This window comes from Schistocerca serialis, chromosome 1 (genome assembly GCF_023864345.2).
Source record: "Schistocerca serialis cubense isolate TAMUIC-IGC-003099 chromosome 1, iqSchSeri2.2, whole genome shotgun sequence".
NCBI lineage: Eukaryota > Metazoa > Arthropoda > Insecta > Orthoptera > Acrididae > Schistocerca > Schistocerca serialis.
The window spans coordinates 986,483,081-986,555,169 of NC_064638.1; the positions used below are offsets into that span (position 1 = coordinate 986,483,081).

Genomic DNA, 72,089 nt, shown 5'->3' on the forward strand with positions numbered 1-72,089 from the left:
CACTCAAGCCGCAAAGCATTGCCCTGCTCAGACGATTAGGGGCAGCAACATCAAAAATCGGTCAGAAACCACAGATCACCCCATCGCGGATAGCACAAAACATCAAGTCGTGACCAGCCAATGTCCCCCTGAACAGCAGCAGCACAAGAAGTTGACGAGAAGAGCACAAAACTATAGATGGCACCCTCGACGGAAGGTAATCCTTCAGCTCTCCTTTTACTGACAGCGAAGTTGGGAAAGCCTTAAGATCCCTAAAGCTAAGGAAAGTAGCAGGTCTAGATGGAGTGTTCCCAGAATTTATAATCCACCTTGACAAAAAAGGAAGGACATTGCTACAGAGATTCTTTACAGACTGCTTGTGCAGCGGTCAGGTACCGGTAGATTTTAAGATAACAAAAACCCTTGCAATCCTCAAACCAGGAAAACCGAAAGGCGATCCCTCAAGCTGTCGTCCAATTGCCCTTCTCAGTGTCTACTACAAACTACTGGAACGGCTAAACTACAATAGGATCTACCAAACAGTTGAGAGCAAAGTGCCTTCCTACCAAGCAGGCTTCAGGCAAAACCGCAGCTGCTGTGAGCAGGTATTGGCGCTCACTTCATATATCGAAGCTTTTTTCCAGAAGAGGCTGAAAACTCCAGTAGCATTTGTAGATCTAACTGCTGCTTACGACACTGTTTAGCTGGACGAACTAATGTTAAAGCTAAAGCGAGCTGTTCCACGCTTAAGACTAACAACACTGCTGTCTAACATGCTGAAAAACCGATATTTCCGAGTCTGTCTTCATGACATAACGAGCAAGTCATATAAACTTAAGAAAGGCGTACCACAAGGATCTGTCCTGGCCCCACTATTGTTCAACTTGTACATAAGTGACATGCGAGAAACTTTATCTAGGAAGTTCTGCTACGATGACGATACCGCCATTGCCTACCAAAGCAAGCACTTAGAGGATTGAGAAAACGTGCTTACGCAAGATCTTAGAGTACTCGGTGACTATTGCAGAAATTGGATATTGTACCCTAACCCTAGAAAAACTGCAGTGACAGCTTTCCACTTCAACAACCGATTAGCAAACCAGCCACTAAATTTCACCTTCTGTAACAAATCAGTTAAAAACAACCCTCATCTTAAGTATCTTGGAATCACACTGGACCGATTACTTACGTACAGGCCTCACCTCACATCACTAGCAGACCAGGAACAACATTATCCGGAAACTATCTGGAAATTCTAGGGGTGCACAAGCTGACACTCTCCGGCCTTATCTCTCGTATATCGTGTGACTGAATGCTGCACACCTGTCTGGTACAGGAGTGTGCATGCCAGTAAGGTTAACGTTCAGCTGAATGACACCATGAGAATTGTAGCGGGCACCCTGAGATCAACCCCACTACCTTGTCTGTCTGTTTTCAGTAGCATCGCCCCACCACATTTGAGACAACAAGAAGCAGCGGCCCGCGAACGGGAAAAGGTTAGTAACGAAAAGCGTCCCGAAAGGCAACCAGCATGGTATGTGCTCAACAGGATCCGATGTGGACACGGAAGATCTAAGTCCTTCACGTGCAAATAGGGACTCTCAGGTTTCCCGATGTGCGACTGTGGAGCTACAGAACAGTCTGTTGAACACATTGTAGAGGAATGTTCCAATAGATGTTTTAGCGGAGGCTGGAAGGACATAATCAACGCATCGCCAACAGCACTGGATTGGATAGACTCTCTCGATATCAGTTTGTAATATAATTAGTGACCATAAGTCTTGTACATTTTTTTGATAAGTATAAATATTTACTTTGTATTGTGTACATATAGCTGTAAATTGCATGTGCATTACCAAACGATAAATAATAATAATAATGGTTTAGGAGGAGATATGGAACATACACATACACACACACACACACACACACACACACACACACACACACACACACACACACACACACACACACAGACACACACACACTCAAACACACATACATTTACCTTTTTTTGTAATGTATATGGATTCATATGGTTATACAACAAAATGTACTGGAAAAGAAGTGTCTTCCGTTTGTCATTAAAATTTGACTCTTACGGAATGTTTCTCACATCCATATCCATATTCTTGACGACACTCTACATGTACTTCATGTTTTTAGCAGTAGATTGTATTCCAGTCCTATCCTGGACAAAGAAAGACAAGAAGGACTGCCAGAAATCCTAAGATCATGCTGTTCATATAATTCAATATTCAGATTCTTTGCAGGATCGACATATAGTGGGCCGAACAATCTCCACAAATGCCGTCTCAGAATTACATTCTTCAGATAACAAATTTATTTCAATTCTGTCACTTGATATTTTTCAGCGAACCAAACGAGTCTGTCATTAATCACACTATCCTTTATCGAATACACGCAGTGACCCATATCAGACTGACCTCTCATGCTTCCCGCGTACTTTATCAGAAAGTACGCTGGACGTATGAGAGGTCAGTCTGATATACAGGGTGTTACAAAAGGGTACGGCCAAAATTTCAGGAAACATTCCTCACACGCAAACAAAGAAAAGATGTTATGTGGACATGTGTCCGGAAACGCTTACTTTCCATGTTAGAGCTCATTTTATTACTTCTCTTCAAATCCCATTAATCATGGAATGGAAACACACAGCAGCAGAACGTACCAGCGTGACTTCAAACACTTTGTTACAGGAAATGTTCAAAATGTCCTCCGTTAGCGAGGATCCATGCATCCATTCTCCGTCGCACGGAATCCCTGATGCGCTGATGCAGCCCTGGCGTATTGTATCACAGCCGTCCACAATACGAGCACAAAGAGTCTCTACATTTGGTACCGGGATTGCGTAGACAAGAGCTTCCAAATACCCCCATAAATGAAAGTCAAGAGGGTCGAGGTCAGGAGAGCGTGGCGACCATGGAATTGGTCCGCCTCTACCAATCCATCGGTCACAAAATCTGTTGTTGAGAAGCGTACGAACACTTCGACTGAAATGTGCAGGAGCTCCATCGTGCATGAACCACATGTTGTGTCGTACTTGTAAAGGCACATGTTCTAGCAGCACAGGTAGAGTATCCCGTATGAAATCATGATAACGTGCTCCATTGAGCGTAGGTGGAATAACATGGGGCCCGATCAAGACATCACCAACAATGCCTGCCCAAACGTACACAGAAAATCTGTGTTGATGACGTGATTGCACAATTGCGTGCGGATTCTCGTCAGCCCACACATGTTGATTGTGAAAATTTACAATTTGATCACGCTGGAATGAAGCCTCATCCGTAAAGAGAACATTTGCACTGAAATGAGGATTGACACATTGTTGGATGAACCATTCGCAGACGTGTACCCGTGGAGGCCAATCAGCTGCTGATAGTGCCTGCACACGCTGTACATGGTACGAAAACAACTGGTTCTCCCGTAGCGCTCTCCATACAGTGACGTGGTCAACGTTACCCTGACAGCAGCAACTTCTCTGGCGCTGACATTAGGGTTATCGTCAACTGCACGAAGAATTGCCTCGTCCATTACAGGTGTCCTCGTCGTTCTAGGTCTTCCCCAGTCGCGAGTCATAGGCTGGAATGTTCCGTGCTCCCTAAGACGCCGATCAATTGCTTCGAAAGTCTTCCTGTCGGGACACCTTCGTTCTGGAAATCTGTCTCGATACAAACGTACCACGCTACGGCTATTGCCCCGTGCTAATCCATACCTCAAATGGGGATCTGCAAACTCCGCATTTGTAAACATTGCACTGACTGCAAAACGACGTTCGTGATGAACACTAACCTGTTAATGCTACGTACTGATGCGCTTGATGCTAGTACCGTAGAGCAACGAGTCGCATTTCAACACAAACCACCGAAGTCAACAATACCTTCCTTCAATTGGGCCAACTGGCGGTGAATCGAGGAAGCACAGTACATACTGACGAAACTAAAATGAGCTCTAACATGGAAATTAAGCGTTTCCGGACACATGTCCACATAACATCTTTTCTTTATTTGTGTGTGAGGAATGTTTCCTGAAAGTTTGGCCGTACCTTTTTGTAACACCCTGTAGATCACTGCGTGTATTCCATTTTAATTTATGTTGGGAACGAAGTCGTTTTCAAAGTATAAGTCGTTGTAAATCAAAGCCTTTGCTTCACCCAAAACCGTGTCAGTACTTTCGACTTACACTATGTAGTCAAACGTATCGGGAAACCAAGCTGAAAATGACTTACAAGTTCATGGCACCCTCCATCGGTAATGCAGAAATTCAATGAGATGTTGGCCCACAGTTAGCATTGATGTCAGCTTCCCTTCTAGCAGGCATTCTTTCAGTCAGGTGCTGGAAGGTTTCTTGCGGAATGGCATCCTATTGTTCATGGAGTGCTGCAGTGAGCAGAGGTATCGACGTCGGTCGGTGAGGCCTGGCACGAAGTCAGCGTTCCAAAACATCTCAAAGGTGTTCTGTAGTATTCAGGTCAGTACTCTGCGCAGGCCAGTCCATTAAAGGGATGTTACTGTCGAGTAAACACCCTCCACAGGCCATGCGTTATGAACAGGTGCTCGATTGTGTTGAAAGGTGCAATCGCCATCTCCGAATTGCTCTTGATCAGTGGGAAGCAGGAAGGTGCTTAAGGGGAGTTAGAACGTAGAGGGAGACCAAGAGATGAATACACCAAGCAGATTCAGAAGGATGTAGGTTGCAGTAGGTACTGGGAGATGAAGAAGCTTGCACTGGATAGAGTAGCATGGAGAGCAGCACCAAACCAGTCTCAGGACTGAAGACCACAACAACGACATCCCGACAATCTTAAATTTGGTAACTTGGCTTCCCTGTATCTCAGGAACCACTGTAGCCATTGACATGAAACTTTTACACGACATTAAACTGTATGTACTGAGTCTACCGAACTACAATAATTGCATTTCAGCCACTCCTTTCGCAAATACAATTATTTAATTACACGGTTCTAATTTTATGTGCTTTTTTGTACGCTATCCTAAATAATTTTAATTATGCATAACATTATGTTCTTCTTTTAGTTCAGTAGACTCAGGATATGTATGTTATTACTCCCTGAAAATTTGAATATTCTACTCGAAATGGTTTCTGATATTTAGGGAAAAATGCAACAGGAAATGTAAATTTTCAGGAAGGGCTTCTAAAGTCTCAAAATACTGTAACTCTCTTAATACACGCTTAATTTTTTTTTATTTTTAGTCACTCAGAAGCACGCTGCAATATACTGTATATCATCCTCTTCATCTTTTTCCAAGTTTTTTCTTCTTTTTAGACTCCTTAGTGGCCAACGGTGCTGCATACTCTGCTTTATCAATGCGAACCTTGTCCATCCGTTCAAGTTCTCTAATGTAGTTTGTCCCAGGATTAATTCCCGTATGCTGTAGCACTTTCATCCTTCCAATGCTGCCATCATTAAAAGCAATAACAGCATCACTGACCCCCCCCCCCCTTTAGCGTTTTCTTTCCAACAAGAACATTTTTTGGTAAGCGAGTCCATATAAGACTATGACTCATTGGGATTTTGAGTCTGATCATGCTGACACATCTCCAGTAATTCAGGACTTGACAGGTCTCTGTAATAGGTTTCATGATATCCATGACTGCTGTTGGGATGGAATATTTATGACTGTTTCAACTGTTTGGGTTCTGGGCTTTGCAGTAATTGCATCTTGAATCAAGTCCAACAGGGCAAAGATGGTGTACTGGTTTTTCATCAGTTCACAGTCTGTGGAAGAAAGTAGCCCATACTGCCTGCTTCATTTTCAACCAATCCTCAGTATTATCTCTAAAGGCCATCCCATAATACTGCTGTAGTTCATCAATCATTTTGTCTGTCAGCCTGCCTCTTACGGTTTTACCATCAGAAAGTTTCTTGTCTCTCAGACATTGTTTCTACTTCCTCTTCAGGATGTGACCAACACATTCCAGGCTTGTATATAAAAAATTACCGACTTGATTAGATCTCTAATTAATGCACTTAAAAATTTTAACATTTTGAATCGGTGTAGATTATATTTAAAAAATAAAATAAAATACTTCCCATGTGAGTTTATAAGTTGTTCGTAAAATTTCAAACTATATGTTGAGATAAAAATCCTAAAATGTAAAAAACGATTACGTTCTAACTCCCCTTAAAACATCAATTTACGCCTGTGCTGTGGTAATGGCACGCAAAACAAGGGGTGCAAGCCCCCTCCATGAAAAACACGACCACACCATAACACCAATGCCTCCGAATTTAACTGTTGGCAGTACACACGCAGACAGATGACGTACACCGGGCGTTCGCCATACCCACACCCTGCCATCGGATCGCCACATTGTGTACCGTGATTCGTCACTCCACACAAAGTTTTTCCACTGTTCAATCGTCCAATGTTTACGCTCCTTACTCCAAGCGAGGTGTCGTTTGGCATTCACCGGCGTGATGTGTGGCTTATGAGCAGCCGCTCGACCATGATATTCACGTTATCTCAACTCCCACCTAACTGTCATAGTACTTGATGCAGTTGGGAATTCTTGAGTGATGGTCTGTATAGATGTCTATTACACATTACGACTGTCTTCAGCTGTAGACGGTCTCTGTTAGTCAACAGACGACGTCGGCCTGTACGCTTTTGTGCTGTACGTGTGCCTTCACGTTTCCACTTCACTATCACTTCGGTTGCAGTGGACCTAGGGATGTTTAGGAGTGTGTAAATCTCGTGTTCAGATGTATGAAAGAAGTGGCGCCCAGTTATCTGACCACGTTCGAAGTCCGTGAGTTCGGCGGAGAGCTTCATCCTGCTCTCTCACGATGTCTAATGACTACTGAGGTTGTTGATACGGAGACCAGGCAGTAGGTGGCAGCACAATGCACCTAATATGAAAGACGTATGTTTTTGGGGTTGTTCAAAAATGTTCAAATGTGAGTGAAATCTCATAGGACTTAACTGCTGAGGTCATCAGTCCCTAAGCTTACACACTACTTAACCTAAATTATCCTAAGGACAAACACACACGCCCATGCCCGAGGGAGGATTCGAACCTTCGCCGGGATCATTATGGGGTTGTCCGGATACTTTTCTTCACATAGTGTGCATGTGATTTGAACGTTAAGAGGGTGAGGAAATAAGGAAACGAAATGCAGTGGATCACTGCTGTTAGATGCGTCACTACATGAATCAGCGGCGAGGAATAAAAATCTGCACACGACCGGGATTCGAAACGGTATCTCCTGCTCACCAGGCACGTGCGTTAACGAATGGGACACAGCGTTACCGCAACTGCCCCGACTATCTCGGCACACTTCTTGGTCGATCCACATTCACATCGAGCGCTACCTGTCAGCCACCATATGATATTTTGATTTGAGGGTTACACAGTTTTACTCCCCAGAATTTATTTCTCTTGACTGTTTTCAGTTGTGATTCATAAACTACGCAGTGAAAGACGACTTTATAATTCACTATTTGCATTACTTTCCACCCATCAATACTAGGCGCTACAAACTAACTTTTACGGAGCGTACAAAATTGGCCGGAAGTGACGGAACGCAATTTTTACTCTTTTTGATGAGTAACTGGCTGCTATTTGGAAAAACAGAAAGTTTTAACCAATAGTTTTAACTGAATAATATCATTCATAGAAATGACTCCATCCAACTTCACTGGAGCACTCCCGAAATTAGTCACTCCCGAAATTACTTCTGCGTCTGTGCATAAATCTTCATCTCGTCTTAATATAACACTTTCGATTAATAAATCAATGACGAAATAATTTTTTTCTAGCAGAAAATCTCCCCCGATCGCCAGTATCCAGGATATCAAAAAGCAGTTGGGAAATTCCCTCAGCCGGCCGGGGTGGCCGATCGGTTCTAGGCGCTACAGTCTGGAACCGCTACGGTGCGCAGGTTCGAATCTTGCCTCGGTCATGGATGTGTGTGATGTCCTTAGGTTAGTTAGGTTTAAGTAGTTCTATGTTCTAGGGGACTCATGACCTCAGAAGTTAAGTCCCATAGTGCTCAGAGCCATTTTTGAAGTTCCCTCAGGAGATGGTATAACGACTTTATGAAATTTTAACATCGTGCAGCCCCGTTAGCAACTGTGATAATTAAACATAAAACACGTCAGCCTCAGTTGCAAATAGAAACCAATCTGTACCGAAGTTTCATCCAAAACAACTTGCCCTTCTTCAGGAGCTATTGACACCAAACTAGTGCATGCAAAAGTTTGGACATGTCAAGTATAAATCTGTAGCACCGTAGTACCCAGTCACAAATCTGCATTACTTAGCTGAAGAGAAACAGCATGCTCCACTGCGCGGACGAGGTCGTGAGCATGTCGGCTGGACCCCATAGGATTGGAAAACTGTGGCCTGGTCAGTAGTCCTTATTTCAGTCGGTAAGAGCTGGTGCTTCTGCTCGAGTGTGCCTCGAAGCAATGGTGCACTCTGAAACCTGGCGGTAGCTCGATAGTGGTGTGGGCTGCGTCTATATGGAGTGGACTGGGTCCGCTGGTCCAAATTAACCAATCATTGGCTGGAAAAGTTTATGATAGATTCATGTATTTCATGTTCCCAAACAACGATGGAATCCTTATGGGTTACAGTACGCCGTGTCACAGGGCTATCGTTGTTCACTATTGGTTTGAAGAAAGTTCTTGACAATTCGGGTGAATGATTTTGCCACTCAGATCACCAGACATGAATCCCATCGAGCATTTATGGGATATAATCAAGAGGTCAGTTCTACATCTACATCGACATGTTTTCTCTGCAATTCACACTTAAGTGCCTGGCAGAGGTTTCATCGAATCATTTTCGTACTACTTTTCTACCATTCCACTCTCGAAAGGCGCCTGGGAAAAAGGAATACCTAAATCTTTCCGTTCAAGCTCTGATTTCTCTTATTCTATTATGATGATCACTTCTCCATACATAGGTGTCAACAAAATATTTTCACATTCGGAGGAGAAAGTTGGTGATTGAAATTTCGTAAATAGATCTCGCCGCAAACAAAACCGCTTTTGTTTCAGTGACTGCCATCCCAGCTTGCGTATCACATCAGTGACACTCTCACCCCTATTGCGAGATAACACGAAACTAACTGTCATTCTTTGCACTTTTTCGATGTCCTCCGTCAATCCTACCTGGCAAGGATCCGCTACCGTGCACAAAACCCTGCACCGGCAACATTTTCGCAGTTGTGAACGGGTATACAGGCAGAATGGCTCAATATATCTGCGCAGGACTCCGAACGACTTGTAGAGTCCATGCCACGTCGAGCTGCAGCACTATACCATGCAAAAGAGGTCCGACAGGATATTAGGAGGTATCCCACGGCTTTTGTCACCTCACTGGATTTTTCATTCCATCAGTGTTGCAAGTCTCTTTACATTGCATATACAAAGTACATTCTCACTATGATTTTACATCTGTAGAGGTTGTGAGCATCTTAGTGCTCGTGCAATATCAAAGTTATTAAATATTTATATATCCGTTAACTTCGCAGATGGTCATTTAACATTGTACTGAAATCATCTGGTTTCTCAGCAATTTTGCTTGCTATTCGGTCAATCCAGCACAAAATTTCAAACTCTACCCGTGTCTCTTTCACTTTCGTTGATGTGGTGACAACAGCTAAGCCCTGATAGGGTCTCCATTTTCGATCCGAGAAGATGTGACGAAAACGAACGAAGTCTTTGCGGAAGCCGACAGCCCGGTCGGCGCCGTAAGCATCAGAAGCGGGGCCCGTCGCCAAGTCTCGTTAAGTCTGACTTATCGCCTTTGCTCGCCTGCAGGCGGCAGTGTTGACTCGAGCAAACACCGGAGCGAGGCAACAGAGAAAAAGGTTTTTTCCCAGATTTACATCCTGACTTTGTCTCTCCGTGCCGGGAGAGAGGGTGGATGATAACGAACCTTGACCTCTTGCCTCGACGGGAAGAAGCAGCGAGGTGCGTACTTTGTACCTTCGAAATGGAAGTTATAAAAAGATTTAACATTACAGTGCTAACGAACGAAACGTTGACTTAGAATTAGGTAACTTTTTTTAATCGGATATAAAAGAAGAAGTCCACGTTTCATTCTTTTCTTATAAAGTCACAAATGTCTCAGATAATGTTTTCGCGTCATTCGCTCTTTCTCAGCCTCCATATTTTTCGATACTTGCATCTCACATATTCCCTCAGGTGTCTGTATTATTTTGCATCTTGATGCTTCTTGTAACATACATTGCCGGAAAAAATTTGTACACCCTTTTAGAGGTTTACGCTTCACTTAATATGCAGTGTACGAAATGATTATATTTACGAATCAATAGCTACCAGCTATCGACCCATGTTGGAACAATCATATTAGTAAGTGATTTAGCCTCAAGAGACGGAAATGCAGACTCTGACTCTGGTATTCAATCGATCGTATACATGGCGAATACTGATCTGGGACGCATTGTGCCATTCCCGCCGTACCTGTTCACGTAATTCTGTAATAGTTGTTGGTTTACGAGCCGCACGAGTCACTTCTTCTCCCAACATGTCTCACACGTGCTCGAGTGGAGACAGTTAGGAGATCGTGCTGGCCAGGTAGTTGGTGCAAGTCTTTCACAACACGTTGAGTTTCAAGGGCAGTGTGTGGGCGAGCATTTTTCTGTTGGAACAACGCATCACCATCCTGTTGAAACTATGGAAAAAGTACGGGTCAATCAACAATCTGCACGTACCGATCGCTGGTTATCGACTCCTCCAAAAACGCCAAGGGTGAACTAGAGTTGCAACTTACCGCACTCCAGACCAGTGTGTCTTGGACGAGTGCACTCTACGAGATAGTGCTCTCTGGGCCTATATCGTATGGGTAAACGACCACAGCACCCCATTCCGTATCACAAATGATCCTCTGACTGCACCAGCCGCCCCATGCACATCGATGCTGTGGCGTGAGCGGAAGACGGACAAGAAGTGAACATACCTGTATTCCTCCTGCTGATAAACAGTTCCCAACAGTCAGTGTTGACAGTTCTGGGTTCAAGAGCTCTTTTATTTGTGTTATGATAGCTGTACGATCTGCCACAGCTGCCCTTACACCACGACGATCCTGGTGGGCATCTGTGCTGAGTGGACTTCCGGAACCTCATCTACGGTAGTGAGAATGTTCACGTGACCACCGATACCGCATCGTTGCACAACTGACCCCCTAAGTCCAACTTGGGCGGCAGTTCTCCGAGACGATCAGCCCCCCACAATCTGACCTCTTTCAAATTCGCCCTGTTGGCTGTAGGAAGCAGGAGTGCGTCTCCGCGGCATAGTTGTGTGCTTGCTCCAGATGTTTGCACCACACTGAACCTTCTGGCAGTGAGTACTCCCTAATAAGGGGTAGACACAGATGCCGCTCTGCTAGCTATGTCACTACGCTAAGTGTTGGCGGACGAGACTGAAACCATTATCATTACATCTACTATCACCCAGGTGACATAAGCCATCATCGGATCAAAATCAACGTCGTCATTCCAATGGTAACAATTCTTTTCGGCACTGTATTTCGAAGTCATCTACTTCTCCTTACCTTAATATATGATTCAACACTTTACTAACATTTTGATTGGAACTTATCATTTATTTCCTTCTTCTTGTTTCCCGGTGTCTCACAGTTTCTGACATTACGTATTAATTAAACCCCATTAATAACTTGTTGCTATTGTGCACACAAAATCTTCCAGTTTCCTCTCCTTCTATTTTCCTGTTGTTTTTTGAAACAAGTAACATTTTTGTTATGTTTCATCATCTACCTGTAGTTGATTTTAAATTTCTGCAGTTTCACCTTTCCCCTTCTTCTTCCTACTTCAGCTTAATTATGCCTAGAAGCTGTAGCAGACATCCTTCTAACCTATATCTTCTTGTGGTAAAGGTTTCTCGTAAACTGAGTGCCTGAAATATTGTTTGGAATACCAAGTCATTCCCACATAACTTTCTGAATGGCTCTGAGCACTAGAGGACTTAACATCTGAGGTCATCAGTCCCCTAGAACTTAGAACTATTTAAACCTAACTAACGTAAGGACATCGCACACATCCAGGCCCGAGACAGGACTCGAACCAGCGACCATAGCAGTAGCGCAGTTCCGGACTGAAGTGCCTAGAACCGCTCGGCTAACTTTTTGATTCATTTTAGTATAGTTCTGTTGCATTACATTTAAAATGTTTCTAGTCACTTCTTCGACAATTTCAGTATTGTTTTCACCAGTTCTGGGTCAGTATTTGATAATATTAGAGGCCTCACCTGGGCCTGGTCCCACTCTACATCTAATGTTTCATGGCTTTTATGAACATGTGTGATATTACTTCCTAAATAAAAAATACGTCCTTCGTAGTTGGAAGGTTTCAGTCACTTATTTTTCCTTTTTCTTAAGTTACACATCTCACCATTCTCCTTTTAGCAGGTTTTATCACTTTAGCCGCGCGGGGTAGCCGCACGGTCAATAGGTGCCTTGTCATGGTCCGTGAGGCTTCGCGCGTCGGAGATTCGAGTCGTCCGTCGGGCATGGATGTGTGCGTTGTCCATAGCCAAAGTTAGATTAAGTAGTGTGTAAGCTTAGGGACCGATGGCCTCAGCGGTTTGGTCCCATAAGACCTTACAGCAAATATCCAATTTCATCACTTTCATCATTTATTTATTTGTTCCCAATATGTACATCATGGTAAATATGCTGTATTACCAGTTCGCCTTCTCTTTATCTTTATTTCTTCCAGTAGGCAACATAATCATCTTACTTTAACACAGATATCCGTTCTCTGAACACGTTTACTTTATTCATAAATTTTCCTTCACTTTATTCACTGTTGCCCAAAAACTTCAAGCTACGTCAGCCTTCTCGTGAATATATCTTTAGAACACTTTTTTCCGCCCTACAGTGTGCTAAAATATTCTGCTTCCTCGAAGCTACTTCATTGTACTTAAAACAACAGTAAACTCTGTGATTCGCTGTTGCATTCACACTCAAACTGTGCTTCGCAGCACTTCATTTAGACAGAAAATGATCTAACGTTATTTGCAGGCGACTTCCTTCAGCATTAATGTATTACGTAAACTGTATTACATGCAGTTGTGTTAATACTTTTTTATTTTTAATAACGATTTCGGTACTAACTTTGTCAACGAATGTAAAGCAAAAGCAACTACAGAAGAAGTAGGAACTTATATCGTTCGGTTAATTGCTACATAACAGTAACACGAAAAAGTAATATTACTTACATGTCATCATTAATTCTGACATGAAAAACCACATTTTACATACAAACTCTTCGTATCTATTCATACATTGGAAGGCAACAAACGCTTTAATATACAACACACCACACCCTATTAGAAAAAGAAATGACATCAGACCGTCAAGTAGTATGAAATGAAACAGAGACCGTTTTAATAGAGAATCTTGGACAAAATTAATAGCGAAATGAAAACTGTTACTCTTAAAATTCCGAGTTAGGTGTAAAAAATAGGAAGTAAATGAAATAGAAAGTCATCTCACATTCTTTTCTTGTCTTTCTGATAATTTAGAAATTATATGTCCAAAGAGATTACCGGCTTGCAGCCGGTCGTCGTGAACTTCATTACACGATATTTCGGCTGGACAACTGTCATCTTCAGGTGAGCCGAACAAGGACTGACGAACACGTTCTCCGCTCTGTCTTATATAGTGCGCTGGTGGTACCGCCGCGCATGCGTTGCAGTCGCGGAGACAGAAGGACCACACCGCCCAGCGACAGCGCCCTCGCTGGTCGAACTGCAGTACTCAGCTGCCGTCGGTATTGTCGCTAGCAGCAGCTATCGAAGCCTTCTGGCGTCTTCGTCTCGAGCAAATTTCGGAGATGACGGGAATCCACGCGTTATTCAGCTGGTAACCACTGTCACGGGTCATTAGATTTTGCGCAATGCGTATTTGGACAGATTCTTTGATGATGGAATACCAAAAGGTTGTTTCTGTGGCCAAAATCGTAGTTTTGCCATACTCGATTGAATGTTCGTTGAAAATAGAATGTTCCGCAACTGCAGACTTGATTGAAGTAGGAGAGTTCAACGCTGATGTTCTGTACAGCGTTCTTCCATTGTACGCATTGTTTGTCCTATATAGCCATACCATATTGACACAGTATTTTGTAAATCCCCTCCTTCCACAGTAACAATTCATCCTTCACCGATCCCACCAGATTCGAAATCTTAGAAGGTGGACGAAACACGACTTCCACATGAAATTTCTGAAGAATCCTCGCTGTTTTGACGGAGATATTCCCTACGAAATAATGGAGAAGGCGAGCCATGCTATTGTGAAGGGGAGAATTTGTTATACAAGACGAATGTTGGAGTCCATCTCAGAAGAACTGTTCCACCTACACTTGAAGATTGCAGCACTTATTTCTCCTATATCATGGAACTGGGTGAATGGAGTGACTGCAGCCAAGTTCGAATGGATATAAAAGGCTGCTAGTTCCCGGCAGATGTCGAAATTTGATCGCTTGATGCCACAATAGCGGATGCCACAGGAAATAACTGCACGAAGTTCCGTTTTCAATTTCATGGAGAAGATTTTAGACGATTCGACGCTGTCAGTTTTGGGCAAAGGTCCTAATTCAGCACCTACACCTAGTGTAGTACCTCTTGTAACTTTCGTAAGTGGTATTGAACAAGCTGTACGTCGCCTTCCTATAGACGCTGCTAAATAAATAAAAAGGGAAACTGGTCGGGTTCTCCTGTAAGCTCATCCCCAACGCAGAAATATAACCACTGAAGAAAGGGCTGCACTACGGAACCTTCGAGAAGATCCAGAAATAGTAGTGCTAAAGGCTGATAGAGATAATTCTACCATTTTACTACCTCGTAGGTTGTATTTGGAGAAGATGTTTAGTCTACTTAGTGACACTGTGTACAGGAAGATTGTTTAAGACCCAGCAGCACGTGTGCAACGGAAGACTTGTGCACTTTTGAACTCTTCCTCGTTAGCTCCAGAGAGCATAAAGCGGTTAAGACCACATGGCAGCATACCACCGAGACAGTATGGTCTTCCTAATGTGCATAAAGAAGGTCTTCCTTTACGGCCCATAGTGAGTAATATTGGCGGACCCACATATGATTTAGCCAAACATCCAGCTTCTTTGCTGAGACCATTGGTCGGCAAATGTTCGCGCCATTTACGGAACTCTACTGATTTCATCAACAGACTGGGGGACGCTCCACTTAAGTAGTTCGGCTCTTCTAGTGAGTTTTGATGTAGTTTCCCTTTTCACAAAAGTACCTCTTGCGGTTTCCTTGACGCTAATTGGTCAACAGTTCGACTCATACATCATTGCTTTGTTTCGACAAGTTCTTTCCTCAACTTATTTTATGTTTAAGCAGGAATATTTTGAACAGTCTGACTGTGTCGCCATGGCCAGCCCTCTTTATCCACTAGTGGATAACTTCTAATTGAGGATTTTGAGGAAAGAGCACTTGAATCAGCGGTTTCTAAACCAACTATTTTTGGGAGGTACGTCGATGATACTTTCATAGTGTGGCTCCACGGAGAATAAAAGTTAATGGAGTTTTATCCTCATCTTAACTCCATTAATTCCATTTACTATGGAACTAGAAAAAGATGGTTGCCTTCCATTCCTGGATGTTTTGGTTAAATGAAAAAGTGACGGCTCGATGGGACATTCTGTTTATCGTAAGCCCATTCAAACTGATTTGTATTGGCATTCTTGATCCCAAAACATGGGTGTGGTTAAAACTCTTGTGCACAGGGCACATACGGTGTCAGATGCGGTGTATTTGCCTAAAGAACTTGCACATTTAAGGACGGTGTTCAGAGGCGATGGATACACGACCCGGCAAATTTGCAGGGCTTTCTCAGCTAAAGCCTGGAATCGGGAAGTAGATAACGAGGAGAACGCGCCAACAAAAGTCTCTGGCTTTTCTTCCCTTCATTGGAAATATCTCCTTCAAAATAGTGAGGATTCTTAAGAAATTTCATGTTGATGTGGTTTTTCGTCCACCTTCTAAGATTTCGGATCTGCAGGGATCGGTGAAGGATGATTTGCTACTGCGGAAGACTGGAATTTATAAAATACCGTGTCAATGTGGTATGGCCTGTATAGGACAGGCAACGCGTAAAGTGGAAGAGCGTTGTACGGAACATCAACGTTGCACTCGCCCACTTCAACCCAGTAAATCTGTAGTTGCGGAACATTGTATTTCCAACGGACATTCAATGGAGTATGACAAAACTTCGATTTTGGCCACAGCAACAACCTTTTGGGACTCCACTGTCAAAGAATCCGTTGGAATACGCATTGCGGAAAATTTAATTACCCGTGACAGTGGTTACCAGCTGAATAACGCGTGGATTCCCGTCATCTCCGAAATTTGCTCGAGACGAAGACGCCAGAAGAATTCGATAGCTGAGGCCGGCGACAATACCGACGGCAGCTGAGTACTGCAGTTCGACCAGCGAGGGCGTTGCCGCTGGGCGGTGTGGTCCTTCTGTCCCAGCGACTGCAACGCACGCGCGGCGGTACCACCAGCGCACTTAATAAGACGGAGTGAAGAACGTGTTCGTCAGCGCGCCAGAGGTCACCATCAGTGTTTATGTGTGCCCTCGTGATAGTGATTCACTGTTTCGTCGTTTGTGCTCCGCCGTTCACATGTGTCATTTCTGTTGTCTGTGCTCGTGTGCTAGTGCTGAACGTTTTGTATTTTCATTGCGATTGTGAACGGTTCAGTGTTTTTTAACTTTGTCTACTGTTTTTTATCCACGGTTTTGTTTTGTTTCTGTATGCTTCTTTCTGTACTCATTGTAATGTCTGTGGCGGAAGGGCAGCGTTGTTTTGCCGCTGCCGGCCTACCTGTACAGGTATAAAAATAACAATAAATGAAAAAAAAACATGTTCGTCATTCCTTGTTCGGCTCACCTGCAGATGGCTGGTAGTTGTCCAGTCGAAATATGAAGTTTACGACGACCGGATGCAAGCCCGAAATCTCTCTGAACAGTTGATTCGCCAGGAAATTTTTAAATTTTAGAAACTATATGTTTAATTAAACATAAAGGACTAGAATTTTCACCCTTATTACACAGGAAGGATATATCATGGCATATGCCGTATCCTTGTTTTAAGGCTGAGGGCCTCAACGAAGGATAACTACATGACGTATTTAACAAGTAATTATTGTGCAACAAAGCTCTGTATAAGACATGGAACGTGTCGTAGACAATGCATGGATCGCAAGCTATCACAGGCTGTTTTACTTTTGTGCCCTTAAAATCACGGTACTCGGTTTACCTCGCACGATCACACAAACACACACACAGATCAAAAAAATCAGCAAATGAACGTCACGTGAAAGAATTCTCACATATGGATGTCAAACTGTAGTGACAATTTTTTTCTCATTTATTGGATTTCGATTGCCCCTCCATCCCCCTCCCCTCTAGATGGGGGCCTACAGAAAAGCCTACAGAAAAGTTTAAAAAAGCTATTGGGAGATAACAGAACAATAAAAGCAGGCGATTGTGACATTATTTAGTATGGAACTCATATACGTTTCGCATCTTCGATTGTTAGCATGAGAATCGGAAGTTACAAGAGTAAAATAATATTACAACAAATAAGAAACTGCGAAAAATATATGTAGCTCAAAATGGGAAGTTAAAATTAGTATCCTACTCGTAAGATATAAGGTGTACATCAGGGACAGCAGACCGCATGAGTAGTGCAAGCATTAACACATTCAAACCAGAGCTGAGATTTGTGTTTTTCACTGTAGGACGGCGCACGTTTTCATGCTTTCCTTCACCTGTCAGCGCTGCTTTCCCTGTTTCTCACCGTGGGCGGTGGTCGTATTCAAACGCTCTGGGTTGCTACTTTAATATATTGACCTTTTATTTTTGGAATGACGAGAGATTACATAAAATAAATGTACACTAAATTAATCACAAATTATGTGATACTTCGTTTATTCAGAAAGCTCTCTCGTTGAAAGCTTACACAAAATTGTATTCAGAGCCGTTCACTGCACCTGGTTTATTAGATAATACATAATACGTTACTGTATTGCTGGTAGCATAATTGGTAGAAGCGATAGTGAGCCCTCTCCGACACACGCCGCTCCAGGAATAGGAAAAATCGACCAGTTAAAAACCGATACTCGTATTTCAATTTCGTGTAACCGGTGTTATTGGCTATTTGATTGATGTCATCAATAACGAGGTCTTTTCTTTATTTTTTCACTATGAACCGGATAAAAAACTGTCATATCAATTTGTCATAGGAACAGTGCTATAATTTTGGTTTTTAAATCAAACTACTTTTAAGAACGAGTAACGTTGATTTGCAAAATTTCCGTTTCTTTGCAGTATTCGGTTACGATAGAAAGTGGAAAAAGCCATCAGTGTTGTTTTAATAACAGTTTCAATAACTGTCAGATCCTATTCTGAGCATTCATTTACCGTCCGCCGAGGCTGAGCGGTTATAGGCACTTCAGTCTGGAACCGCGCGACCGCTACGGTCGCAGGTTCGAATCTTGCCTCGGGCATGGGTGTGATGTCATTAGGTTAGTCAGGTTTAAGAAGTTCTAAGTTCTAGGGGACTGATGATCTCAGATGTTAAGTCCCATAGTGCTCAGAGCCATTTGAACTATTTTAGACAAGTATCATAAGAATCGATACAGCATAGCTAAGATAATAACGTACCTGTTAACGTGTGGCGGGGTCTTTTAGACGGTACGCGTGTACATGCAGTGGGCAAGGCTGGCTTGCACTTCATCTATAAGGTCGTTTCTCGCCGTCATCGTTGTACGTGCGTTGTATTGCAGAATGATTGCGTCTCTAGTTTGGAAGTCTTTCAACATATGAGGTAGCAATGAAGTAAAATGCTCTGTTTGCTTTAAAAGTCTTGAAACAGGAGGGGGTTGAAAAAAAACATTTAAGATCATGTAAGGAGTGATCCTCCATAAGGTTGGCTTGAAGAGAAGTTACATTTGATTGACGTACCAATAATTACATTGACGAGTTACAAACTTGGGAAAACAACTGAACCCTCAATTCTGTGGTAGCTTCAGCGTGAAAAATTGATGCAATCTAAAGGTGACGATGCCGGAATATCATTAACATGCGATCTTTCGAATATCATCAACTTGCGATCTTTCGCTGTCGCCGTTGCTGCGCCTATTACCTTCAGCTTCACCATCTTTGCTGGAGGCCACAACCTCAACCCCGTATCGATCGACATATCACTCTTGTTCAGATTCTTTAGAAACTTTTACTCTTTATGTGAAGTATACATTTGTTACTGGAAGCAATAGCAAAAAGGAACCTAAAATGTATTATTTCAGAACCAAGTTATTTTGCGCTCTGTTAACAGTCAGGTTAAACTGGGGACGGAAATTCAGTATTACAGGAAACCTGTTATTTGAGCGGTAACCGCCATCCCTAACGCCACCCGATGGGAAAGTCTAGCGTCAGCCACTGGTGGTACACGCCACCCAATGGGAACGTCTAGCGTGATAATGCCGACATGGAAGAGTGAAATAAAAGCTATTATACAACACATTTAGATTATTTGTATCACATCAAAACCTGCATATAGTAAGCATGAGTTCTGCGTGGCTTGAAACCTAAGGGTAAAAGACGCATCTACATTACTAGTAATACTCAACATGCCATGGTTGGTTGGTTGGTTTGGGGAAGAAGACCAGACAGCGTGGTCATCGGTCTCTTCGGATTAGGGAAGGATGGGGAAGTAAGTCGGCCGTGCCCTTTCAGAGGAACCATCCCGGCATTTGCCTGGAGTGATTTAGGGAAATCACGGAAAACCTAAATCAGGATGGCCGGACGCGGGATTGAACCGTCGTCCTCCCGAATGCGAGTCCAGTGTCTAACCACTGCGCCACCTCGCTCGGTAACATGCCATGGATCACACAATAACTAACATACAAATTAAAGCGTCTCGTCAGTTTCTCATAAAGGGTGACAGGAAACTGGCAGGTAACTTCCTGGAAACAAGCAAGCGCAGTGTATACAAACAGCAACGACAATAGATTCTGTGTCATATCACATGCTAAGATGAACAGTATAAAGATACATGCATAAGGGAAAGGAGATCGTAAAATAAAAGTACATGATTCTTACAGAAAAATATAACGAATAGCGTGACATGTGAACAAAATCATAAGACATTTACACAAATAGGCGTGAGTAGAAAGGATGACATACATAGTAGTCCGCAGCTCGTGGTCGTGCGGTAGCGTTCTCGCTTCCCGCGCCCGGGTTCCCGGGTTCTATTCCCGGTGGGGTTAGGGATTTTCTCTGCCTCGTGATGACTGGGTGTTGTGTGATGTCCTTAGGTTAGTTAGGTTTAAGTAGTTCTAGGGGACAGATGACCATAGATGTTAAGTCCCATAGTGCTCAGAATCATTTGAACATACATAGTCAATAATATATTAAACTTCCACAATTTTTTCAAAGGATCCGTTCACCAGACCGAAAACGTAAATCAAAATATTAAATACAGTAAACTAGAGGACGTTTTTCTATGATTATAGCATTAGCTGTCACGATTTTTTCGAGATGTGTCTCCGATAGCCTAAACTTTTCGTTACTCAGTCTTCTCTTTATGTGAGTGGGATAGGCTTCCTTCTTAATATTTTTCATGTGACAGTTTCAAAATATTCCGTAATATGAATGCAAACGTTGAGGAATCTACTGGGATTGCGACCACAAAGTCAGGGTGTGAGGTAACCACAGCGCTATTTCCCAGCTGCCCGTGTTTTTTGCGCTGTGAATATTTTTAGGCGAGGCTTAGGTAGGTGGTCATAGAGTCGACGTAGCATTCTGCCGCTGTAACTGCCGTAATGAAAACGAAATAATCGCCGGAGGCGTTTATTAGGGCGCGCAATCTCGTTCCGCGGACAGCGGCGGCTGCCCATGGCGCGAGCGCCTGACAGTGCAATTTGCGTGTGCAGCGAGCTGCATTCGGCGATCCACCTGCGGGCTGCCGCTATCTGCTGCCCTCCACACTGCCCACTGTGCCCACCAGCCCCGTGCGCGCCGCTGCCGCCGCGGCCGTCACATTCCCCCGCCTGGTTGATTAATCTGACTAGTTGCGGTTGTGGCCCCCGGCGTGTATCTGGCATCCTCAGAGAGAGAGACTTTCAAAGCCACCACTGCACTCTGTAAACTGTACGCAAACACACAAGCTCAGTCTTCTCGCGTGAATGTTCGACAGCTTGTTGATCTACTGTAACAGGAGTGAGAATCTTCAGCTTGTGATAGAGTTACCTTTTGTTAAATATTTAACGTTTTTTCTTCCATCACCGTGATCCATAAAAATTCAAATAAAACAACCATCTTCCTTAGTTACTCCTTTATTTCATCTCACGACCTGTTTCGAGAGTTTACACTTCGATATTTAGGTGTAACCAGGGGGAACGATGATATTGTGTTACACATTTGTTTGCAGGTTGCAGTCAGTTGTTCGTTGTAATTTCATTTTTCTACAAATACATATAACACACACTTGTTAGAGTAATATGGCACTAAGATTTTAGATTTTATACGGTGATAACGTTACCTATAATCAGACCCTGTGTACAAAACCCTGAGGATCGTCATAAATATACATTTTTAACTTTTGCCGTATTCCAACAACGGCCGCAACATGTTCAGGGCATTCTACCGCAGTATACCATTCCTCACCTTTATGGTGGCGGAGGGAGGGGAAGGTATAGTAACCATAGACAAACACGACAAGTAGACACAAAAAATGGTTCAAATAGCTCTGAGCACTAAGGGACTTAATTTCTGAGGTCATCAGTCCCCTAGAACTTAGAACTACTTAAACCTAACTAACCTAAGGACATCCTGCCCGAGGCAGGATTCGAACCTGCGACCGTAGCTGTCGCGCGTTTCCAGACTGTACGCCTAGAACCGTTGGGCCACTCCGGCCGGCTTAGTTTATCTCACAGAACACGAACCACTATCGTTCCTTACGGACTTCGCAACACACCTTAATGTTGAAGTATTTCGTTTTTAAAAAGTAACATTTTTATCATTTTTAATATTATATTGAAAAGCCACACTAAAAAAATCTTAGTTTATAAGACCGAAGTGGCTTTCAAAACTCCTGAAAATTGTCAGCTGAACATTCTTCTTCCTCTTCTTTTTGTCGTTCTTCTCCTCTTCATATATAAGACGGTCTTCACTGTCATCGAGAGCGTTGCTTATGCCGCACTGGAGTACTGATAGAGCGTTTGGGATCCCTATCAGGTCTGGTTGAGGGAGGACATAGAAGCAATTCAGAGGCGGGCTGCTAGATTTGCTACTGGTATGTTTGATCATCACCCGAGTGTTACGGAAATGCTTCAGGAACTCGGATGGGAGTCTCTGGAGGAAAGGAGGCGTTCTCTTCGTGAATCGTTACTGAGGAAATTTGGAGAACCAGCATTTGAGGCTGACTGCAGTACAATTTTACTGCCGCCAATTTATATTTCGCGGAAAGACCACAAAGATGAGATAAGAGAGATTAGGACTAGTACAGAAGCATACAGGCAGTCATTTTTCCCTAGTTCTGTTTGGGAGTGGAACAGGGAGAGAAGATGCTAGTTGTGGTACGAGGTACCCTCCGCCACGCACCATATGGTGTGGTGGATTGCTGGGTATGTATGTAGATATAGATGTAGATGTAACAATAACGTCTTTTCTCACTCTAGACCACGATTGTTTTATCCACTGGCACACTTGTTTGATTGCAGGTCCTTTAAAGCTCCCTTCGGCGTGAATTCATGTTGGGTTTCTTCCATCAATCATTTTTTTCATTCCTCTCTCACAGACACTGTAAATGGTTTATTTACCGAGTCATCAAGAGGTTGTAGTTGTGAAGTAAGTCCTCTCGGAATACCAGCAAGCTCTGTATTCCCTGTCTCAATTTCTCATTCACAGAATTTTTCAAGTGACTACTAAGCTGATCTAGCACAAGATAAAGCAGCTTTAATTCTCTGTTAATGCATAATTTCAAATCAGCCTCGTCCATCCAAAACTGGCCATCTATGTGAACAACAACAGCTGTCGGTATTCCAGGAGGTTTTAGCATTTTTTGCGCTTGAAAATGACCATTGTATTAAGTTTAGTACCGTCAGCACAACATGAAATGACAACATGGTAGTGCATTTTTTCACGTCCGCTCGTTTTTATAGTTTTAGCATCTTTCATGGCAATACTTCTGTTACTCGTCACATCAAATGTAAGAGGAGTTCTGTCCACATTCGCTGTTTGGCTCAGTACTGGACTAGTTTTCTTTAGATGTTGAATAATAAAGCGACGGAAAGATAATACTTGATCTTCGCTCTCTTGTGAAATTTTCTGAGGTATTTTGGTTTCGCTTCCCGTGCTAAGCCCACGATGCTTCATGAGCCTGTAGCTCCAACCAACTCCACCCTTAAAGCTTGTTAAGTTCCACTGAGCGCTAGCTTACAAGCGTATAATTCAATTTTTTTTGTATTAGTTCTAATGCCATTTTCACGGTGAATCCATTTCAGTATGTTTTCTTCTAATTTTGAGATTTTCGCATTCAGTCCTCTATTTGCATATTTAGTCTGTCTCCTTTACCAGCCCGCCAATCGCGAATGTTTTCTTTCTGTTGATTGCGTGCTTTCATAAACATTAAAATGATGATATGGTACGATGGTGGCCCTCAACTACGTTTCCTCTGACTCAGAACTGGAATATTAAAAGTTTTGGCGGTTTTTCGTTGTCTAGAGGCTGGGAGAGGTAGTTGCCGCATTACAGGCCAAATACTGCTAAGTCTACGGTATACAATAAGAATACAGACATGAATCGGATGGTCGAAGGTTTCTATCACTCGGCAAATGCAAATTATGAATGTAACATATACAGGGTGTTACAAAAAGGTATGGCCAAACTTTCAGGAAACATTCCTCACACACAAATAAAGAAAAGATGTCATGTGGATATGTGTCCGGAAACGCTTAACTCCCATGTTAGAGCTCATTTTACTTTCGTCAGTATGTACTGTACTTCCTCAATTCACCGCCATGATTTCGTACGGGATACTCTACCTGTGCTGCTAGAACATGTGCCTTTACAAGTACGACACAACATGTGGTTCATGCACGATGGAGCTCCTGCACATTTCAATCGAAGTGTTCGTACGCTTCTCAACAACAGATTCGGTGACCGATGGATTGGTAGAGGCGGACCAATTTCATGGCCTCCACGCTCTGATGACCTCAACCCTCTTGACTTTCATTTATGAGAGCATTTGAAAGCTCTTGTCTACGCAACCCCGGTACGAGGCTGCATCAACGCATCAGGGATTCCATGCGACGGAGGGTGGATGCATGTATCCTCGCTAACGTAGGTCATTTTGAACATTTCCTGTAACAAAGTGTTTGAAGTCACGCTGGTACGTTCTGTTGCTGTGTCTTTCCATTCCATGATTAATGTGATTTGAAGAGAAGTAATAAAATAAGCTCTAACATGGAAAGTAAGCGTTTCCGGACACATGTCCACATGACATATTTTCTTTCTTTGTGTGTGAGGAATGTTTCCTGAAAGTTTGGCCGTACCTTTTGGAACACCCTGTAAATGTATAAATGAAAGATTGCAATTAAATAAAATCTGCAGGTACTATCTTAATGACTTTAAATGATGACTACGATAGTAGAAGTACTTTTGAGAATGTGGTATATTTCTGCAAAACACGTATTGGTGTCTATGGTCCACCAATTAAATAAAATATAAGTTTAATAACATGGAAACAATAGATTCCTACTTCACGTAATTAGTTATGAACAACAATATAGTTGCGAGATATTAACTTCTGAAAGCATACTACGTCTTCACTGCAGAAGCCGCGGAAATCACACAAGAACACAAGTCGGCACTCCGAAATATTTCTGTCCTCCGCGACCACGCGCAAACTGCTCCACTGTCCTAGTCTTTCCGCCAACTGTCACGTCCAGCACTTCCCGCGTCCTGTGCTGTACTGACGAGAACTACCTCATGTCCTCTCGGGAAACGATGCTTCTCCCCACCCTCCATACGTCTCTCTTAGTAATGAGCCCTGTGATTGGCTAAAGCGCTCCCTCCATGTCTCCAAGCCAACATTCACTCACAAACATATTGAAACACATACGAAATACTGGATTTCCTTTTAAATAACTTGAAATTAAATAAATATTCCTACGGCTGGACCATAAACACGCTCTAACACACATTATTAAATACATAAACAAATTAAATAAATATATATCAAAAGAAAAGCAAGAAAAGATAGGGCAGTAGCCTAACGTCTCTGTGCTTTCTAAAACACAGTAAATCTTTAACCAATCTCTTCATGAATACTGTATGTCGGACATAAACAAAGACATAGGTGAATAAATAGATTTATAAGCATGCTGTTACCGTTTTTTCGTGTAACTGTGGAGTACTTGCGGCCTGACGCGATCGCTAGTAATCGGCCACTTTGACCTCCAATAACTCATGTACTGTTCAGGTTACATGCCTATAATTTATACCAATTTAGGTTTACACTAATAGCTTTCTAAAGACACGTAGATCGTTGAAATCAGATTAACCGTTTAGATTTTGGAAATTCTTTGCTGGGTGTTACTTGTATAATTTATCGTCAGATACTAAACTTTAAACGAATAAATATATTGAAAATTTGATTACGCCATCAGAATCGTCGTGCAAATAATGATAATGTACATGTTTCCTTTTGAGGCATCATGATTCATCTGGCTACTATTAATTATATACGAACTGTGAAATGTCTGCCATTTTGGTTTCACATAGTCCGCCATCTTTGGCACTCCCAGCATGTCTCCATTATCGACACAGCGTCAAAATGGAATTCCCTTGCCACGTGGCTGGACCGTGTGCTGGAGCTACCACTCTCGTCCGGCAAACGTTCGGCACCACGGGTTTGCTGCCGGGCCCTGCCTGGCCGAGCGGCCCGGGCGGCCACGCCAACTCCTAACGGAGAATATTTTCAGGGCGCCACAACTCGCCAGTTACCTCACATGGTGGAGGGCCGAAATGTCGCTCACAAGCTCTTTTTCCATGATCTTCTGCATGTGCTATTACTTCAGATTTATAACCCGCATCATATTTATTTTTTTCCATTAGGAAACCAGCTATTAATAAAAACATTTTACTATTACCGATAACACGAATCATTTTCAATTCAAGTTCACTGGCACCGTAAACTGGAACGACGCATCATTGGATAGAAGGTGTTCTGCATTTACGATGGCGGGGTTGCAAGGGGACAGTTTCAGCAAACTTGTGAATGCCCACAACTTATGTTCGTCGCATCAGTGCACTGCTGTTGCCATTGGAATCGAGTGTTGCCTGTAGAGATAAGTTCCCGTGTCATTTAATATATGGCCATTTTTAAGATCGGTGAGAATTTTATATTAATTTCGAGTATTTTGGAGGTAATTTTCCAAAAAAAAAACCGTCTTATAGCCCTTAAAATGCGGTGACGTAAACAAAGAAAGACTGTAACAATGTAAAGACATAGTGCCTTCCCTCAGATATCTTTCATTAGTAACTTACAATGTGGAACATAAATACACTCCTGGAAATTGAAATAAGAACACCGTGAATTCATTGTCCCAGGAAGGGGAAACTTATTGACACATTCCTGGGGTCAGATACATCACATGATCACACTTACAGAACCACAGGCACATAGACACAGGCAACAGAGCATGCACAATGTCGGCACTAGTACAGTGTATATCCACCTTTCGCAGCAATGCAGGCTGCTATTCTCCCATGGAGACGATCGTAGAGATGCTGGATGTAGTCCTGTGGAACGGCTTGCCATGCCATTTCCACCTGGCGCCTCAGTTGGACCAGCGTTCGTGCTGGACGTGCAGACCGCGTGAGACGACGCTTCATCCAGTCCCAAACATGCTCAATGGGGGACAGATCCGGAGATCTTGCTGGCCAGGGTAGTTGACTTACACCTTCTAGAGCACGTTGGGTGGCACGGGATACATGCGGACGTGCATTGTCCTGTTGGAACAGTAAGTTCCCATGCCGGTCTAGGAATGGTAGAACAATGGGTTCGATGACGGTTTGGATGTACCGTGCACTATTCAATGTCCCCTCGACGATCACCAGTGGTGTACGGCCAGTGTAGGAGATCGCTCCCCACACCATGATGCCGGGTGTTGGCCCTGTGTGCCTCTTTCGTATGCAGTCCTGATTGTGGCGCTCACCTGCACGGCACCAAACACGCGTACGACCATCATTGGCACCAAGGCAGAAGCGACTCTCATCGCTGAAGACGACACGTCTCCATTCGTCCCTCCATTCACGCCTGTCGCGACACCACTGGAGGCGGGCTGCACGATGTTGGGGCGTGAGCGGAAGACGGCCTAACGGTGTGCGGGACCGTAGCCCAGCTTCATGGAGACGGTTGCGAATGGTCCTCGCCGATACCCCAGGAGCAACAGTGTCCCTAATTTGCTGGGAAGTGGCGGTGCGGTCCCCTACGGCACTGCGTAGGATCCTACGGTCTTGGCGTGCATCCGTGCGTCGCTGCGGTCCGGTCCCAGGTCGACGGGCACGTGCACCTTCCGCCGACCACTGGCGACAACATCGATGTACTGTGGAGACCTCACGCCCCACGTGTTGAGCAATTCGGCGGTACGTCCACCCGGCCTCCCGCATGCCCACTATACGCCCTCGCTCAAAGTCCGTCAACTGCACATACGGTTCACGTCCACGCTGTCACGGCATGCTACCAGTGTTAAAGACTGCGATGGAGCTCCGTATGCCACGGCAAACTGACTGACACTGACGGCGGCGGTGCACAAATGCTGCGCAGCTAGCGCCATTCGACGGCCAACACCGCGGTTCCTGGTGTGTCCGCTGTGCCGTGCGTGTGATCATTGCTTGTACAGCCCTCTCGCAGTGTCCGGAGCAAGTATGGTGGGTCTGACACACCGGTGTCAATGTGTTCTTTTTTCCATTTCCAGGAGTGTACATATGACAATCATAAAATTGTTTCACTGAATACAACTTGTTAAAATAAATGACTGCAAAGACACAAATAAAATCAATTACTTTTGCTTATGAACTTGGTAGCAGAACACATTCATCTCCTTCGTGATCAACAACCCTAATGCTAAATATCCCGCTATTCTCACTAATTTCGCCTTTCTTCGATTTGCTCTGAATCCATATTCTCTGCTCATTAGACAGTTCATTCCACTCAGTAGATCATGTGATTCTTCTTCATGATATCCATTCACACTGAATTTTAATTACACTCCTGAACATTTATTTCCGTCATCACTTCTTTGAAGTACGCATTGAACACTAGGGGCAAAAGACTTCATCCTTGTCTTACACCCTTCGTAATCTGAACTCTCCTTTCTTGGTCGCCCACTCTTATCATTTCCTCTTGGCTCATGTACAGATTTGATTTTACTCGTCTCTTTCTACAGCTTGTCCCTATTTTTCTCAGAATTTCGAACATCGTGCACCATTGTTCTTGTCAGCAACATGGATGCGCGAGTAGTTGAGGTGATTGTGCGATAGTTCTCACAACTGTCAGCCCTTGCAGTGTTCAGAATTCTGTGGATGATATTTTTCGAAAGACAGATTATATGTCGACAGACTCATTCAGTCTACACACCAACGTGAATAGTGATTTGGTTACCACTTCCCCCAGTGATTTTAGAAATTCTGGTGGAATGTTGTGTCTCCCCTCGGCTTGATTTGATCTTAAGTCCTCCAAAGCTCTGTTAAATTCTGATTCTAACACTGGTTCCCCCATCTCTTCTAAATCCACTCCTTTTTCTTCACCTGTCTCATCAGACAAATCTTTCCCCTCATAGAAGCCTTCAGTATACTCTTTCCGCCAATCTGCTCTCTCCTCTTCTATTGACAGTGCAATTACAATTACACTGTTAATAATCCAACTCTTGATTTTAATTTCTCCGAAGGTCGTTTTCAGATTTCTATATGCTGAGTTAGTCCTTCCGTCAATCACTTCTTTTTCGATTTCTTCAGATTTTTAATGCAACCATTTCGTCTTATCTTTCCTGCACTTCCTATTTATTTCATTCCTCAGCGATTTGTGTTTCTTTATTCCTTAAAGTTTCTGAATATTTTTGTACTTCCACCTTTAGTCGATCATCTGAAGTATTTCATTTGCTATTTCTTTGCAGTTACCTTCTTTGTACATATGTTTTCTTTCCAACTTCTCTGACTGCCCTTTTTATGGTTGTCCATTACTATTCAACCTTACTGCCTACTGAGCTATTCCTCACTGCTCTATCTATAGCCACATAGAGCTCCAAACATGTTTCATCATGTTTTAGCACTTCCGTATCCCGCTTCTTTGCATATTGATTCTTCCTGACTAATCTCTTATACTTCGGCCTACTCTTCATCATTACTAAATTGCGATCTGCGTCTATTTCAGCTTCTGGGTAAGCCTTACAACCTACTATCTGACTTCAGAAGCACTGTCTGACCATGATGTAATCTAATTGAAATCGTTTGATATCACCCGCCATTTTCCAAGTACATCTCCTCCTTTTGTGGTTCTTGAACAGAGTAGTCGCTATTACTAGCAGAAATTTACTACAGAAAATTAATCTTCCTCCTCTCTCATACCTTGTTCCAAGTGTGTCTTCTACTCCTTCCCCTACAACTGCATTCAGTCTCCCATGACTATTAGATTTTCATCTCATTTTACGTACATTGTATTATCTTTTTCATATCCCCTTATACTTTCTCTATCTCTCCGTTTTCAGTTTGTGACGATGGCATCTATACCTGTATTATCGTTGTCGGTGTTGCTTTGTTGTCGATTCTGATCAGAACAACCCTACCACTGAACTACTCACAGTATCACATTTTCTACTCTACCTTCGTATTCATAAAGAATACTACTGTCGTTATACCTTTTCCTGATGCTGTTGGTATTACCCTATACTCATCTGACCAGAAACTATTCTCTTCTTTCCATTTCACCCCACTGACCATTACTAAATGGAGACTAAGCCTTTGCAATCCTCTTTCAAAATTTTCTTGCTTCCCTACCCCGTTTAAGCTTCTGACATTCCTCTCCCCGACTCGTAGAAAGTTATCCTTTTGTTATTTATTCAATATTTTTCTCATGATCACCTCCCCCTTGGCAGTCCCCTCCCGGAGAACCGAATGGGAGACTATTCCGAAATATTTTGACAACGGAGAGATCATGATGATAATATTGCAGTTAAAGGCCACATATCTTGTGGATACACGTTACGTCTCTTTAATGCATTGGTTTCCATTGCCTTCTGCGGCCTTCTGCTGTTGATTATTGCCGACTCTTCTACCTTTAAGGGCAGTTTCCCACCCCAAGAGAGTGTCCTTAACCTTTGTCTGCTTCTTCGCCCTCTTTGACAAGGCCGTTGGCAGAGTGAGGGTGACTTCCTTTGCTAGAAGTCTTCGACCGCCAATGATGAAAATAGTGCAAAATTTGGCATTGGTGGGTTTAGAATCCGAGAACGTTCAGATTAGTAACCGAAGTCGTTAACCCTACACTACCTTCTCTTCCTTTCAATTAATTTCTTTTTTTCTGCAGCAGCACCACCCTTTGTTTATGGAATAAAAGTTCCTCTGGACATCCAATATTCCAATCAACATCACACTGCCAACACGAATATGTTAAATACAGGTAAAAATTGAGAAACTGTGGAAGCTGTAGGTTTCTACTATCAACTAACCTGATGTCTCTACTGTTCTATTCTTAAATTTAAACTACCAGTTGTTTGTTTCATTTACATATTGATTATATCACTGTTCCATAACAAAATAAGTTAAGTCGGTTGGAGTAATTATATGAACTAACTTCAGCTGAGTAGTCTTTTAAATGCAATGAATGACAGCATTAACTGAAATCACACTTGTGTGGCAAAATAATTTACATGACCATTAAACAAATTCGAAAAAACCCAGTCGAAGAATATAAAATCAACTCAGAAAACTTCGCTTAAAATAATCATCACCTACAACGACAAATATTTGCGACTTGTTGCCGGCAGCCAGACATCAAACACATCCAGTACACAGATCACAATCATCAGTTCTGGAGGCTCCGCTTCTGTATGTCTTCCAGGATCTGTCGCAGCTCCTCATCTTCAAATCTCCCTTCCAAGCTCGGAATCAGCGACTTTGCTTCTTCGGGGTTCTCTGGACGCAAGTTCGCCAACGAAACCAGTTCAAATATGTGCAGCTTCTTTTGTGCCAGCAGACTACGTACTGTGGCAGTTGTGTCTTTGTTCTTGAACTTTCGGAAGCGATTGGTGTAGCCCAGTGTCTTGACGAACACCTCTGAGAATTCCTGCTCCTCCTCAACACTTTCTGTGCCTTCTGGTGCTCTAGCGGCATGTGCACCTCGCTGATCAACAGCATTTTTGCCTTCTCGAACTCTTGAGAATACTAACGCTGCCGTATCTTCTTCTACCATATCTCTCAGAGCAGGATTAGCCATTTTTGCTTATTAGAGTTTTCAATGTTTATTAAACAACAACCACTTCTTGGATCGTATATTACACACCGGTGCTCCTCTTGTACTACCAGCGTACAAACGTAGTACATGTGTTAATACAGGGTAGAAGCTAAATCCAATCCCTGTTTCTCCGAAATCCGTCCAGCGGTGTCAGCGTGAAGGAGTATATACTATACTGTTCAGGTATACGGTCTGTTTTGTTAGTGCTGTGCCAAAACAAATCAACATTAAAATCAGAGGAGACAGTTGAAGGACAGTGAGAGCGACAGTGTGTGGAATAAAAGTAACCGCGTTTGTTGGCTCGGTTGGTGACGGGATGTGCGAGAGCCAACAAAGTCATACTAAAAGACTTTATTGGTTAATTATCGGTGTGGAAAGGAAATATGAGTATGGCCGTTTTGGCGGGAGTCTCCTTTCCGATGCTAGTCGTTTTATTTTACGCCACTTCGCTGATCTTTGGGTAAACGGGGATGAACCGATCGTGAGGACACCACACACAACCAGTCCGTAACGGAGATAAATCAGGATCGCCCGGATTGGAAGCTGGAGCCACGTGATCGAGAGTCAGTATCTCTAGCCACAACACTGTGACATGAATGTGGAAAGTGGTGTGAAGTGAGATACGGCTCTTGAAACTCAACTTGAACCAAATAAGATTGTGCTGCAGAGCCTACTTGCCTTCCGTTACAATTATTCAAAGAAAGAATGCTACGAGTTGGAAACTATTTTTATGAATTACCTGACGGAAAACAACCGAACACTAAAACACAGTCAATGTAGAGTAATGAACCTTCGGGAATACATTTCTGTAGGTAATATACAGTTGTTAGTGATTAACACAGGAAGATCACAGGTTCATATAAGCTGGTGATAAGCTACTGCAAATGTGAAATGAAGGTACATTCATAAAGTGCATGAAACTGTCAAATAAAAACAAATACGCCTCGACACCGATTCGAGCCCTCAACCTCCTATGTGCTAACCCAAAACGTTGTCCTCTGTACCGGCTGCACAGCACTAGTCCAAGGTGCTGTTAGAGATAGTTACCGTAAATGTGATTACAGTGTGGCGACATTGATAATCTTTAACGTCCGTTTACTGCCGGAAATATATACAGGACGAAATTTTGTGACAGACAATTTTGTATTGTTAGTATGTCAGGTACAGCGCTGGGCATTTCGATTGCGCGAGTTTTTCTTCACTCTGTATAATATAGATCTAAAGCAGTAAGGCGAATTATTTTAAACATGTCTGTAGTACGTAAGTTATAGATATCCATCATATTACATGTCTTGTTCTTGTTCTGTTAACAAGTACAGGGTGGGGTAAATAAAAGTGGTCTGGACGAATGGATACATTTTGAAACCATTTGTGGCAGCATTAACAGAGGAGGAAAAGACCTACAGTTACTTCCAACTGGATGCAGCAACTGACCATACAGCCGGCCGAACCTTGGAGCACATTTACAAAATCTGCACGTCCGACAGAGCTGTTCGCAAAGGTCAGTCTGGTTGTGGCCCTATCTGACCGCACAGGTCATTCGATGTGTCAGTGTGCATTTACATTGTGTGGGGACCTTAAGTCTAAGCTGTATTGCAACAACCCTAATAGTCGTCAAGAACTGCAGCAGCACATTTCGGATAAGATGGCAGCAATTCGAGCAGTCCAGCTTCCATGCGGCTTCAGCACTTTGCTGACCAGGGACAAAAGTGGCAAGAGATGAATGGTGGTAACTTTCAACATCTGCTAGAGCCATGTTAGTACTGTATTTCTTTCCTCTGCAGTGTTTGTTTGTAACCTGTAACTCTGTTCTCCGTTCCACTTTTATTTACCCCATCTCGTATTCAATTTTCTGGCTACACGAATAATCGTATTCAAGTATGAAGGATGTCCTAAAATTCGCTCTCGTGGCACCAATCATATAATGCGAGATCGAATTTACGAGCAAAACTAGTCTTTTCTTTCGAATGTCTTTTATTCCAGAATGTATCACTGCGTATTTATAAGCCTGGTTTAACTAACTGTGCAATTCGCAAACTTTGAAAGATAGCACTGTAAAATTTTTCCAGCTCTTATCCTAGTAATTCCGGCACTTGAATTAAGATTTTTAACGTACTTTCTATTGTGTGATTATTTAAAACTACGTATCAATTTTGTTGTGGTTCAAATGGCTCTGATGTGGATGTATACATGGGCAGAAATCTCAAAGCTAACTTTCTTGGCAGATCGTTTTGTCCGTTGTAAGCCATTCTGATATTTTGCGTTCTACGAGCACAAATGAGGCATTTGTGGCACATGTTTCAGATTTTAGTTGCGTTCCTCGTGACAGTTCCATTATATTGGGACGTAGCCGTATCACTTCCCTTACAACACTGTAATAAACTTTTTCTTGTATCTGTGAATGCAACTACGATGTCTTTACCAAATTCCCCTTTCATTTCTACAGCCTATCTGGCGATAAATATAGCATCTATAATTCATCTTCCAGGTTGCATTCCTCGTTACTTTTCTCTTAATTGTGGTTCTATCTTATTCCTGATTTTCTGTAAAATTATCTTTTCATAAATCTTCAAGCGGTGGCGAAGTAGTGTTGTTCCTCTGTAGCTCTCACAGGAATCCTTGTTGCTCTACTTAACCCTGCTGTTCTGTTCACTTTTACTTGACATATATACTGTTCGGGTCAATATGACCCGACATATCAAAATGCTTTAGAAACATAAATTTTGGTACAGTTTTAGCTATCGACATTGTTGTTCTATTCCAGTACCTTGTTAGTAATAATAATAATAATAATAATAATAATAATAATGGTAATAATAATAATAATAACAATGCATACAACTTTATTGAGGGATATTTTTCATTTAAATATGCACATAAATTTGAAACAACAGACAGTTTCCATTACAGGCATTCAACTTAGAAAGCACTACAGTTTTTCCATACTTCTATTCTTATTGTTGACAGTTTAGACGTAAGTATTGACATTTTCTAACAACAGACAGTTGTCATTACAGATATTCATCTTAGAGCACACTACAGTACAGAACACACTACAGTTTTTTTATTACATTCCAACATAGAAAGCACTACAACTTTAGAATCCTCTCTTCTTACTGATTGTAGTTTAGGCACAAGTATTCACATAAATTTGAAACAACAGAATTTTCAATACAATCATCTTATAAAATACTACAGTTCTTTTCTTACTGCTTGCACTGTGGACACAAGTAGGTTACATGTTTCTTGCAAATATGTTTACTACATTTTCCACACACCATGTTTGTTTTATTGTCATTACTTGATGGACAGAACTTACAGCGTGCACGTTTTGTAGATTTTCTTGTTGTTACCGATTCTGACACACCACCCACATCATTCGGGTTTTGGATGCTTGTGACCATTCTCAAAGAATCTTCTGTTCTTGGGAAATGCGTTCTTGATGCAATATGTTCTTTTATCAGTGACTTTCCAAGTTCCTCCAAGAATATTCTCCTTCTAGTCAATTTGCTTGCATTCCAATTAGGGTCAACCGAAATCCACAAAACGTATGCATTATAAGCAGAAACATCAAGAATATTGTAGAAAACTATCATTGGCCACCTATTACTTTTTCGTTTGCATGTATATGTACCTAATAACTGATCAAGCGTGTCTACAGCACCTTTGGTTGAATTATAGTCCAAAATCATTTTTGGCTTCTTATCAGCCCTGTCACTGATTTCCGCATCATGGTGGAGAGTGCTCATAAGTACAACATTCTTGTGTCTCTTAGGAATATAATTAACCACAGTAGTGTCATTTGTGAAGTAAAATGAAGAGCTGTGTACCTCCTTGTTGGTCATTTTGTGTGGAAGCTCCGGCTTATTTTTCCGTATAGTTCCCAACATAGTCAATTTCCTTTTCAGAAGCAGCTGCCCCAAATTGTACGACGTAAAAAAGTTGTCACACGTGATATTCTGACCACGTAACTCAGAAGTGAGATCAGATACCACCCTCATTCCCTGATTTCTTTCTGGTGCCGCTCCACTCACCTTTCCTGTATAAATTTGGGCTTTCAGTACGTATGAAGTTTTGCTGTCACACATGGTCCATATTTTGATCCCATATTTTGCCGGTTTACTTGGGATATACTGCTTGAATGGACAGCGACCTCTAAATGCTACTAACTGCTCGTCAACAGTAACATTTTCTCCTGGATTATACAGTTTAGGAAGGACCTCTACCCACTTCTCCCAAATACTACGAATTGCGGCAAGTTTGTCAGTACGTCGTCTTTCCTCTCTAGTAGATTTCTTGTCAAATCGCAGGACACGTGATATCTTACAGAATGTTTCATGAGACATGGTTGCTCGAAATATGTTTCGCCCAGTATCTTTATCCCACAAACTTTTTGTAGACTCCCCATGAGATCGATATACACCCGCTAGGAGTAAGAGTCCTAAGTATGCATGGAAAACAGAACCATCAATATCTGTCCACTGTTCACCATAAACTCGCTGCCCTTCAATATTTGTCATCTCTATTATTTCATTTTGAAGCGCTGTGTGAAATACTGCTTCAAATGAACATTTTACATCAGATATTCTGCTGACTGCATACCTGGTAACTCCTGGGGTACTCTTGATGATGTTCGAAGCTGGTAGGCGACCATGTTGTGCTGGTGGATGCAACTGCCATTCTATATTCCCATTTTTAGAAAGAAAAGTCTCTACACTATTTTGTATGGGCTGTGGACTGTCGTAACTGTCATCGGAACACTCGCTTTCAGATGCATTGCTGATGTGATCTTCAAACTCAGAAAGTGATCCTTCATCTGGTGAGGCATTTACTATTTCTTCCAACTCACGATCATTCAATGGTCTCATCGCCATGGTGTCACAAGTCAAACTGGGCAGAAACAAAGCATTCCAATTATTGAGAACTGCCAATTATTATTTCCTGGGGAAAGCAACAAACAAGCCCATTGTTGTGAACGCATGGAGCTTTAGGTGATTGTTGAGAGTAAGTTGGAATGATGCAGTCACTATTCCCACACAACACAACAAAAATAATTTTCGCCATTTCCAGATTTTAGAAATAAATACGAGTTACACTAAACATATTTGTGTCGGGTCATTATGACCCGAACATTACATATGCAACTATTACAGTTGAAGCCCAAACTTCTTAAACTTTTTTAAAACCTTTTAAAACACATGCTGCTCATCCATTTTCAGACAAAGTCACAAAGTTTCATAAATATATATTGGTATTTACATAATGTAAAATAACGTTCATATTCGTTTCGGGTCATATAGACCCGAACAGAACAGCAGGGTTAAAGGTAGGTACAATAACTGCCTTTGTCCAGTCATCCTGAATCTTTTCATTCGTCCATATTATCATCGTTACTCCATAGAGGCAATGAATTGCGATAGATGCAGCGGCTTTGATCATTTTGACTGTGATGTCATCTACTTCAGAAACTTTGTAATTTTTCATTTCCAGTAGAGCTTTCTTTTCATTCAACTTTTACAAATCTACTCCTTCTATTTCCCTTATGATAGTGCTATTTATTTCCTCTTCCCCTATCTCATTACATGCATTTTTTTCATGCTGACCTTCATACAGGTTTTGAAAGAATTCTTCCCATACTTTAAAACTTCTTCTTCTTCGCACAAAGGTTTTCCATCTACATTAATAAGTTTTGGATTTTTTTCCTTGCTGTTCTTCTTATTCGTTTCCATTTGTCTCTGTTCCATTCTGTTTTTCAACCATTCTCGCCATGCGTTATTATTTCTCCTGACTGCTTCTGCAATAATCTCATTTGACCATGGAATTCGTTTATCAGTACGTTTTGTTCATGTCATTCCACGTGTTTCTTCTTCAAGCTATTTCCGTACAGTCGCCGCTCCATATTAGGCACCTGTCGCAGCGTTCTACCAACTTTCCAATATCCTCGTCATAAAAGGCAACCTCCAGTGCTTTCTGACGATTTTCTACTCTGCACTGCAGCTTACTATCTGTGCCGGATTGTTATTTTCTTAGCCAGCGATTCTTTTGACCAAAGATAAATATCAGGCGGACCCATATTCAGGCTGTGTGGGGGGTACAGGAACGTCTTCATTGGCCGTGCAGTGACCGGCCCAGAAGTGCAATGAAGAAGGGAATGCATGACAGTTCTGTTGGGTTGCAGGAAATCACGCAAAATGTCACAGCACTCAAACATACTTGGCAGGAGAAACTACTTCGCGGCATATTTAAGCGCCCACTTTGTGCTCAGAAGTGAGAGGAGCGACTTGAAGGGACTTGACTCACTCTAAAAGGTATCGTCGTACCCGCACAATAGTCTACAAAACCATAGAAAACATTGAACTTACAACAACATCTGGAAACAATAAAAATCGCATTCCAGTGAAGAGTGTTGCAGCCCACGCCCTCGTCGATGGACCTTCTGTATTTCTTGGATGTTCTCTTAATTTTAGCGTCGATATAAACGACACTTTCTCACATGGAAATCGATGGTTTACCATTGCCATAGTAAGAGGTGGTAGCGGAGTTCCTATTGTACCTGGACTTGAAAGTCTTAATGATAGATGTAATTGCCTATCGTACCTATCATACGAGGGGCGTTCAGAAAATAAGCTCCGATCGGTCGCGAAATGGAAACGACTATGAAAATCCGATAAAGCTTTGCACAGATGTGTTGGGTAGTGTCTCTAGTATAACCCCAGTTAGCATCACGTCGCTCTTCTCATTTCTGAGCTCGCAGTGAGTGCGTAAAGATGTCTGGAAAATAGTGTCTGCCGCCAAGTACGAGGGCCTGGTGAGAAATTTCGCCTGAAGCTATGCAGCTAACATTACATAACTGTCGTGCTGTTTCTTCTTCAAGACAATTCTCAGCCGCATTCTGCAGGGGCAATGAAGATGCTCCTGCATCGTTTTCTAATGGAAATGTGAGATTACCCACAATACAGTCCGCAATTGTCTCCCCCTGAGTTTCATCTCTGGTCACATGAACCGCTGTCTTTGAAGACAACATTTTGACACAGACAACGAGGTGTAGGCCAGCGTGGAGAATTGGCAGAAAGCACTGGCGGCTGCCTTCTATGATGAGGCTATTGAAAAGTTGGTACAACGCTATGACAAAAGTCTAAGTCAGAACGGCGACTACGTAGAGAAGTAGCTGAAAGGTGTAGCTAATTGTTACAAGTAAAACATTTCTGATGTTCACTGTGGTTTCAATTTGGCAATCAATCGGAGCTTACTTTCTGAACAGGCCTCGTATGTTTGAAATTGGTAGTAAAGATTTTGGTAAATCAGCGTATGACTCAACATCTCCTCATGTCTTGTATACATCCGTGCGACGTTTCAGCAGATTTTCACTGTTGTTTCCATTTCGATGCCGATCGTTGCTTACATTTCGAATAGCCCTCTCCTTTTACAAGGTGACAATTATTGAATTAAATGAAAAAAAAACGTAAAGTAGTTATAGACTACGGGGTGCACAGACTTTATTCACCATGTAAACGTCATTACAGATATTCGGATTTAGGTTATGACATGCATGATATGCCTGCCATCGTTGGCGATGAAGTGGCGTAGACGAATAGTGACGTTCTGCGTGACCGGCTGAAGTGCCAGAGCGTCGATGACCTTCCGAATGCCTGTCTGCTGCCCCGTCATGGTTTTGGGGTTATTGCTGTACACCTTGAATTTAACATAGCCCCACAAAAAGGAGAATATGGCTGGCAACCGAGGCCCTTGCCAGTGGCCTTTGGGTACAACAGAGCCACAATGCGGTCCTCAAAGTGCTGTCTAGGGCATCAAGCACTCTCTTGCTTCGACGGGGTCGAGATCAGCCTTGCATGAAAAAAATCTTGTCTAAATTAGGGTCGCTATGGATAATGGGGATAAAATCATCGTCCAAAACCGTTCGGTAGTCACCGTGCCATCAAGGAATATCGTACCGATTGTTCCGTGACTGCACATTGCACACCAGTCAACCGTTGAGGGCGAAGAGACTTACCGATCGCGGAATGCGGATTCTCAGTCCCCCAAATACGCCAATTTTGGTTATTGAGGAACACATCGAAATGAAAGTTCGCTTCGTCGCTAAACCAAACCTTACAGCGAATACTAATTCCCATCAATATACATTATTATTGTGCGGTTTCCTAGTAATGAGTTCGGAAGTATACATTTCTGACTGGAACAAATACACTCCTGGAAATTGAAATAAGAACATCGTGAATTCATTGTCCCAGGAAGGGGAAACTTTATTGACACATTCCTGGGGTCAGATACATCACATGATCACACTGACAGAACCACAGGCACATAGACACAGGCAACAGAGCATGCACAATGTCGGCACTAGTACAGTGTATATCCACCTTTCGCAGCAATGCAGCCTGCTATTCTCCCATGGAGACGATCATAGAGATGCTGGATGTAGTCCTGTGGAACGGCTTGCCATGCCATTTCCACCTGGCGCCTCAGTTGGACCAGCGTTCGTGCTGGACGTGCAGACCGCGTGAGACGACGCTTCATCCAGTCCCAAACATGCTCAATGGGGGACAGATCCGGAGATCTTGCTGGCCAGGGTGGTTGACTTACACCTTCTAGAGCACGTTGGGTGGCACGGGATACATGCGGACGTGCATTGTCCTGTTGGAACAGCAAGTTCCCTTGCCGGTCTAGGAATGGTAGAACGATGGGTTCGATGACGGTTTCGATGTACCGTGCACTATTCAGTGTCCCCTCGACGATAACAAGTGGTGTACGGCCAGTGTAGGAGATCGCTCCCCACACCATGATGCCGGGTGTTGGCCCTGTGTGCCTCGGTCGTATGCAGTCCTGATTGTGGCGCTCACCTGCACGGCGCCAAACACGCATACGACCATCATTGGCACCAAGGCAGAAGCGACTCTCATCGCTGAAGACAACACGTCTCCATTCGTCCCTCCATTCACGCCTGTCGCGACACCACTGGAGGCGGGCTGCACGATATTGGGGCGTGAGCGGAAGACGGCCTAACGGTGTGTGGGACCGTAGCCCAGCTTCATGGAGACGGTTGCGAATGGTCCTCGCCGATACCCCAGGAGCAACAGTGTCTCTAATTTGCTGGGAAGTGGCGGTGCGGTCCCCTACGGCACTGCGTAGGATCCTACGGTCTTGGCGTGCATCCGTGCGTCGCTGCGGTCTGGTCCCAGGTCGACCGGCACGTGCACCTCCCGCCGACCACTGGCGACAACATCGATGTACTGTGGAGACCTCACGCCCCACGTGTTGAGCAATTCGGCGGTACGTCCACCCGGCCTCCCGCATGCCCACTATACGCCCTCGCTCAAAGTCCGTCAACTGCACATACGGTTCACGTCCACGCTGTCGCGGCATGCTACCAGTGTTAAAGACTGCGATGGAGCTCCGTATGCCACGGCAAACTGGCTGACACTGACGGCGGCGGTGCACAAATGCTGCGCAGATAGCGCCATTCGACGGCCAACACCGCGGTTCCTGGTGTGTCCGCTGTGCCGTGCGTGTGATAATTGCTTGTACAGCCCTCTCGCAGTGTCCGGAGCAAGTATGGTGGGTCTGACACACCGGTGTCAATGTGTTCTTTTTTCCATTTCCAGGAGTGTACTATTAACATGACCGGCGCTCGTGGTCTTGCGGTAGCGTTCTCGCTTCCCGCGCACGGGGTTCAAGGTTCGATTCCCGGCGTAGTCAGGCATATTCCCTGCTTTGAGATGACTTGGTGGTGTGTGTTTTTCATCATCATTGACTCGCAAGTCGCCGAAGTAGCGTCAGCTAAAAAGCACTCCGCATGGGGTCTCTCGGCCAGCAATACCGAACGACGATTTCATTTCTATTGACATTTGTTTTGAGTCATCAATCTTTCGACTGGTTTTATGCTGCTCACCACGAATTCCTCTTGTGTGATAAATTCTTCATCTTAGAGCAGCACTTACAACCTACGTCCTCAATTATTTGCTGAATTTATTCCAAATTCCGCCTTCCTCTACTGCTACCTGTGGTACCGTGGAAATCATTCCCTGATTTCTTGACAGATGTCCTATCATCCTGTCCCTTCTCCTTGTCAGTGTTTTCCACAAATTCCTTTCTTCTCCAGTTCTGTGCAGAACCTACTCGTTCCTACCTTATTAATCTACCCAATTTTCAACATTTATCTGTAACACAGCATCTCAATTGCTTAGATTCTCTTGTGTTCCGGTTTTCCCACAGTCCATGTTTCACTACCATACATACTCGTACAATACTGTGCTCCAAACGTACATTCTCCGAAATTTCTTACTCAGATTGAGGCCTATGTATGATACTAGTAGACATCTCTTACCAAGGAATGCCCTTATGCCAGTGCTGGTCTGCTTTTGATGTTCTCATTTCGCCCCCTGCCATTGGTTATTTTGCTGCCTAGGTAGCAGAATTCCTTAACTTTATCAACTTTGTGACTTTCGATGCTGTTATTCAGTATCTCGCTGTTTTCATTTCTGCTACTTCTCATTACTTTCGTCTTTCTATGATTTACTCTCGGTACATTTTCTGTATTCATTAGGCTTTTCATTCCATTCAACAGATCATGTAAGTCTTCTTCACTTTCATTCAGGATAGCAGTGTCCTTCCGACAATCATTTCGTTTTCAATTCCTTCAGATTTTTCATGCAGTCATATCGTCTTAGCTTCCCTGCACTTCCTATTTATTTCATTCCTGAGCGACATGCGTATCCGTATTCCTGAATGTCCCTGAACAGTTTTGTACTTCCTTCATCACCTGAAGTATTTCTTTTGTTATACATGGTTTCTTCGCAGTTACCTTCTTTGCACCTAGGTTTTTCTTTCCAACTACTGTGATGGGCCTTTCCGTAGACGTCCTTTCCTCTTCAACTGCACTGCCTCCTTAGCTATTCCTTATTGCTGTATCTGTAGCTTTAGAGAACTACAAATGTATCGCCCTTCTTTGGATATTGATTCTTCCTGACTAATCTTTTAAGCTTCACCTAGTCTTCATCACTACTAAATTGTGATCTGCATATGTGTCTATTTCGGGGTATGCCTTACAATCCACTATCTGATTTCAGAACCTCTTTCTGACCATTATGTAATCTAACTGAAATCCATCCGTATCACCCGGCCTTTTCACATATACTTCCTGCTCTAGTGATTCTTGAATAGAGTAGTCGTTATTTGTAGCTGAAATTTATTACATAGCTCAATTAGTCTCTCTCCTCTACCATTCCCTGTCCGGAGCCTATATTCTCCTATAACCTTTCCTTCTACTCCTTCCCCTACAACTGCATTCAAGTCCCCGAAATATTCATCTTCCTTTACGTACTGTATTAGCTTTCCCATATCGTCATGTAATTTCACTATCTTTTCATCTTCAGCTTGCGATGTCGGCGTTTATACCAGAAACATCGGCGTTGATTAGCTGTCCATTCTGATAAGAACAACTGTATCAGTGAACTGTTCACAGTAACAAACTCTCTGCCCTATCTTCCTATTCGTAACGGATCCTACTCCTGTTATACCGTTCTCTGCTGATGTTAATATTACCCTTTACTTATCTGATCAGAAATCCTTGTCTTCTTCCCATTTCACTCCACTGACAGCTACTGTATCTAGACTGAGCCTTTGTGCTTGATTTTCTAGCTTCCTTAACACGTTCGAGCTTCTGACATTCCATGGCCCGACTCGTTATTTATTCAGTTGTTTTCTGATGATCACCTCCCCATTGGATGTCCCCTCTCGGGAATCGTGAGCGTTAGTTGTTGTTGCAATTGGACCCGGTCAGCTGACATTAGTCGAGAATGTCTTTGGGGTGACAAAGATGTCATTATCAACACCTCACTGACTTTGAATCAGATGGTTTATTGGGCTTCGAGAAGCTCAATGTTCCTTCCGCGATTTTGCAGGAAGACTTGAGAGGAATGCAGCCACTGCACTTGATTCTTGGTAGCGATGGCCAGAAGAATATGTGGTCAAAAAAAGAAAAAAAAAAGGGCTTCGGACGGCTACGTGAACTATTCGAGAGGGAAGGCCATTGTGTTCGGCTCATAGCTCGGGAGCGAGGTACTGCGTGTGGAGCACCACATCAATCTTCGGTTGGCACCACAGTGACGCAGAGAATTGTTAGAGGTTACTTCAAGGACAGCGCCCTGCCAGACGCCCTGTAATGTGCATACGACTGACCCCAAACCATCTCCATCTGCGACTTCAAAGGTGCCAAGCGAGGCTCATTGTAGGTCTATTGTGTTTCCACATAAAATGTGGTTCCCTCTCGGTGGCAGTGATCGCCAGGCTTTGCTTAAAAGGAGTCCACTTGAGGGCCTGCAGACTCGCAGACCTACACGTATATTATGGTCAGGGATGCGATTTCATGACAGCAGGAGTACTTTCGTTATCCCACGCACATACACTGCGAATTTGTAAGTTAGTCTGTGGATCATCTTTTTGTGCTGCCAGTCACTAACAGCGTTTCTGAGGGTGTTTTCCAACAGAATAACGCTCGTCCACATCCGCTGTTATAACCCAACATGCTCCACAGAGCGTCGACCTGTCGCCTTGGCCTGCTCGATCACCAGATCTGTCTCCAGTCGAGCACATATGAGATATAATCGGACGACTCCAGCTGCATGCACAATCGGAATTAATTATCCCTTAATGACTGACCAAGTGCAATAGGCATGGAACCCCATCCTACAAACTGACCTCCGGCACATGTATTACATGATCAATTGACATTTGCTTGTTAGCCTTCAACAATCTGGCGATTACACCAGTTATTAACGTCCAGCATTTCACATTTGCAATGGTTTATGCCTCACTTACATTAACCTGCGATCCTGCAATGTTAATCACATAAATATCTTTCCTAGGCAAATTTATTTCCTAAATTTCATTCTCTAAATTAATTGCTTTTTGTTGCTACGATTTTTTAGTCGTTGTATGTAATTATTCATAAGCACCCACTAGCTTTCACAAGCCTACACGAAAACTGCAAGATACACGGAAAACAGACACATTTCAGTCAATGGAACATCTCTCCAAGTTTTTAACGCACATTTCAGTGCTCAGTAGTGGCACCGTTTGTGGTGCGGCAAATTTCAGTTAATTGCAGTCGCTGACACGAATTGACAGTGAAGGCGTGACAGCTACTCTGCTTTGAAACCTATTCATTCGGTTATCAACCTACAGGTGCGAACTAATTTGATCCGACAGTACGGATTTTACTACATATTGTGACACAAATGCTTCTAGTGGAACAACACCAGCTGCCTGTTACGAATCGAAAATCGGGAAGTCACTCTGCACGCTGATATGTGAGGATGTGTAAGGGAAAGTAAGACAGAATGGGGTAGAGCGCATGAAGTTTTCGTTAACCTTGTAATGTGTATGTTTAAAAACTTTTTATTAACACTTCAGCCAGGGCGCTTATTATCTCAACGTTAAAAACCATCTCTATACATCAATATTTTATCATATTGCCCTAGCCCATACTCGTGATGGCTGGGTGTTGTGTGCTGTCCTTAGGTTAGTTAGGTTTAATTAGTTCTAAGTTCTAGGGGACTGATGACCATAGATGTTAAGTCCCATAGTGCTCAGAGCCATTTGAACCTAGCCCTTACTGTGCCATAAATGTCAGATGAACGCCAGAAGAAACATAAAATTTGTAGCAATGGCAGTTACGCTTCCATGCCAAAAATAAGCCTCATGCTGTTGAAGCAAATGGTCCGTGACAATCAAAGCTTTCGGTTTATATTACTTTTTCCGGTAGAACAGACAGAAGTAGATTTAACCGCTTACTCATTGAGACTATTTTATTTACTAATGTGCAAAATTTAAGGATGAAAGTAAGTTTCTCGTGTTCTGTGACTGCCAAATAACATAGCTTGATGAAACATGGACCATACATAGAAAGAACTGCTACCGTATAACACAAATGGTAACCGAAATAAGTAAGCAATAAGACCGAGAGAAACGACATTTTATTCAAAAAAAGTAATTACGGTGAAGTCACAGCGATTTATCGTGGTTTCTGGACATTTATGATTTCTGATAAGGTGTATGTTCTCCACAGACGGCAATGCACACTCTGCAACGTGCTCCAATGGCAAGTAGTTGTTGCGGCTGAGCGTTCTTTTACTCCTCCAGCTTGGTTGAGAGCTGCTAGATGGTCACGGTGCATCTGAGTATGGTGCGATGCATCTTTCCAACGCAACCTTCCCGCGGTCGAATTAGATTTTAGCCCGGACAACGGACGGGCCAGCACACCCGCCAGGTTAGCGAGAGCGCTAACGCGCTGCTTCCAGGACTCGGGTAGGCGCGCCTTCCCCGGATCGAATGCGCCCGGCGGCTTAACGACAGAGGCCGGTGTGCCGGCCGGCCTGGATGTGGTTTTTAGGCGGTTTTCCACAACCCCCTAGGTGAATATCGGGCTGGTCCCCACGTCCCGACTCAGGTACACGGCTAGCAGACATCTGACCACATTCGCACTATTCCATGGATTACACTAGACACAGACAGTTGGGGTACACTTATCCTGTCCTAGGGGGTAGAGGGTGGTTGGAGGAAGGGCATCTAGCCACCCCTTAAATTAGCCTTGCCAAATCCAATTAACCATGCCGACCCTGCGTCATTGCAGGAAAACGGAACAAGCAAAAGAAAGAAAGAAAGAAAGAACGGACGGGCCAGTACATTCGTCTAACAACTTCTCGTTCCAAGATCTCATCGAACTAAGCTGTTCGATTCGGTCACGCATAATCACCCACAAAAATGAAGTCAGGCCTGAAAGCAACCCGTGAAAAGGCGCACGTGGGGAAGGAGTATAGTGTCATAATAATGCATGTTGGAGTATTTGTAGGAAAGTAGGACCATGCATCATTATTCCTCCAACCACCGTAACAGCTGGACCACAAAACTATCATGTTCGACAACGTTAGTGGGTGCATTACTTGTTCCGACCTCTCACCGTACGAGAGTACGTCCAGGATCACAGCTGAGATAGTATCTGCTCTCATTCGAGAAGAGCACGCGATGTCATTCTTTGTTTTTCAGTATCCTAATCCGTGAATGGAACATAACGCACCTAGCGTCGGGCAAAGAGACCACTCACCTGCACTCGCCATGCAGCTGTGGAGCCCGAGATTGCGTGTCTTGCAGTCTTGTTAGCTGTTGTTGCAGTTGCACACGATGTTTGACAAGGGATCCGTCTTGCCTGTTATACAATGTAACGTTCGTCTGCGGCTGTATCTGACTGCAGGTTGACGTACGTGTGGTTCGGAACGCTTCCCATGAACGTGAAACTATGTTGTGAGCAACACTAAATTCCTGGCCTACACTTGTTATACTTCGCCCTTCTCTCAATTTCCTGATGATTCTTTTCCGTGCGAAGTCCTGTAAGTGTTGCCACTGACCATGTAATAAAGAATACCACCACGGTGCACCATAACTGCTCGTTCATCAAATATGGTCAGAGTCCTCTCCCCTCCCTTCAACTGCCTCATGTTCCAGATACAGTCCCTTTTGACAATATAGTCACGCTCACCTCACGCAATATGACGTACAGCTTTCTGTGAATGACTGGGAGACGTCTGGCCACAAGATCCCGCATTTTTATTCATTTCAACTGAGTTGTTAATCTGTACGTCACTTTATCTATCTCGTCCTTAAGTTTCGCAGAGCAGTATATATTCTAATAAACATGAAACATCAGTGAAGGAAGATTTGACTAATCGTGCGCAGCGGTTAATCGTAAGCATCTAACATTTAAACCTTGTGGTAAATTTGAAGAATTTTTGATTACTGCTGCCCCCTTCTGATATCTTAAAGTAACAAACAGGAGCAAGAAAGAACACAGGTACCATGTGAGCTACAGAATGCGTAAATGTAAGGCAAATGAAATCTGCCAGATCCTTGCTGTTTTTAGCAGACAAAAACTTAGAGGGTAAACGTACAGTTGTTACTGATTTACTTTTACCTTAATACGCTGTTAACAACTATAATTTATTTATAATTTCTTGGATAGGCTTTCATGAAGTACCAGTTAAACATACAAAATTTGATCTTGTAGTACTGAGTGACACACTGGGGTAATTGTGCATTGAAAGAGGACAGCGCACACCATAGTGAAAAAGGACTGGAAGAAGCAGAAACGTAGAAGAAAGGAAGACACCAAAAGAAACAACAGTCTGGGTAGAGATAATTATAATGAGAAAGCAGTACGTGTGGGCTTTACTCTGTCAGCTGAAAAGAAAGAAACAGGGAAGCAATAGTAAGGATCATACACCAGAGGCATCGGATGTATGGATGTTTTTAGCATTTGGTATGATGACGCTAACGGTGACCACAATTACTAATTTCGTGGAGTATTGAAATCAGTACCTAGACATAGTGTACAACCTAATGTGTTGTATTGCACCTCTAGATAAATATGGACGGCGAAAAATAATGGTAAAGGTGTGATGCATACTCTGCTTGGGATCATGCTGCATGTACTGGAGATGAATCCTCTAGTCTACGCTTGTGATTGCTGCTTATACAAGATAATATTATTCTATAATTCGCTGAAATGCGAAAAAAGAAGTGTTTACAAATACCATGTTATGGTTACTATGCATTTCCATATTTTCGTTTCTTAACAGAAATGGGAACATAATTTAAGTGATGATTATTGCCAGTCATTTGTATTTAATATAAGCTTCCCTTCTTAAGAACATAATTACCCAACTACTAAGGATAGTAACCCAATTGGGTGGGAAACTACGCACACTTACATCTTTGCGATATCTGTAATCAAACTTCATTTACCTGTTTTTCACGTATAAAATGATGCAGTACAGTAGATTACATAAAGTACAACAATCTTACATATATTTGGTACTAGGTTACTTATTATGAATGTGTTAAAACAATAACTTTTTATAATGTGCGTTCCTACATCTACATCTACGTCTACGTCCATATTTGACAAGCCACCATACGATCCTTGGCAGAGGGCACCTTGTAACACTACTAGTCATTTCCTTTCCTGTTCTACTCCCAAAGACAGCAAGAGGAAAACGACTGTCTATATGCCGCCATATAAACCCTAATTGCTCGTATCTTTTCATCACGGCCCATACGCAAGATGCATATGGCGCAGTTGAATAATTCTACAGGCAGCTTCAAATGCCGGTTCTCTAAATTTTCTCAGTAGCGTTCCTCGAAGAGAACTACGTCTTCCTTCTAGGGATTCCCATTTGAGTTCCCAAAGCACGTCCATATATTCGTGTGTTGTTCGAACCTTCGGTTAACAGGTCTAGCAGCCCGCCTCCAAATTGCTTTCCATTTCTTCCTTTTATCTGACCAGTACAGCCCTCATCAGATGGTGTAGAACCGGCGAGGCAGACTTGTCCACATCTTGCAGTGATCCAACAGCAAGTCAACACTATGGACGAAGCTGTCCTGTTTGTTACGGCTATTCGGACAAAACCGCGGTCATCCTGTGCTCTAGCGACAATGTGTTTTCCAGTACCCGTTCGTCGTTGTACATGATCCTCGTTTATCTTCGGCTTCCACACCCAGATCACTGTCCTAGCAGCGTGCCCTATACGAGCCGCAGTGTCAAGGTATGACAAACCAGTTTCCTAAAAAAAAAAAAATGGTTCAAATGGCTCTGAGCACTATGGGACTTAACAGCTGTGGTCATCAGTCCCCTTGAACTTAGAACTACTTAAACCTAACTAACCTAAGGACATCACACACATCCATGCCAGGCAGGATTCGAACCTGCGACCGTAGCAGTCGCACGGTTCCGGACTGCGCGCCTAGAACCGCGAGACACCAGTTTCCTGACACCAAACAACATGCCCTGTTCGAAATAACCGACACGCTTATACTGCGCCCTTTAACGTCGTTGAGGTATACAGGCACTTGCTTGCACGTTGCACTTCGTTTGACGGATCAGCACCTGCTGAGCATGGCGTGACATTGACCTGTCCAATCACACAAAAGAGAGCGCTTTTGTGTCTACGTGTGCGCTGTCTCTGTACAATCCTGATCATATATCATGTCTGCAAGGTTATACGTATCCTCCAATTTTAGGCCTTCCCTTCTGGATGTTGCAATTTTCACAAATACTATACTATTTGTAACATTTATATTCAATGTATATTTAATGTCAGAAACTAATGTTTATTTGTCAAGTATCTAGTTTTTGTGTATTTGGGTAATGACTGTGTGCTCCAGCCTCTTCTTCTCAGAGTAGCCCTTACTCCTTACGTTCTCATTCCTCAATTATCTTCTAGAAGTGTTCCAGTTCCGGCCTTCCCCTACAATTTTAACTGTCTACATTTCCCTTCAGTACCATGGAGCTTATATCCTGACGTATCAGCATATGATCTATCATCCTATCCCATCTTCTTGTCAGTGATTTCCATTTGCTCATTCCTGCGCCGGTTCTGCAAACAACCTCCTCATTGCTCACCTTATTAGTCCACCTAATTTTCAACATTCTTCCTCAGTAGTATCACATGTCAAACGCTTGATTCTCTTCTGGTTTTTCCACCGTCCATGTTTCAGTACCATACAGTGATGTGCACCAAGCGTAATTTCTTATAAATTTCTTCCTTCAAATTAAGGCCACTGTGAGGTGTCAGTAGACTTGTAATGGCCAGGAATACCCTCTTTACTCGTGACAGTCCACCTTTTCCTCCTCCTTGCATCGTCCGAGTGCCTTTTTTGCTTCTAAAATACCACAATTCCTTAATTTCGTCTCCTTGGTTATTAAAAACGTTGATGTTAAGTTTCTCGCTATTCTCAATTCTGCGACTTCTCATTACTTTTGTCTTTCTCCGGTTTACTTTAAGTCGATATTCTGGACTCACTAGACCGTTAATCCCATTCAACAAATGTTTTAATTTTTTTCACTTTCACTGAATGTAGTAATGTCACAAGCGAATCTTATCATTAATGTCCTTTCACCTTGAATTTTAATCTCAATCTTGAACTTTTTTTATTTCCCTCATTGCTTCTTCGACATATAGTTTGAAGTGTAGGGGCAAAATACTGCGTCTCTGTATACTTCCATTTTAATCCAAGCTCTTCGATCCCGGTCTTTCAGTCTTCCTGTTCTCTCTTGGTTCTTGTACGCGTCTTTTCGTGCAGTTCACTCCAATTTTTCTCAGACTTTTTAGCATCTTCACCACTTTATGTTGTTGAACCCCTTTTTAGAGTGACAAATGATATGAACCTGTCTTACTTTTCTTCAGTCCGAAGACATTTCATATCAGCCTGGTCAGTAAATTATTCGTTCGCTAAACCAACTTTAGCGGGGCTAAAAAGATTAAAACAAAATATTATCTTTTAAATAACAGTAGCCACAAAAGAAGAAACAATGTGTATTGTAACAAGAGAGAGTGTATGGCCTTTGGCCCTTAGTGTAGTGACACCAGTAAGTCCTCATACTCAACTTATCTACGATAGACACAAAGTAATAAGGTCACCAGCTACTCCTTTCTCTATACAATCTACATCCAATCACAAAATATTGAATAATAACAATGTATCCAACTACCATAATTATGTCTAAATGGTCAGTAATCTAGTTACACATACAATAAATGATTCACATAAAGCAATATAACTGATTTCAGTACACTTAACTAGATCACTGACTTGCTAACAGCAAAGCCATAACTCGATTCAAAATCACTGTTTACAGTCAAATAATGTCAGCTCTCATTTAACCAGTACAGTCCCACGCTCCACGTGTACTGACTTAGCAGGCTTCCTTACTGACGTAATTCATACTATTGCACGCCCCAAGGGCAATTTACAAACAAACCATTACATAGTTTCTTTGGCGGCCGGCGGGTGACCGGATCTTATGTCTAACACTGTACGTGAATCCCTTCCCATATAAAATTTCGATCTCTCAGAATACATTGCTGAACACTCTTGGAGATTCTTTCTTTCTCGACTATGATATCCCTCTGCCGTATTCCCTATAATCTCATACTGTAGCGTACCACTTTTCCCTTTACATGTCTTACAGTCACATCACTGAAAATAAAATGTCAAAAGAAATTATAATTTTTACAACTGTCGCTTGTGATCAGTCTGAATGGTGAAATCATGGCGAATACATCACTGTCTGGCCCTGAGTTGGAAGAACTAATAAATAGCTCAACAGAAGAGGGATCACTTTCCAAGTTCGAAAATCATGTCAGTAACGCATCTGAAAGCGAGAGTTATGATGATATTGACGACAGTCCACAGGCTGTTCAAAGTAGTATGCACACTTTTGTTTCTAAAAGCTGTAACATAGAACAGCAGTTGCAGTCACAGCACAACACGGCCGCCTACCTGCTCCGAACGTCATCAGGAGCACTCTGGTAGCTACCAGGTATGCAAGCAGCAGGGTAAGTGATGTAAAACGTTCATTTGAACTATTATTTTCTACAGTACTTTAGAATGAAATAATAGAGATGAGAAATACTGAGGGGCAACAGATCATGGGTAACAATGGACGAACATGGATGATCCTCTTTTTCACACTTACTTATGACTCCTATTCCTTGCGGGTGTCTGTCGCTCACACGGGGAATCCACAAACAGCTTGCAAGATAATGATAATGAGAGGAACATATATCGAGCAACCAAGGCCCTGGAAACATTCTGTAAAATATCGCGCGTTTTGCGATCTGATAAGAAATCCACAAGAGAGGAAAGAAGACGTACTGATAAGCTCGAAGTAACTCGCAGTATCTGGGAGAACTGGTCAGAAGACCTTCCTAAACTGTACAATCCAGGGGAAAAGTGGCCGTCGACGGGCAGATGGTAGCATTTAGAGGCCGCTGTCCATTCAAACACCACATGCTAAGCTTACCGGAAAAATACGGGATCAAAATGTGGACTCTGCGAGAACCAAATGTTCATATGTACTGAAAGCCCAAATTTGTAGAGGAAAAAACAGTGGAGCGGCACCAGAAAAAAGTCAGTGAATTAAAGTAGTTGCTGATCTTACCCCTCATTTGCGAAGACAGAATTTTACACGTGACAGTTTACGTCATACAATTTGCAGATAGCTGCTCCTGAACTGAAAACTGACAATTTTGGGAACCATACTTAAAAATAAGCCAGCGCTTCCACAAAATATAACGAACCAGGAGGTTCATATTTTACTTAACAAATGACACTATGGTGGTCACTTAAATTCCTAAGAGAAATAAAAATGTTGTACTAATGAGCACTCTCCACCATAGTTGAGAAATAAGTGACAGGGCTGCTGAGAAGCCAAAAATTATTTTAGATTATGAATCAACCAAAATACAAACGAAAAACCAATGGATGGCCCATGTTAGTTTTTTACAATATTCTTGATGTTGCTGCTTATAACGCGTATGTCTCGTGCACTTCAATTGACACTAACAGGAATGTAATAACGGGCTAGGAGGAGAGTGTTTTGGAGGAACTTGCAAAGTCATTGATTGCAGAGCACATTATATAGAGGAATTATCTTCCAAGAACAGACGATTCATCGAGAATTGTCAGGAGCGTCCAAGACCCTGAAAGAATAGCAGGTGTGGCTAGATCAGTAACAACAAGAAACTCTACTAAACGTGCACACCGTTAATTTCTGTCCTTTGAGCAGTGCTAATTAAACAGAGATGATGTGCGGAAAGTGTAATATAATGTATGCAAAACACACGTCACCTACTTGTGTCCAAACTGCAGTGAGTAAGAAGGGAACAAAGTGATATTGGCAGACAGACAGATGATTGTTGAGAATGACTTTTTTGTGGAAATGTCTGTTGTTCCTAATGTATCCTGTGTGAATATTAAAATAATAAATTTTCTTTGGTTATGTTCTATGTATTATTGTTTTTATTATTACTATTATTATAATCGTTATGATCATTAATAACGTACTGTAATATAGCAACAACATCGATGGTTTACACTGTACGAAAGGTACGTGTGAGTAGAAGTCTTTTCTTCAGTATTTTGGTATGTCAAGTCATATTGACCCAAACAGTATATCAGCATAGTAAAAATGAACAGGACAGCATTTTTAAGAGAGTAAATGCGCTACTTCAGAACAACTAGAAAGAATACAACAAATGTAAAAACAGTGACAGCAAGCAGGCCTGTAGGGGATTAAACATCACTCTTCTTACATTTTTTGTATTCCTGCTAGTTGTTTTTAAGTAGTTAGATGACTACCATCTCCCTGTGCAGATGAGGCTAATGGACGCTCCATTGAATGACCAACGTAATTCTAAAATACAATTAAAAAAAAGAGTTTAATTACTCAGCGCAACAATTTTCTTGTCTATGCCAGTAGGACTCCTATTAGATGGACCTCTTCACTGCTCCATCCAAAGACAATACTACGAGTAACTCAAACAATGCTAAAATCAGTCACTGGACAGTAACATGGGCAACTTGCAACTAATCAGGGGCACATGGAACCCACAAGTGGCCAAACAACACATTTCACATCGTCCTCTGAGATAACCGACCGATGCAATCACAGGCAAGGGAAAACGATGCAAGTGAATCACCAACTGATAGCTTGTACCAAGTGGTAAGAGACCACTTGGTAACAAGCTATCAGTTGGAGATGGATGGCAACGCATTTGACGGCAGTGGCAATACACCATCAATGGAAAACCAACAGATACCAGCCTGTCACAGAATGAAGCCTTTGGTCACTTCCTTCATAATCGGCCAGCCGCAGTCCCGACCGCTTCATCTCATACCCCAGCTTCCTGCCAACACTGTCCAAACTAGATTCGCGCATTGTGGAGCAGCGCCGCCAGACGACCACAAGAGAACCCAAGCCGAGGAAGTCGCCCAGAACAGAAATCGAAATGAGGCTACTTGGCTGTACCTCCACCACTGAAACAATAACCCCACCTCACCCCAAGGAAGTGGGTGAACGGAAGGGCTGTACCCGGCTTGTTTACCAGACTGATGTGTACTCCGAAGATCCCACTGCTAGCTAGATTAAGAACCAAAACGTTAACAGGACCTAGCACCTGGAAGACTTGATAAGGTACTGGAAAACGTGACGCAAGTTTTCTAGCACAGCTGCCGCCATAGAGCCGAAATTACGAACAAACTTTTGGTCACCAACTTTCACGCGAGTAGACTGCTTCCCCAGATAATAACACTTGGCTTGTTGGTGGTGGGACTGTGGGATACTTTGCCTAGCCCTGTCCCATTTCAGCTGAATATCCTCTTTTGAGGCAAAATAAGGTCGTTAATGTTCCAAAAATTGGACAAGTGAAAACTGAGCGGATAAGAAAACCTTAAAGAAGTTGGAGAAGCCTTCATAGCCTCACGTTGGGCATAATTAAAGGCATGGTGGATCTACAGGAGCGAGGCATCCAACTTGGTATGGGTCTTAGTAAGATGATGAGAGCTTCCTTCAGGTTCCTACTTCCTCTCAGCAAATGAAACATGAAGTTAGAAAGGCCTGTCGTAATATGTCTACTGGCGTTCTGAAAACAAAAGCGCTTGAACTCTTATGCAACAAAGGTTGGGACACTGTCACTGACTAAGGTCCTATGTGGACCAAATATAGAAAACACCTTAGAAATGATGTAGTCAGTAATTTCGACTTGGGCCTCGGTCTGGATAATAAAGGTCATTTGAAAGTCCAGGATGGCCACGACTGGTTGGTTATTCAAGGCAGTTTTAATGGTCTCAAAGGCAGACTGATGATTCTATCCCAAAACGAAGGCCTCCCTCTTTTTACGTAAACTGTTAACAGTGGCGGCAATATGAGCAAAATTTTGAAGAAATATACGGGAATAGGATAATTCCTTTTTTATTTCTGGGAGTCGGGTACCGTCGCAATGCAGAGGTGTGCTCTTGGGCCATCCTGATCCCGTCTTCTGAAGCAAGATGCCTCTGGAAGGAGATCTGACGTCTAGATGGGGTGACTTCTGATGGTTTAACCGTCCGCAGCTTGTGGTCGTGCGGTAGCGTTCTCGCTTCCCACGCCCGGGTTCCCGGGTTCGATTCCCGGCGGGGTCAGGGATTTTCTCTGCCTCGTGATGACTGGGTGTTGTGTGATGTCCTTATGTTAGTTAGGTTTAAGTAGTTCTAAGTTCTATGGGACTGATGACCATGGTTGTTAAGTCCCATAGTGCTCAGAGCCATTTGAACCATTTGATGGTCTAACCCAGCTGCCCGAAGATGCGATAACGCTCCCTGAATATGACACTGATGCTGGTCAAAAGATCTACTGTAGATGAGAACGTCGTCGAGGTAGCTAATTTTGAGATCGCCCAATACATGATCCAACAGATGAGACAAGACCGCTACCCCAGTAGATAAGACAAAAAGAAACTGACTGAACTTATATACACTCATGCCCACAAATCAAGGATAATGCTGATACATGGTGAAACAACGCTCTGGTGGGCGGTTTGCGGGTTTAAATCACCTCGGGGTATGACCATGCGGTACATTTGACCTGCGATCGTTGGACGGTGGTGCTGGCAGCAGTCCATATACGCAGAGATGTGTTGGTGCATGTCAGAGTACGGTGCAGCGAGTAAGGGTGCAGATGTTTTCAGACGTGCTAATGGTGACTGTGTGTCGAAAATGGCTCAAAGAACACATATTGATGACTTTATTAGAAGTAGAATACTAGGGCGACTGGACGCTGGTCAAACACAGCAGGTGATCTCAAGATTATGGCAACGATTCCAGCAGACAGGTAACGTGTCCAGGTGCTACAGTACGGCACGTCCACAGTGTACAACACCACAAGAAGACCGATATCTCACCATCAGTGTCCGCAACTGCCACGGAGTACTGCAGGCAGCCTTGCTTGGAGCCTTACCGCAGCCACTGGAGCAGTTGTATCCAAACGCACAGCAGACTGAACAGACATGGTTTATTCGCCTGGAGACCTCGGAGAGCATTCCACTGACCCCTGGTCACAGGAGAGCCCGTAGAGCCTCGTGTCAAGAACAACGTACATGGTCATTGGAACATTGATCCCAGGTTATGTTCACGGACGAGTTCAGGTATAGTCTGAACAGTGATTCTAGCCGGGTTTTCATCTGGCGTTAACCAGGAACTAGATACCAATCCCTTAATGTGCTTGAAAGGTATCTGTATAGACGTCGTGGTTTGATGGTGTGGGGTCGGATTATGATTGTTGCGCGTACACCCCTGCATGTCTTAGACAGAGGAACTGTAACAGGTCAGGTGTATCGGGACGTCATTTTGCACCAATATGTCCGCCTTTTCAGGGGTACAGTGGGTCCCACCCTCCTCCTGATGGATGATAACGTACGGCCCCACCGAGTTGTCATCGTGGAGGGAGTACCTTGAAACAGAAGGTAACAGGCGAATGGTCTGCCTGTTCTCCAGACCTAAACCACATCGAGCACATCTGGGATGCTCACGGTCGACGTATCGCTGCAAGTCTTCGAACCCCTAGGACACTTTAGGAGTTCCGACAGGTACTGGTGCTAGAATGGGAGGCTGTACCCCAGCAGCAGCTCGACCAACTGATCCAGAGTATGCCACCTCGTTGTGCGGCCTGTGTACGTGTGGAGTTTTGTAGCACATATGTTTCGGGACGATTTTCTCAACTTATCACGTGTACCGTGGACTTACAGATCTGTGTCGTGTGTGTTCCGTATGTGCCTATGCTATTAGCGCCAGTTTAGTGTAGCGCCACGTTGTGTAGCACCACATTTTGCATTTATACTTAATTTATGGGCATGAGTGTAGGTCCCAGACATAAAATGAAGTCACCTGCCTGAAATCCTCAGTAAGCGTTATCTGATGATAGGCTTGATTACGATCAAGCATAGTAAACTAGCTGGCCACAGAGGACCACATGAAACAATTGTGCCAGTTGGGGAATGGCACGCATCCAAGGACGACGTTTTGGTCAAGAGCCCTACACTCGACCATCAGCCTAAGATCCTTGTATTTTCCCTTGAGAACAAGAAAAATGGGTAACGCGTAAGTCGATGTGCATGGCGTGATAACCCCATCTTAGGCATTTGTTTCACTTTCTGCCGTAATATCCTCATTTTGGGGAATGACAAACGATATGGAGCTTGCCGTTCATTGACATCATCCGGTAAGCGAATTTTTTACTGAATTTTGTCCATTACATGTAAACGGTTGGTGAGGACGTCGAGATACTGTTTCAAGATTCTTATAGCTTGCGAGCCTGACCCTGCTCAAGATGGTTAACGACGAACTCAGATTGGTACAACAAGAACAAATGGCAATTTTTTTCAAAGGCCGAAACTTATAGGAGAAGATCTTATTGGCGAAATCAGCACCAAACTAGTCAAAACCGACGAGTAAGGGAAGGGGCAAATTCTTGACGACGACCAATTTAAATGGCCATGAAAAATCACAAATGGATAGTTTCTCCACACCTCACCTATCAGAAGCCACACTTGACTATGAACTGGCGGACACCTCTGAAGAGTGATATGCAAAGGGGACATTCTACAAAAAACCAGTGGTAATGTAACAAATAATTAGAACTGCCTGTGTCTAATAGGCCAAATAGCAGCTCTTGGTTAAGATGGACACAAAAACGTGGGAAGCAACAACCGCTGATGCCGTGGACACGAGCGCATCGGCTAGTAGGTTTGCACCGACCGCTCTCAGATAGGAGCATACATCCTCATCTGTCAAGTCTGACGCTTTGCTCGATTGGGTCATCACCAGATGATTCTTTTTTCCACATGCTTTACGACCAGAAGGAAGGCGATGGGGGTTGCTGCCGTGCACCTGGAATTCGTTCTCTAACACCTTTTACTGGTTGTGCTGCTCTTCTGCAAACTTCAAAGCTTCCATGGTAGACGACAATTCGTTTAATTCAGAAACGTAGTGAACTTCTGGACGAACGCAGTCTACGAATGATCTTCCGGTTTCATGCCCTGGAGAATGTTGAGCACAGTATCATGTTCCATGTCCGTCGTCTGCAAAGCGGCAAGTGCCGTATGCACAAGCTCTATGTATTGGAGCAAATTCTCGGTATGCCCTTCTACCTGCCCACAATGGTCACGCTCTAATTCGTTACGGACGCAGGGTGATAACTTCAACTGTACCACACGACTGCTCTGACCTCCCAGAGTGCCCCTTGCCTAAGTATTTCGGAAAGTACGGTACTCAGCGAACCCCGTGTCAAAGTATATAACAAACGCAGTGTAAGTGAGTGGAGAGCCTGCAAGGCATCAGCATGAATCTGAAAACCGACAATTAGCCATATCAGCTCTTCCACTTGAGGCAGTTGGTCAATGGATAGACCGGAAACACTCCGAATCAAATGCACAATTCGGTTAGATAACTTATCAGTTGATTCTACAGTCAGTTTGTCGGGAAGGTAAGCATCAGCACCCTGGCCCACCTCATCTCAGAGGTCCAGGCCAGCGCCATCCATCTCTGTGTCACTCATCTCTCCTTCTAGTGATTACTTGTAAATCCTTGGCACGAGTAAACAATTGACCAACCAGGTCATCTCACTACGTGCTTGCGACTCAGCTCATCCCCTTCAAGGAATTGAATATTGCGACTAAGTTCACAGAGACAAGTATAAAGCAATGCACATACCTCGCCAATCAGGTTGGAAGAAATATGAATAGGGCTGTAGAAGGACATGTGCAACCCACTGCTAACTCAGCAATAACGCCACCTATTGCTTGTGGCCGTAGTTTAAGCTCACATTCAAGCCGGTCCCTTTTTAAATAGGCCAGGTCAAGGCAGCTTCTGGGATCCATCTCCGGTACTATGCCGCTCCAAAACCACAACAAATATAGACGAGAATATTAACCAGTAATACAATTCAATAATGAAACCACAAGTTACGTCAACAGGGGAAGACATACTCCCCGTCCCTCTTTCAGACTCTGGAACAACCACACTCTGCTACCATTGAAATATTATTTCATTAGAGGTCGTAGGAACTCCTGGAAGGACCAGGCCAGAGGGTCAGTATCACTTGTAGTTGGCAACGTCTAGTTCATTTCGTGAAAACATTAAAAAAATTTCCTTTAAAACAGAGTGAAGCGAAAAGCCAGTGAACAACAACCATTAACCACAGAGTGTAAAAAGGGCTTAAAAATTTGCTTTCAAATTTATCCCCTTCAAAAAAATTACGAAAAGATCAACATCAATAATCACAAATCGCCAGAAGGCTTAGAATTAATTTTAAAATTCTCTTTTAATAAAATATACAACGATATGAATCTTAGAACTGTCTTGAAATTTTTGAGTGTTATAACTAGGTCAACATCAATACAGAGCCCCAGAAAGCTCAGAAATATTCCTTCTTAAAAATTATAAAAAAGGCAGTTTAACAGAAACAGATCAAGATATTTCACAATTCTTTTTTGTGGTGAACTAAACTTGTTATAGAATTTAACTTGGTGAAATACAGGAACTGTCTGATTACTCGAAACCTTCCTATTTTCACAATTTTGACCCTTGATTTCGAGAGGGAAGACGGGAAAGGGTAAATTTAAAGAAGAACGGAAAATCGAGAAAATCCGTGGGACAGTGCTTTGCAACAAGCATAAGAACTTAAGTGACCGATGACCCGCTACCGCAGATGGGCACGGAATAGCGGTCCCAAGGAAGTCCTAGTTCGCCTGCGCCCAGAACCGTGTCCACTTCCTCTCCCATCGTCGGATTGGCAGAGGAAGTCGCCAGGAACAGCAATCGATACGAACTGGCACAGCTCAACTTGTAAATACAGGATTTAAAGGAAGTACTTCCATGACTGTAGTTACTGTTTGCAAGGTTTTTCAGACAGAGTTATTTGAGCTGGGAAGCCGTTTGTAATTCCAAAAATACTGCTCTGCTGGAGAAGATACATTTTCGAGTAATTGCATCACATGAATCACATTGTGTTAGTAAAAGAAAGAACAAAAAGATAAACGGAGAAAAATATATTTCAATGGCGCGGTGTGAAAATTTATTCTGAAAACAATCACTCAGGCTGTGGCTAAGCCATGTCTTCCCACTATACCTTCTTTCGGATTTGCTACTATCCCAAGGTATACAAGAGAATTTCTGTAGAGTTTGCAAGACAGTAGTTAAGGCACTGGCGGAAGTAATGCTGTGAGGGCGAGTCGTGTTTGGATAGCTCAGTCAACAGCACTTGCCCCTGTAGCATCGGGTTGAGTGACTACAATAGTGGGTTGTAAGGCTGGCTTCCAGAAAGTGATTTATTTCACCACCCATGGCGTGGCTGTAGTGGTGTGATGGCAGGTATCAGGCGATCGTTCATCAAGGAAACAGTTCTAACTGAATAGTTCATTTCATAAAAATCACAGCAGCGGAAACATTGCTGGAGAGGCAGCCACTTCCCGAATATGTAGGATAGCCTTTGAAACGTCCCCTTCAAAAATTAAGAATTACTGTGCTGGTAAACTTCTGCGTTATTTAATTTTCAAACAGCTGAGCAAAACTGAGCGTACTCAGACAGTTCTCTCTTCAGTTATTCTGATCATCACTAAACTGACACAAAATATTTTTTAGCGCAAAGCAGTCTGACTTTCAATAATCCCTAGAAAAGAATGGCCCAGACTAACAATGACCTGTACCTTTCATGAATCACTTACCTCACAAAAATCTTCGTTACTGAAACTACTGCAATACAGCGAGTGGCAATACCGCCAGGTAAATAAAAGATTCTAACTACTGGAGGCACTAACTACTGATAGGCATAGTTGGCAAATGAAAGATTTTTGTAGAAAACAAGCAATGTTTTTACCTTAATAGTTTTGAAAACTCATTATATATAGGGTGAGTCACCTAACGTTACCGCTGGATATATTTCGTAATCCACATCAAATACTGTCGAACCGATTCCACAGACCGAACGTGAGGAGACGGGCTAGTGTAATTGCTTAATACAAACCATAAAAAAATGCACGGAAGTATGTTTTTTAACACAAACCTACGTTTTTTAAATGGAACCACGTTAGTTTTGTAAGCACATCTGAACATATAAGCAAATACGTAATCAGTTCCGTTTGTTGCATTGTAAAATGTTAATTACATCCGGAGATATTGTAACCTAAAGTTGACGCTTGAAACCTCCGACGTTCAGTTGCGTGTTGTAACAAACACGGGCCGCGGTCGGCGAGCAGCATCTGCAGGGACATGTTTACGATGACGACCGTGTTTACGAGTGTGGCTGTAGTGCACTGTTGTGGTTTGGTCTAGCTGTCGCAGTGTCCGCATGTAGCGCTTGCTGCTATTGTTATTCTGCATTCGTCTCCGCACGCAGACCAACTGTAGTACACCGTGTTACCAGACGTATGTGATAGTGTAGTGTTGTAGGAACTGTGACCATGTTGTACTCGAACTCTGAAAAGTCGGAGATGATACTCATCTATGGCGAGTGTCGACGAAATGCAGCTGAAGCCTGCAGGGTGTATGCAGAACGGTACCCGGACAGAGAGCATCCAACGTGCCGCACCTTGGAAAACATCTACCGCCAACCGTATACAACAGGTATGGTCGTATCACGCAAACGGGTCCGTAAAAGGCCCGTCACAGGAGAAGCGGGTGCAGTTGGTTTGTTAGCTGCTGTTGCCATGAACCCACACATGAGTACACGGGACATTGCGAGAGCCGGTGGACTGAGTCAAAGTAGTGTCATGCGCATACTGCATCGTCACCGCTTTCACCCGTTTCATGTTAGCTACATCAGCAATTACATGATGATGGCTTTAATCATCGAGTGCAGTTCTGTCAATGGGCATTAACAGAGAATGCGTTGCAGTTCTACCTATTTACCGATGAAGCGGGTTTCACAAACCACGGGGCAGTGACTCTACGGAACATACATTACTGGTCCGTGGACAATCCTCGCTGGCTCAGACAGGTAGAGCGACAGCGACCGTGGACTGTAAATGTATGGTGCGGAATCATTGGCGACCACCTCATTGGTCCTCACTTCATTGCAGGGGCCCAAACAGCTGCAACATACATCGCGTTTCTACAGAATGATCTGCCAACGTTGCTCGAAAATGTCCCATTGGAAACGCGTCGACGTATGTGGTATCAGCATGATGGTGCACCTGCACATTCCGCAATTAACCCTAGGCTGACCCTTGACTGGATGTTCGACGGGCGTTTCACAGGACGTGGAGGACGCATAAATTGGCCAGCCCGTTCTCCTGATCTTACACCTCTGCGGGGTACGTTAAAGGAGAATGTGTACCGTGATGTGCCTACAACCCCAGAGGATTTGAAACAACGTATTGTGGCCGCCTGCGGCGACATTACACCAGATGTACTGCGGCGTGTACGACATTCATTACGCCAGATATTGCAATTGTGCGCAGCAAATGATGGCCACCACATTGAACATCTATTGGCCTGACATGTCGGGACACACTATATTCCACTCCGTAATTGAAAACTGAAACCACGTGTGTACGTGTACCTCACCTCTCATGGTAATGTACATGTGCGTCAGTGAAAAAGACCAATAAAAACGTGTTAGCAAGTGGACGTAATGTGCTGTTCCAGTTTCTTCTGTACCTAAGGTCCATCACCGTTCCCTTTGGATCCCTACGTAATTCGGTGCTCTCCGATACACACGATCGAACAGCGGAGGAGTGGTGCTCAAGCGTCAACTTTAGGTTACAATATCTCCGGATGTAATTAATATTTTACAATGCAACAAACGGCACTGATTACGTATTTGTTTATATGTTCAGATGTGCTAACAAAACTAACGGGATTCCATTTAAAAAAAAAACATAGGTTTGTGTTAAGAAACATACTTCCGCGCATTTTTTTATGGTTTGTAATAAGCAATTACACTAGCCCGTCTCCTCACGTTCGGTCTGTGTAATCGATTCGTCAGTATTTGATGTGGTTTACGAAATATATCCAGCGGTAATGTTAGGTGACTCACCCTATATATATATATATATATATATATATATATATATATATATATATATATATATATATATATATATATATATATATATATATATATCAGTTCATGACATCCAGTCTTACATATTTCCTTTTTCTGACGGACACACTTCCATCGCCCGCTCTCAAAAGTCTTGCATCTCTCTCCCCACATCCACCACTGATGGCGGCTCACCTCCAACTGCGCAACGCTACGCGCTGTTCACACCCAACTGCCCAACAAAAGTAAATATTCCAACAGTGAGTCCAACCAGCCACAGACTGCACACAGCGCAGTCAGCAATTTTCATACTGAGCACTACGTGGCGTTACCAACATAAAAACCTAAACAGCCTACTTAAACACCTTGACCAGTAGAAGCACATTGTAGTCAGCAGACGGAGAGAGCATGGCGACTGTAGCGCTTTTTAAGGAACGGGGACGGGTGGTATTCGACACCAAAGCACATTGTGGTAGCGGCAGTTGGCTTGCCTCCGCTGCTCAGCACCAAATGTGCCATGCCAGGCAGGATCAAAACGCCGCCCCCAGCATGGATGATGGTGGTGTGTGCTTGCGCTGAAAGACAGCTATATGGCTTAGGCTCCTACTCTGATGTACTGGGCAGATGGTCAGCAGAAAATGATAATCTTCCAGTGGGTGGTCGCTCCGACGGATAGCCACTAAAACGTCAGCGGCTAGTAAAGACTGTCCCCTGGTGGCACGCTGCTTTCTAATCTCGGTTTGTTGCCTGGCGTGAACCTTCACCCGTGACTAGCACCTAGTAATGACTGTAGTGCCTGTGCAATGACAGAAATTCCTGTGCAATGATCGTCTAATTTGAGCAGTATAAATGCAAGGCTGGTCCGCTAGTATCTGTGACAAAACTGCAGGCCTGGTCTCTAACAGGTTGTAGGTGTCAGACGTAATCATTCGGGAACAATGATACAATTTGCTCCTGCATTCCGATCACCTTAGAGCCTCCGAAAGCCCTGCGATTGTTGTACTGTGTGGCTACTGCTCCTTTCAGATGCTCTTGACGATATCTTTTGAAATGTCACTTAGTGAATACGTATTCTAACGCCAGCACAACATTTTTCTGACCATCATTATAACGTAGCTTTGTTGAATTGGTCACAAGAGCTACCCACTTCGCCAGGCAGAACTGTGGCACAATACCTCAAATGTCAAATTAATCGAGTCTCAGACTGCAAACAGTGTTTATACGTCAATGTGTTAGGTTAAAAATAAATCATAAGTGTGTGCGAAACAACTTTCGCAAGCGATGTAATGTGATACTAGGCAGTGACAGCCCACCACTTGAAATAACAGCGTAGAAAAGAAAAATCCTAGCGCCGGCAGTCTGAGTCTGGTTGTGTTACGTCTGGGTGCTGCTACTGTGTGTGTCTGCCTTGCACTGTTCGGTAGGTAATAGGCCAACGAGGCGCTATGGACGTAGTCGTCAACATATTCCTCTTTATAGGAGCTTAAAAGCAGTTATCAGTGATTGCGCTACTCATTGTTAGTTTTTATCGTGATATTTCACGAGGCACGCTGACCCACTTCACCGTAAATGCACAACTAGCTTGATATCATTCACATTGCCATGCGTTTTTCTTAGCTGCCACTACACGTATTTACTGTAACGTCACCACGTGTTTCCGATAATGTCCACGGTAGGATTGGTGCAATACTGCCGTGGTTGTGTAGTACTACTGAGATAACGGGTGGTCCTAGTGAATAACAATTTACAGGAGATTCTAATCCTTTGAGAAGATGAAGCTTCCTACTGACGTTTTAAAAATAAGTGCACCACCGAGATAGGAATACAGAAACTTTCGTTTCTTAGACCTCTTCCACTTTAGGCATTGGCACGTATCACCCACACTACCCCAAAAAACTTATCTGACCAACAAACAAATCCAATATATGCTGCCACTACCACTTTCGTCCTAAAAGCCAACTAAGATGGATGTTTGCCGCCACTTCAGGCTCTACCCATCAACAAAAATGGAATACGCCTTTGATCGTTTTGCAAAAAAGGCGATAAATACTTTCATTTTATTTGCTTAATGATGATGATTATTATTATTATTACTTTTAATCTTCTTCCAGGAGTGTCCACAGCCGGAAAACGGTTGTGTGTCCACGTTGTCTTCTCGTTGAACGAGGGTTAAACACCGTATAATTACCCGTTGAGGTCTCTCAGCAGTACTTCCTGTGCTGTATCTTCAGTGGCTTCTCAAATCCGAAAGGTGCGGAAACAACGACCCCAAGTAATTCGCGAAGAGTGAACCTTGCGAGGTAAAACCGTGTAGTCACTCGTTAAATAGTGCCAAAAATCTAACAACTCACCAAAAAAGTATGACAACGCAATACCTCTAACCCACACCATGGCGTTTTGACGAGTAGCAGGGCAATAACTGACTTCAGCATAGATGAGTTCGGTGGGCTCTACGGATCGAGTCGTCCGTGTCAAATGAGCTATCCCAGCACGACCGTCGACTCCTTCTCATAACTTTGCTTCTACCAGCGTCTCCGGGTTCCCGGGTTCGATTCCCAGCGGGGTCAGGGATTTTTTCTGCCTCGTGATGACTGGGTGTTGTGTGCTGTCCTTAGGTTAGTTAGGTTTAAGTAGTTTTAAGTTCTAGGGGACTGATGACCATAGATGTTAAGTCCCATAGTGCTCAGAGCCATTTGAACCATTTTTTACCAGCATCTGTAATCATATCTTCCACACTTCACACAAGTTCTCCTGCGAAACTTGCAGGACTAGCACTCCTGGATGAAATGATATTCCGGAGACATGGCTTAGCAATAACGGAGTGTCTGTTGATATGGAACTTCCTGGAAGATTACAAGGCATATGTCCCGAGTTCGAGTCTCGATCGTGCACACAGTTTGAATCTGCCAACAAGATTCATATCTGCGCACACTCCGCTGCAGAGTGAAAATTTCACTCTTTGCAGAAGACATCATTTTGATATTTCAGTACTTGCGAACAACCTGGATGACTTCAGCTGTTCTCCCTCATTTTGGAGGTTTGAAAATATCATAGCAAGGAAGACCGTTCGAATGTCAGAGACTACTAAGTATGTCCCATGCAGGATTATAAGCACAGTTGATCGGTGAGCAAAAACGGGTATTCGTGACACAGGATGCCAGACACCTAGTTTCGGTGCTGATGAAGTGAAGAGATTCGGTAGTCTGTGACTGGGACAGCGCGGCCCCATTCTTTATTCGTCCCTCGGAGCTCCCAGGCCAGCGGTATCGCATGGCCGATAAAACCGCCGCGCCGGCGGCCTGTCGCGGCTGCCATTTATTTTTTAATAAACGGCGGTGCGTCGCGTTATGGGGTCCGGACGCGCTGCGGCGGCGTCTAATGGAAGCGACCCGCCCGTGCGGTCGCGGCCTGGCCCCGAGCCCGCGCCACCGGCCACCAGCCAGCGTGGTCGCGCCGAAACCGCGCCGCAGCGCTCGCTTGGAAAATCGCGCTCCACGTTTCCCCTGTGGGAAGACATCGAATGGACTTGGAAATGCTTGAAAACTTAAAACATCGTCACCACAGCAATATACTTCAGTGCCGAACAAATGTACCGATATCAAGGACAAAGTAATTTTATTTTCAAATGTGCGGTATTTAGCTCACCATTGTAGGAGTGCATAACAACAAATTCATGCCACAATAAAGGCTAAACAATCAAGCACTTCAGTACAGAATGTATCTCCTGTAGTATCCCGGCTCGAAGAGCTTGACAGGAGGCTAGAACCAATGGACCTAGGTGACAACCGCTAGGCGACGCTCCTAAAATTAGCGAGCAATGCTGTCACTGCCTCAACGCTATGATCGGCCAATGTACCGCGTGCCAGTATACCGGTGCTCGCTGCCACGCCCTAAAGTCAACAATCAGGGGTCCGAATCTTCAGATTTCTATCTCTCCATCTAAACCCAACCAATTCCTGTAACACAGTAAATTATTTAGGACTAACTTCTCGTTAGAAAGCTGACATTCTACGCACATCCAACACAAAGCCCGAAAACGATCAAAATTACTAAAACTACTAATGGGCCACACCTGGGATCAAAATTTTTCTGCCATTATCCTGGCCTATAAATCCCTCGTCCGTCCTCCCTAACCAACGCCAACGTTTCATGGGTATCTGCCAAGTCTAAATTCCATACGTCGTTTGAAACCTTGGAAAGATACGCCTTCTGCATCCGCCTACCTTCCCGACCTCGCCTCCTCCACCAACTCATCCACTTCCCACTACTTCTCCTCCTCTTACAGCACCCGATTTCCCATCCACTAGCCACCTGTCCTGGTAACCTGCTGCAACACTATATCCGTATTCGACCTTCCACGCACCTCCATGCCGTATCCATCCTTTCCCGCCTGAAATTTAACCAATTGTCACTTCTCAGTGATGGATACCGTCCAGAGGTATACCCCTCTGCCGGTCGGTGTGGCCGAGCGGTTCTAGACGCTACAGTCTGGAACCGCGCGTCCCATAGTGCTCAGGCCATTAGAACCATTATACCCCTCTTTCCAATCGCATTCACAACGCTCAATCTCACACCATCCTCCAATTTTCTCTTTCCCCCTTCATCCACCATGCTAACTTCTACTCACTGCCTCCAGCTCTGCACGTCCGACAATTTTTTCGTGTGTCATCTAGCAACACTATTACAACATGGCATCATTCACGTTCATCAGTCAGTGTACTTTAACTGTAATATAAAATCATAAAACAAATTTTAAAAACCATCACTGTATTTTTCAAAGTCATTGTTATCGTCACCTGTTTTTATGTAAAAATCATCGCCACCCATGTGGAACCCTGGTAGCAGGATCGGGATAGGAAAGGATCAAACATCAAGACGTGGAAGGGAGACCCATCAGATAGTTCGTCGTTTTCACCTAATAAACATTTATTTAAGAAAAATGTACTGATCAATTAAATTCCAGATTAATAACAACATGTAAACCTTCAGAATTACAGTGACGTAAGAAGCGACAAATTACTGAAATTTACCAATACCATGAAAAGGAAACAGTATTCAATAAATAGGAAGCATCTGAGTTCAGGAACAGTAAGAATTAAATTTGAATCGTTTAGTAAAGGGAAACTACATTTACCAAATACAGTACACATCCGATTTTATGAAGCTCAGTTAGTAGAGAATTTGAACACTCTTCTTTTATGCACAGTAAGAGGATCAACAGCTTCATTACAATTTTCCAAAGCTCCTGAGGTATTACCGCTAAACTCCACACCATACAATACTGGCGGCAGTCGTTCAACCCAGGTGTAGCTCCCAGGGACAAGACAACTACTCAACTACTCAACTTTTGCAAGGTATGACAGACGACGCGGCAAAGCGTTCCCGTGGCTATAACTTAGACCTCGGGCGTTGGGCAGGATGCTGCCAAGGTAACGGCCTATAAGTCACAGCTGCAAACATCAAGGTAGACTCGCGTTGGTTCAACTGGCTCTGAGCACTATGGGACTTAACTTCTGAGGTCAGCAGTCCCCTAGAACTTAGAACTACTTAAACCTAACTAACCTAAGGACATCACACACATCCATGCCCGAGACAGGATTCGAACCTGCGACCGAAGCGGTTGCACGGTTCCAGAATAAAGCGCCTAGAACCGCTCGGTCACTCCGGCCTGCTTCGCAATCAACTGTGAACATAAATCACATGCTAGGAAGTACCCTTAAACAATAACAGAATATACACTAACAAATGTAGAAACTCGCTTTAGCAAGATAAAGTCAACTCGTAACATCAGATAAAACAAATCGTTAAAGCCTTTACAAAGCTTATAATCAGATCAGAGGAACCTCGCTAAGATTGACAGAGATAATTAGAATGGATTTTATCGTACACATTAAATACATACAACTCTTTCTAGGTAGGATATAAGCGAGTACATGTAACTGACAAGGTGCAGGTACAAACAAAGCAGTTGTAGTTAAATCCCCTGAGGCATGAATAAGTATTGCTAAAACGCCTTCAGCAACATTAGTTAAGGTGAGCTTAAGCAAAGTAGAAAATTTCACTCAATAGTAGCTCTACGTAATTCAATTATGACTAAAACACATCAACGTAGGTTAGAATAAATACACTTTACTAAATCACAATTAGATTTCAGGTTCATACCAGTGCCTGATACAGTACTACGACATTGTCGCCGGGCACAGTGCCACTCACCGCTGTTACCACTTCAATTCATGACATCTCACCACAAGCGGGTGCACACAAGCGGTTTACCAATTAACAGAATCACGTGGCTTCAATGAAGAAGCACTAACAACTGTTGGCCACTCTCAAGCCAAGGCACACTGCAGAACAAACAAATACATTTTATTTAATGAACAAGACACAATAATATTGCACCAATTATCCTTTTAACAGTATAACTACAGGGCCAGAATATCAAGAGGCAGTATGTTACGGTGCACTCTACCCACAGTCAATTATCATTTTATCTCCTTTTCAAATAACAGAAGGAGGCCCCCGTCAGTAGAGATCCAGAGCACGACCATTGTCATCTTCTTTAGCGGCTGCCCAACATTCGAAAGCGGGCCGAGGTGACTACCGATACCGTTGCCACAGGTAGTTAGGCTAGCAAACCGTGCCACAACGGCTCACTATGTTCAAAAATGTGTGTGAAATCTTATGGGACTTAACTGCTAAGGTCATCAGTACCTAAGCTTACACACTACTTAACCTAAATTATCCTAAGGACAAACACACACTCCCATGTCCGAGGGAGGACTCGAACCTCGCCGGTCGGAGTGGCAGAGCGGTTCTAGGCGCTTCAGTTTGGAACCGCACAACCGCTACGGTCGCAGGTTCGATTCCTGCCTCGGGCATGGATGTGTGTGATGTCCTTAGGTTATTTATGTTAAAATAGTTCAAAGTTCTAGGGGACTGATGACCTCAAAAGTTAAGTCCCATAGTGCTCAGAGCCATTTGAACCATTTGACTCGAACCTCCGCCGGGACCAGCAGCGCAGTCCTTGACTGCAGCGCCTAGACCGCTCGGCTACTCCCACGCAGCGACTCACTATGTATTTTTTACAAAATCATCCGTCGTCATCATCATTTATATATTTTAAATCTTTAAATATGGTTTCGTAACCTTTGGCTGAAGCGTGGCTTTATCCGCTGCCAGTCCACCGCAGTTGTGGGGAATTGAATAGCAATAAAGGGAATAAATCCCGGATCTCAGTTGTGTTCCGATTCCTCTCTCGTATTTGTTCTTTGTACTCATCGCTGTTGGTTTCCTGATACTGCTACGTCTAGGATCTCGGTTTGGTTCACTCTCCGGACATGTTCTGCCATGCTGTCTTCGTTGTCCGTCCATCGCTATTGCCTTTCCGTAGTTTTCGGCGACTGACTGTCAACGCCCTCAAATGGGTCGACCTGTGTCAACTTGTCATGTTCGATTGCGGTTACTATACCCCTCTACCCCCCCCCCCCCTCGCCCCCGGATTAGACAAGTCGTCATAAAGGTGCGGAATGGCATCCTACAGTAGACTGCCCTGAGCATCTTGCGCCCGTTGTTAGAGTAGGGCAATGGTTCTAGCATGCTCTGAAAGGCGCGTACGCTCCGGCTTCATCATGTCACATACGTGTTCAATTGCCGACTCATCTGGTGTGTTCACTAGCCAGGACATTTGTTTCACAACACGAAGAGCGCGTTATACCGCAGCAGCGTATGTGGATATGCACTTTCCTGCTTAAAAGGCACACCACATTCCTGTAGAAAAAATCGCAGTAGCTTGATTTGAGAGTCTGTGAAATGTAGCTGACACTGGTTGCTCTACCGTGAGGAAACACCAAATGTGACCTTGAACTGTAACAGTTAGCCCCCCAATCCATAGACCCTGTATGTCGTGGGCGAATGCACTCTGAAATAGGCAGCTCACGAGGTTTACGCCATGCACGTGTGCTTTCATCACTCAGATACAGACAGAACCTACTCTCATCAGTGACGACAACAGAGATAGACATAAAGTGGTTTACGGGTGTGAGGATGTTCCACAGACTACTACTGGCAACAGCGACACACTACAGATACACTGTGCTCAACATACGCAGCAATGCGTCGATAGATCCATCCAGCATCCGCACTGAGAACCAGTTCAAATGGCTGTAGCTGTTCAACAGGTGTACATACTAGTCGTTCGGGTATGGTCCTTCCCTAAACTGAACTTTGCGAACACTGTTCGTCTCTAAACTAACACAGTTACTTCCTCCAGAGTCGAAACAGAGGATGCACGGACCGACCTCCTGACAGATCAGTATCTAACACTGCAACCCCTAAGTATGAAAATATCAGACCCAGAAGCCACTGAACACATTCCTTGAGGGCGTTCCATTTTTTTCCCTGCGTCAAAACTAGGACTTTGTGGGTGGGACAGACGAGGAATCGAATTTTAGATGGAGTACTAAACTCAGTGGTTTGAAGGAGATGTAGTTGTTCCTATAGCTGATTTTTACGTTAAGTTTACCTGCCGGCCGGAGTGGCCGAGTGGTTCTAGGCGCTGCAGTCTGGAACCGCGCGACCGTTACCGTTGCAGGTTCGAATCCTGCCTCG

General features: G+C 43.4%; 1 pseudogene; it reads right to left on the minus strand.

Annotated features, from left to right (window-relative positions):
* Positions 1-31,129: 31,129 nt before the first annotated feature.
* Positions 31,130-31,540, minus strand: LOC126453749 (DNA-directed RNA polymerase II subunit Rpb4-like; annotated as a pseudogene).
* Positions 31,541-72,089: the final 40,549 nt, after the last annotated feature.